The sequence below is a fragment of the Momordica charantia genome, assembly GCF_013281855.1.
Source record: "Momordica charantia cultivar OHB3-1 chromosome 10 unlocalized genomic scaffold, Mcharantia_2.0 BLBB01000010.1, whole genome shotgun sequence".
In the NCBI taxonomy this organism is placed as follows: Eukaryota; Viridiplantae; Streptophyta; class Magnoliopsida; order Cucurbitales; family Cucurbitaceae; genus Momordica; species Momordica charantia.
The window spans coordinates 8,917,992-8,990,080 of NW_028275158.1; the positions used below are offsets into that span (position 1 = coordinate 8,917,992).

At 36.7% G+C, this 72,089-nt stretch overlaps 4 protein-coding genes and 1 pseudogene across 16 annotated transcripts; 1 reads left to right on the top strand and 4 right to left on the bottom strand.

Moving 5' to 3' along the window:
* Positions 1-5,070: 5,070 nt before the first annotated feature.
* LOC111012887 (Transducin/WD40 repeat-like superfamily protein) lies at positions 5,071-14,980 on the bottom strand. The gene is made up of 4 exons (XM_022287187.2): positions 14,566-14,980; positions 6,696-6,857; positions 5,888-6,372; positions 5,071-5,456 (listed from the first exon to the last, which is right to left on the bottom strand). The coding sequence occupies exons 1-4, from the start codon at positions 14,855-14,857 to the stop codon at positions 5,085-5,087; spliced, it is 1,311 nt and encodes a 436-aa protein (XP_022142879.1). The 5' UTR covers positions 14,858-14,980; the 3' UTR covers positions 5,071-5,084.
* Positions 14,981-18,582: 3,602 nt separating this feature from the next.
* LOC111012905 (Pseudouridine synthase family protein) lies at positions 18,583-28,122 on the bottom strand. 7 transcript variants are annotated; one of them, XR_015788435.1, is made up of 9 exons: positions 27,376-28,115; positions 26,993-27,136; positions 26,491-26,724; positions 26,128-26,330; positions 21,330-21,408; positions 20,809-20,984; positions 20,335-20,437; positions 19,530-19,611; positions 18,583-19,026 (listed from the first exon to the last, which is right to left on the bottom strand). XR_015788435.1 is itself a non-coding variant. In XM_088118953.1 (8 exons), the coding sequence occupies exons 1-8, from the start codon at positions 27,706-27,708 to the stop codon at positions 19,597-19,599; spliced, it is 1,287 nt and encodes a 428-aa protein (XP_087975079.1). In that variant the 5' UTR covers positions 27,709-28,115; the 3' UTR covers positions 18,583-19,596. The 7 variants fall into 7 exon arrangements, 3 of the variants coding, with proteins under 3 accessions (XP_087975079.1, XP_022142906.1, XP_087975080.1); XR_015788434.1 differs by having other exon boundaries at positions 18,583-19,017; positions 27,376-28,114; XR_015788436.1 differs by lacking the exon at positions 20,809-20,984 and having other exon boundaries at positions 18,583-19,017; positions 27,376-28,118.
* Positions 28,123-38,701: 10,579 nt separating this feature from the next.
* On the top strand, positions 38,702-40,576 carry LOC148208495 (uncharacterized). Its single transcript, XM_088118780.1, has one exon. It carries the CDS (start codon positions 38,702-38,704, stop codon positions 40,574-40,576), a length of 1,875 nt encoding a protein of 624 aa, XP_087974906.1.
* Positions 40,577-48,445: 7,869 nt separating this feature from the next.
* Positions 48,446-52,172, bottom strand: LOC148208496 (uncharacterized). 7 transcript variants are annotated; one of them, XR_015787298.1, is made up of 6 exons: positions 51,989-52,172; positions 51,717-51,787; positions 51,240-51,592; positions 50,946-51,056; positions 49,039-49,183; positions 48,446-48,928 (listed from the first exon to the last, which is right to left on the bottom strand). XR_015787298.1 is itself a non-coding variant. In XM_088117805.1 (5 exons), exons 1-4 carry the CDS (start codon positions 51,599-51,601, stop codon positions 49,121-49,123), a joined length of 372 nt encoding a protein of 123 aa, XP_087973931.1. In that variant the 5' UTR covers positions 51,602-51,685; the 3' UTR covers positions 48,446-48,807; positions 49,039-49,120. The 7 variants fall into 7 exon arrangements, 2 of the variants coding, with proteins under 2 accessions (XP_087973931.1, XP_087973929.1); XR_015787297.1 differs by having other exon boundaries at positions 51,717-51,832; XR_015787294.1 differs by having other exon boundaries at positions 51,717-52,172.
* Positions 52,173-65,889: 13,717 nt separating this feature from the next.
* Positions 65,890-71,127, bottom strand: LOC148208497 (uncharacterized; annotated as a pseudogene).
* Between the last annotated feature and the right edge of the window lie 962 nt (positions 71,128-72,089).

Below are 72,089 nucleotides of genomic sequence, written 5' to 3' on the forward strand. Positions count from 1 at the left end.
CAAATTAGAGCATAGGAAAGTTGTGCAATGAGTAAAAAGATTGAAAGTTGATGCATCTGATAAGAGCATGACTTTGGGAAAACCACTTACATTGGGAAAAAAGGAAAAGGGTAATCTTTATCAAAAGCTGAAACCAAATCTTGTTTCAAATCAAAAGCTATACAACACAGTAAAGAAGATCTAAATTATGGGACTTGGATTCTAGCTGGACTCTTCATCTTTCATCACCTTCATGGGGTCACTCATCAAAACAAATTGTCTCCACCTTTTTAAGATATCATTACCAACCCAAAAACAAAAACCAAACTAAAAAAATGTTTTCAAGATTCCTTTTTCAATACATATTTTCAAACCACTTTTAGGCTTAATCTTAATGATGTTTTACATATATTTCTTGTTTTTTTTTAATAGATTTATGGAAGGATTCTACAAAACATGTAACGACTATTTATCTACATGGGGAATTTGGGACGATATAGGTTGAGAATTGAGTTTATTCGATTAGGTTTTACGACCTCATTTCTAGACGAGATAAAATATCAATAATATTCCTAAATCTTCAACTTTACATCTCAAAAAACATCTCATTTAATTGATGCAAAGTTATTTTGAAGATCATTCTCACATATCAAACACAACAAAATCTTCACCCCCAAGGATCGAAAATCTATATGTATACACTTTAAATTTGAGTTTTTTCAGTTCTTCATTCCTAAAAATGTCTCTTCGGTTCAAGTCTTCCACACGATATCGATTCCTAGAAATTAAAGAGAACAAAAAAAGCAAATACCTCCTAGAACAATGTTATTTTAAGGAAATAATTTTTCAAAAGCAAATCGTAAGAATATAATCCAAAACACGAAAAAGTAACCATAAGAATCAAAAGTACATCAGAATATTTTTTGAATCATACATGAAGAATCAAAATCTTTACTTTTATCACCGAATTAATTATGATAGCCGGTGTGAGAGACACAAGGTTAAAACATGAACAGACATGAATTATATACCCAAAAAAAAAACATATATACAAATCTGCCAGCTTGGGATAAAATAAAAGGCACACTTCCAAATAAGGAAAGATAACAAATCATATTAAGAAATACTTGAATAAAAGAAAATCATGATTAATGGTGTTGCTTAACCCAAAACGATTGTAATTAATTTGAAAAGAATAATAATAATTAATAATAAAAACAGTGTTTGGGGTGACTAGGTTTAGGCCACAAATCACATGCCTAGGGCCAACAAAATGAGTTTGTCGGCAACTTTTTGAACCCTATTGTGTGTGTTAGGGCACATAACAAAGGTTACATGATAATGAAAAATATATTAAAAAACAAAGTTGAAAAACATGACAAGATGGATCATAAATTAAAAAAAAAAAGTTAAAAAAGGGTGGGAAATCATGATTTAAGAAGGTTGACTGGGTAAAAAGGCCAAAAGGATATGTGTGTGTTGATTCATTACAAAGCAACATAGAGAGATCCTCTCCATACAGGTGTTTGTTAAGTTTGATTAGATTCCTTAATTAATTATATAATAAAAAGTTTTCTTCTCTTTTATTTTAGACGGTGAAATGTCATTCATTCAAAAAGTACGTGAGAAACATACGTGGGAGGCTAAGTAAAAACACTCCAGTTCAAAGAGATGGTGAAAATGTCATAATTACAATAGAAGGTCGATATTGTGGACCAAGAAGAGGAAGCCGTTTTCATGTCCTCCCACAGATTTGTCACTGGTTTAAAAATGGCCAATTGTTTCTTTCTGGCCAGATATACCAAAGGATTGAACAAAAACGTTGTTACACCAAAGCACATTGAACAAAAGTTTTCTACTTTTTTAAATCTCTTGAATGTGGTTTTTTTTCTATCTTGTGCTGATCACCAATTTAGTTTTTTTTTCTTCTCTTTTATAAATATACAGTTAATTTTCTAATAATGATCAACATAGAGATATGTGTTTAGGCTATACAATCCACTCTTCTAACACGTGTAGAGACTTCAACCTCACCCGATTGAATAATTTTGGGTATTTGGGCTATATGAAATAACAAATTTCTCATAATTAACCGTTTGTTCTTACGCTCTCTCGTAACTTTATTCCCTATCTTTATTTGCATATAGATAGCCAAGGTGTTGATCCATCCAAAAGCAAAACGAGATGGGATGAAGACTTTTTCTTGGTGACCAATTGGCTCAAAAATCTCATATTATTTATTAAGCAAAGGCATTAATTAGGTAGGTAGAGGTTTAGGTTAAATCAAATTAAAAACACTTCAATTTCAACCCCATTGTAATGTGTCTCCTTATAGCCCATTTAGTGGGCCTCCAAATGCAAGTTTTAAACTCTCTCATATTTGGGGATGATTATGATTGCAGTCATATGGGGGTAGGGGCAGACTATACCAATTAGGCTTTCAATAACTTTTTCTTCAAGTTTCAATCTTTCAACTTTTTTTTCTTTTCTTCCCACAGTTTCAAAGGAAATGGTATAAGACAATAAGATTGGGATTTTGATATGAAAGAGAGAGAGGGATTTGGGATTTGGATTGGTTGGGCAGCTACCAGGAAATGTGGGGAACATATTCATGTAGAATTTGAAGACAGAAAATGAAAAACAAAAAAAAAAAAAGTTCAAATTTTTAAATGGAAAAGGAAGAGGAATTGGTATACTTTGTTTGTTAGCTTCAAATAACAACAGTTTTTAGAGCCATGCATGGTTTGGATTATTTTTGTCCAAAGTATATTCTACTTTCTCATTCCATCATTACATGTCAAATCCAAATAATATTCCATTTTGACTAGAGAGAGAAAAAGAGAGAGAGAGGTTTAACACTTATTTGAAGCAATCCCAACTGTGGAAAATCAAGATTATTGTATCCTTCCTTTTATATGGTATTTGATTGATTCACCATATAAAATTCCATTGTGTTTCATGTCTCTTCCCTATTTTCATGACATGATGGTGGGCTATAAAGGAATTGACTCATCATGGAGTCTTGTGCAGTGCATTTGAATGGAATGCATTTCAAACTTTACCATATATATATCTTGTATTGTTTTATTTGTTGACTGAAATTTAGAGTAATATTGTGACTTGTTTTAATTTTCTCAACGGAAAATACTTTAATCGATGCAATGGTTAATTGAACTCATTCAACAACGGGTTGGATTAACTTTTAAGAGCAGACAATTCAATCCAAAAAATTGATCTATTTTTTCTTTTTGGCTAAACCAACGTATTGCTTTGGCATTATCTTTCACCTGAAATGGGGTCAAATCAACTTAGCTTAGGCTCCATATAAAGACCATTTGAAAATGACCTATGAGAAGTGTGGGAAATGAAGAAGCCTAGTAGTATAAAAAGCAATAATAATGAAGATGAATAATATGACACAGATCTTTGCAAAGATTTATAGAAATAAAAAAGAATACAAGAACAACAGATATGTATAATTTGGAAAGCAAAAGATATATATAAAAAATAAAAGGAAAAAAAAAAGGATTAGGAGGGGGAGAGTTGAAGATGTTTGGTCCCATTTGGAGAGAAATGAATCTAAAAGTGAGTGTCTTGTCTCCCTAAGATTGAACCCCATGAAGAATTGGAAAGTGATTTCCATAATTGTCTTTCTTTAACCATTTTTCTTTTGGCCCCCACTCCTCTTTCTCTCTCTCTCTCTCTCAAAACAGAAGTGGATGAACACAAAGCACAACCATGAGGAAAACAGGCCCCCACACCCCCCCCCCCCCCCCCCCTCTTTTTTTTGTTAATATGAATTATATTTCTGATCTACTCATGATAAGTTATGTTACGGGTTTTCAAATTTACTTGAACATTCACATCAACCGTTAGGTTAATCGAAGTGTCTACAATCTGGTCTGAACACATCTCATGGAAAAAAAATTTTAATTTGCACATTAAAATCGTCTCCATCTCATGATTTTCACCCTCCTTAAGTTTCTCAATGTGTTCTCTCCATTTTACTAATTTGGAGGACGATTTTATTTTCAATTCCTATTCCATTGACTGCATAAAGTTGAGAGTCTACTTGAAAGTAGATCTCTAGTTTCATCAATTACTTTGAAGAGTGTGGACTTGGAGGGATGATGCTATGGACAATTCTTACTCTTTTTATCTTCCTAGGCTTTCTCATTGCTAGTGTTTGTGTTTTCTTTCAACTTTGAATGCTTTCAACCTCGAATATTATATACATTTTTGAAGATATTTTGATTTCTGTGTACATATATTGTGTGTTTGGATTGTTCCTCCAATTATAAGAATCTGGCGTATGACTTGCATATTAAATTTGTTAGTTTATGACCTAAAACCTAATATATAATATATAGCATAGTTTGAAATAAACAAACTCATTAAACAAAAGTACAAGTTTGATTTCTAAAATCCACATCCAAACCTACTTTCTTTATGAGTCGAACACCCTTTTAAGTTAATAACTTATAGTAAGATTACATTAAGTTTTGAAATTTCACTTTAATTGTAGTAAAGTTCAAAGCCATAGTACACCAATTGACTTAGTTCAATTGTTAAGGTATCTTACTCCTCTTCAATGATCGGAAGTTTAATTTTTCATCTCCACCTTAAAAAAATCCAATATCATTCTCCAAGTATGCATTATGGGCCTTTGGCTTAGTATTTCTATAGGAATCCTCCCACCAAAAAAAAGAAGAAGAAGAAAAGAATTTATTTGAATGAGACTGTTACAATGTAACAGCTCTAATAATGATTGATTGGATACATATTCAAAATCTATGTAGCCTCTAACACCCACCCACTTGATACATATCTGAAAATATTGTAATTACTCTCACATTAGATAGAGTAAAACTACAGTGGCGGCCTATTCCAATAATTTCTCCTCAACAACGTAGCCTTAAATAACTTATAATTTCTTGAACCTGCCAGCATGAAGTCAAATCCAAGATAGAAATGAATCTGCATGATTAAGAAAATTCTTCAATCATTTTCATCATCAGACAAAATGTAGGATATGATTCAACATTCACTCTTGATTTTGGTGAAAGGATTCCCAGAAGAACAATCAGAACATAAAATCAGAACAGTCACTGGAACACTGCAATATTTCCATTCCAACTGCACGAAGCGATTACATTAGGCAAGATCGGGTGGATAGCAACGTCTATGCAAGCATGCTCAAATGCTTTTTGTTTACGTACAAGCAAGGATGATTTATAATCGTAAAAATATACAGAACCATCTGAAGAACCAGATATGATCTGCTTGGTATCCAGGCTGAAGTTACATTTTATTGGAAAGCCTGAGACTCCATGACTTTCATACCTCTTGTATTTGTCTAGCTTGAAAGGAGGGTTTAGTGAGAAGATTGCAACATAATCTCCGTTGGATTGGGCGATAAAAACTGGATCAAAAGGGTGGCATCTCACGCATGGGCAAGTGTAGGCTTCCATATAAACCTATTTTGTCACTTTCAATCAGCTCTCTAGTACCTCAAACATGCATAATTAAAGTGGAAAAAGAAAACAAAAGATTACCTTAGGCACTTAAATGGATAAAATAGGGATCATGCTAGTTCCAACAACTGACAAATCATGGTGTTAAAGTAATAACTGTTTATATCTACCACACAGCAGTACCAGTATGTGCAATTTCCTTTATGTTTCTCAAACATACAGAGGGCATAGGATGCATCTTTATCATTAAAGACCACTTGGAGTGATGAGACATGATTAGATTAGGTAACATCAGGGTTTGCATAATGGAAGACAAACGTTTTTCTTCATCATTCAGCTCTCTCACACAGTGGTTGCAGTTGGATTATGCAAATTAATGGAAAAGGACAAATGACAATAGTAGTGATGAAAAGGAAGGTGGAAACGTGACATGCCTGATATGAAAGCGGAACTTCTCTGGTGATGTCCCAAACAATTATAGAACTCTCACTGCTATTGCTTGCAGAAACATCACTAGAAGAGATGAATTGGTTGCTATGGGGGGTGAATTCGACATCAAGGATTGGACCAAGACGCCGGTTGTATTTGTTAACCACTTTTCCAATTCTCGTGTCCCACATTCGGAGGCTGCCTTTTAGTCCACCGGAAAGGAAGAGATTTGGGTTGTTAGGATGGAACTTCACAACTGCAACACCTTGATCCTCTTTAAATGTTCCAACTTCTGTCCCCTTCTCAACATCAATCAATCTTGAAGCACGATCATATCCACAAGAAAGAATGGACAATCCTTCTTGTGACCATTGAACATTTTTAACTGCAGCATTGTGAATGTTTGACTTGAATGCTAGCTTCTGCTCTGTGTTCCATACATTCCATACGCAGATTGTGTGATCCATAGCAGCAGAAGCAAGGAGATGAGCTGGATTAACTCTAACAAACAGATCAATAAGCCAGGGCATAAAGAAGCTTAATGCCATATTAAAAAATTTCCCATGGAAGAAAACATCCAGTAATAAATTAAAAGTGATTTTTCTTAATAAAAATAAAAACTAGAAAGATCAACGCCTTTTCTTGGATCGATATACAGCTGATATGTATGGTAACAGGTAAGAATAAAACAGGCAATAAATGATGTATTAATGATAAAAAGAAACAAGGTAGCAAATTTCATGTCAAATAATTTACCAAAAAAAAAAAAGAAAAAAAAAGGAGAAGAAAGAAAGAAAGAAAGAGAAAGATCACCATTACTTGGCGACCATTGAAGCGCATTGACAGCTTTTGTATGGCAATCAAGAGTTACAGACATCCTTTCAGGCATCATGCCTTGCTGCAAACAGTCTTTAGCTCTACTTCTCAATAATGACAAGATATCCCGTGGAAGATCAGAATCCGAAAGATTTCCAACTGTTAGAATTATAAACTTGAATCATTAGGTTCATTACTGAGTAAATTTCCCAGATGCATTTCTAGATTTTTTCCTTTTTTTTTTTTTGGTAAGAAACATTTTTCATTGATGAATGAAATTACAAAAGAAGCAACCCCAAACATATATTTCCAGATCCTTTGCTTTTGGATGAAATCTATTTCCAGATACAAGAAAGTTAATTATTATATACATGAATTGTCTGTATGCATATAACTAAATATTTATTTAGTCTTTTTGAATGCCTTATGGTGCAACATATGAGAAGGTCCTTTCCCCCATTGTAATAATGGAAAAAAATTCAAATGAAAGAGTAATTCGAGAAGAATTTTATTGTCTTGCATGTTAAGTTTTGTAAGAGAACAAATTACTTCTCCCTTCATGTGAGATTTAGAGTGAGTTCCATTTTGAGCTTATCAATACTTCCAACAAAGTGGTGTTATAGCAATAGGCAGAGCATGCATTGACCTTTCAATTCACTTTCTTTGATTACTTTTCTTCCTACATTACAAGCGAGGAAAATGACCTTCTTGCATACTACTCCATAAAGCATTAAAAAAGACACATACATAAGCACTACACACATACAATTCAAGCATCTAATGAATTAAATTTAATGCACCTAAAAATAAATGATTCATTCTTATAAAAAAAAATTATAGGAATGAATCTCTCTTATAAGGCTTTTGTAATTTCATACATCAATAAATTGTTTCTTTCCCAAAAAAAAATTCTAATAAAAAAAATAATAATAGTAATAATAAAATACATGATTCATGCATACAAATGCATTAAAAAAAATGTATCTCTAATGAATCTAACTTATAATTCTAACCTAAGAACCACGGATACAGACACAAGACATGGATACAACATGACACAAAAAAGGTGCATCATTTTCTAAAAGTCTAGGACACAGATATAGTAAGGACACGTTTATTAAAATATACCATTTTTTAAAAGTATATATAATATTTATACCGAAGGAAACTCAAAGTCAATAAACTTATGCATTTTTATACTTCAAAAAATGAGTTTGATGTATTTTACTCTCAAAATTTATTATTTTGTCCTATATTACTATCTTATATCTACTTTTTTATCCTTAACAGGTGTTTAATCCATATTCACTTTGTACGACTAATTTGTAACACACATCTATTGAGCTAACAAATATCCGATATGTGTCCAAGGATCCAACACTAACACCAATACGTTATCCAAATTGAGGTGTCTATACTTCTTAGATTCTAACATCCCTAATTGAGATTTTCACGACTCTAAGCTTCTCCTTCATCCTCGTGAAGGAGACAGTTACCAATGCTATGGTGAATATATCAACTTCTTATGCTTTGCAATAATTGATAAATAACTCTCTATTTCTCTTCGCCTATTGAAAATGCTTTTTCGAGGTATCTTCCTCGCTTTACTTTGATATTCAAAAGAGAAAGTGCTCTTAGGCTTACAAAACCAGCCAATTCGAGAGGGCTGGGTCTCTCCCAATAGCACAGTGCTATTTTTACACCAAAATGACAACAACTCTTCCACCCTAATCCCGAGGCTCACTTACATACATTCCCTCGCTCCCGCTAACCGTACGCCTACTAACTTTACATAAACTTCCCAAAACACCCTCCTCCTAGGTCCCGTCCTTTAATTACCATTCTACCCCTCCTTACATACGTATGAATAATCAGTGGCCTAACATCACTCCCCTCTTCAAACTCCACCTTGACCTCAAGGTGGTTGTCAAGATGCTCCGCAAAAAATTTAGGAAATTGTTGCTTGATATCATCCATCTCCTCCCACGTAGCTTCCTCCTCCGACAGCTGCTTCCAAGCAATCAGGGCTTCCTTCTTCCCAGTTGCGTCATTGGTGCGTGTAGCATACACCTCAGCCAGCTCAGCCTGCCATTCCATCTCTTCAGTTACCCACGGATTCAAGCTGTGGATGGCATCATTTTGTCCTTTCGCTAGTTTGAGTTGTGACACATGGAACACGGGATGGATATTTGACTCCACCGGTAGCTTCAGCTTGTAGGCGACCTTCCCTATCCTCTGGATAATCTCAAAGGGACCAAACACCAAAGTACTTCGGGCTTAATTTTTTTGTTTAGCCACTGATTTCTGTCTGTAGGGTCGTAGCCGGAGATATACCCAATTGCCTACCTCATACTCTGCATCTCGCCTTCTCCTGTCTGCATACAGTTTCATCCTTTCTTGGGCCTCCCTCAGGTGTTCTTTCATTCGATCCAACGCCTGGTCCCTATCTGCCAGTTGCTGATCTAGGGTCGCGTTGTTGGTTCTCACATTATCATAGCCAATGATCGTTGGGGGTTGACGACCATACACCAACTGGAAGGGGGTGGCCCCGATCGCCACGTGGTATGTGGTGTTGTACCAGTATTCAGCCCACGGTAACCATTGATTCCATCATTTGGGGGAGTCATTACAATAGCATCAGAGATAGGTTTCCAAGTATCGGTTCACTACTTCTGATTGACCGTCGGACTGGGGGTTGATAGGCCGTACTCCGCCTCAGTTGGGTCCCCTGCACACGAAACAGTTCGGTCCAGAAATGGCTGACAAAGATCTTGTTTCGATCGGATACGATCGACCTTGGGAAGCCATGTAAGCGCACGATCTCCTTGATAAAGGTGCCGACGACTACTTTCGATGTGAAAGGGTGGCTGAGAGCTATGTAATTGGCATATTTGCTCAAACGATCGACCACCATCAGGACGGTGTCGTGCCCCCCGGACTTAGGCAGACCCTCAATAAAATCCATAGCAATGTCCTCCCAAATACGGTCGGGGATAGTGAGAGGTTGGAGTAGTCCTGCGGGGGATGTCGTAAGAGTCTTGTTCCTTTGGCAGACCTGGCAATGTTCCACATACTGTTTAATGTCAGCCTTCATGCCCTGCCAGTAGAGCTCCTCTGTCAAGCGTTTGTATGTGCGGAGAAAACCTGAGTGTCCCCCCATGACAGAATCGTGGTACATGTGAAGGATGGAGGGAATAAGGGATGACTGCTTAGCTAACACCAATCGGTTCTTGTATTGTAGGATCCCCTGTTGCATCTTAAACTTCGAGCTTCCCTCAGGGTCTTCTTGCAACTCCTTTAGGATTAGAGTCAGGTAGGGGTCCGCGTTCACCTCCTTCTTAATTACTTCTAAGTCCACTAGGCGTGATACATAAAGCATGGCCAAGTGCCCCACAGGTGGCATTCGGGAAAGGTTGTCAGCTAAGCTTGGCCACCCATCTTTGGTATTCCGGTCGAACCTGCCGTTGATCCAAGAGATGTTTTAGTGCCTGTTGGTCTGTGCGCACAATGAATCGATGCCCCAACAAATAGGGCATCCAACGTTGGACCGCCATCACAACTGCCATCAGCTTCCACTCATAAACTGATTTCATCCGAGCTCGTGTCGACAGCGTGTGGCTGAAGTAGGTGATCGGCTTTTGAATCTGGGATAAGACGACCCCAAGCTCGAACCCGGAGGCATTGGTCTCTATCAGAAAGGGGATGGCAAAGTCGGGCAGGGCTAACACGGGCATGGTGACCATGGCCTTCTTGAGTTCCTCGAAAGCCTGCATTGCGGGTTCCCCCCAAACAAGCGAGTCCTTCCTCAACAACTGAGTCAAAGGAGCAGCAATCGTACTGTAGTTGGCAACAAACCACCGATAGTATCCGATCAATCCCAAGAATCCCCGTAGCTCTTTTATAGTCGTCGGAATTGGCCACTGGAGCATCGCCCACACTTTCTCCGGGTCAGTTTCCACCCCATGCGCTGACACCCAATGCCCCAAGTACTCAATTCGTCCCTGAGCAAACGTGCATTTCTTCCAGTTGGCTCGCAAGTCATTATCTCGCATTGTGTCCAGATGTTTGGTGTGAGTGTCCATATCAGCGCTGTAAACCAATATATCATCAAAGAAAACCAACACGAATCTTCACAAGAAAAGGCGGATTACCTGGTTCATTAGTGCCTGAAATGTGGATGGGGCGTTGGTGAGGCCGAAGGGCATCACTAGGAACTCGTAGTGACCCTCGTGAGTTCGTAACGCAGTCTTGGCCACCTCCCCTTTCGCAACTCTAATCTGGTGGTATCTTGACCGGAGGTCTATCTTAGAATACACCGTGGAGCCATGCAACTCATCTAGCAATTCTTCAATCACCGGAATGGGGAACTTGTCTGGTACTGTGGCCTTATTCAGCGCCCTGTAGTCGACACAGAATTGCCAGCTCCCATCCTTTTTCTTTACTAGGATGATCGGGCTGGAATAGGGACTGACGCTGGGTCGAATAATACTTGCGTCTAACATTTCTTGCACCAGCCTCCCAATTTCTTCCTTCTGGACCTGGGGGTAGCGATATGGACGTACACTTATGGGGTTTTCCCCTTCCTTTAACTGGATGCGATGGTCAATCCAACGCTTGGGTGGAAGGTCTGTGGGTTCTTGGAACACTGATGCATACTCTGCTAGGAGGGCTATGATCCCTTGGGGTAGAGAGGGTGGTTGTACCTGTAGAGGCACTGGTTGTTTTTCCCCAATCGTCAGGAGGGCACGTAGTTCTAAAAATGTAGTCTTCGATGGTGGTTTCTTGCCTGATAGCAAATAATCGAGCACACTATCTGCCCCTCTTCGATGGTAGGAATTGCTGAAACATTCTCTCCTCTTCAGATCATCCCAATCCACAAATCGCCGGCGATGGTCATTCCACCGGTACCAAGCTAAAGCTATCCCATCGAAGCTAATCACGGCCACATTTAGTTTTTTAGAATTAGTCAGTTTATGAATTTCATAATACCTCTCGGCTCGAAACAGCCACGGTTCTGGGTCTGGTCCTAGGAAAATCGGCATTTCCACCTTTTTAAACTTGCTCCGATCGTTCCCAGCTTCAGTAGTTTCCAGGATCTGCGTGCTCTCGTCAGTTGCCTTCCGTTTCAGTGACGAGCCTTCCCCCGTCGCCTCCTCCATCATCGATGATTTCCCTCCAGTGACTTCAGCCATAAACTTCTCCAGTATATCTTGTCATGCGTCCATTTTCGCCATAAACTTTTCCAGTATTTTTTGGTTCGCCTGAACCTGCTCCTTCACGCTTTCGACTGCCCCCTTCAGGCAGGCCACCTCTTGTTCGGTGGCATCGCAACGCTCTTCCAACCTCGTTTGTACCATTCTTCGCTTCTTTCCCAGGATGACCGCTCTGATACCAAATTGCGAGGTATCTTCCTCGCTTTACTTTGATATTCAAAAGAGAAAGTGCCCTTAGGCTTACAAAACCAGCCAATTCGAGAGGGTTGGGTCTCTCCCAATAGCACAGTGTTATTCTTACACAAAAATGACAAAAACTCCTCCACCCTAATCCTGAGGCTCACTTACATACATTCCCTCGCTCCCGCTAACCGTATGCCTACTAACTTTACATAAACTTCCCAAAACACCCTCCTCCTAGGTCCCATCCTTTAATTACCCGTTCTACCCCTCCTTACATATGTATGAATAATCGGTGGCCTAACAGCTTTTTACGACTTCCCTCAGCTTGGGAATTTTATGTTATTTCATCATATCAATGAAATGATTGAATGTTTCTCCTCAAAATAATAATAATAACAATTATCCATTTTTTTTGTTTTAAATCTGTGAGTGTCCGAGCCAGCTCACGCGCACCTCGACTAATCTCATGGGACAACCACTTGGCCCTACAATTCTCCATCCTTTAATCAATTATTTTGATCTTTACATGCTTACTCCTTCCATGAAAAGTCTGAATTTTAACAAAAGTGACCAATGAACTACTGTGACGAAATATGACAGTTTCTTTCCTTGAGGATGTTTCTTGTAGCCAAAGTTCTTGACAACTGACTTGTTCATGAAGATGAAAGAGAATCTTGGACTTGGGAGTCATGATTTCTATCTAAAGGGGATGTTAGAATTCTAAACTAGATTTCAATGAAAAGTTCGTATCTTGTTTAAAAAAAATTCTAAACTAGATTCAATAGATTTGCTACTTGGTACATTTTCTTAGATGCAATTCTAGACACGTGAATCGTATTTTTAGATACATGAAAGTTAAGTTATTAAATACATGAATTGTATGGATGAATGTACTCATATTGTGTCTTTTTAAATACATTATGGATGAGTATATAAAGGGATAATTTCTCTTATTTGGTAATCAAGGAGAAATAAAATTTTAAAAGAAAGTGAGTTATTTCAAAGGACAATTATCTTCTATAATGTATTCTTGAATTTTGCAAGGGAATAATTTCTTCTCTTCATCCGGTGAGATCTAGAGTTAATATTGTTGTGAACTTCGAGCCCCTTCACGGGAACTAAAACCAAATGAGAGTGGAGAAAACTTACAGATCAGCTTTTAACCCATTCGAGCAACTATAATATTACTAATTGGTAAGGAAAACTCATAGTTTGATAGCCTCGTGCAGTCAACCAAAGAGTGTTATGTGCCTAAATATAAGCAAGCATACTACAATTCAATGTAATTAAGTTCGTTTGTCTGAAATAGGAAAAAGGTGAATTATATTGTAATGTTTGGAACGTAATGGTTTTAATTTATTTCAAAATATTGTAACGTTCCCTTTTATAAATAGAACAATACTTAAATGCTTATCGCTAAATATTCATCTTTTATAAATAGAACAATACTTAACTGTTTATCGTTTAGTATTCATCTTTTATAAATAGAACAATACTTAAATGCTTATCGCTAATTATTCATCGTTTATAAATAGAACAATACTTAAATGTTTATCGCTCAGTATTCATCTTTGTGCTGACCACCAACAAAAATTTGACAACTTTTAAGTACCGTTTTAAAAGCAGAAAAATATATATTTTCCTAAAATTTCTCACCTACATGTAAAAAATTTAATGGTGGTTAGAAGAAAAAATTGGTGTTCACTAGTAAGTAGTTAATATTTTTCTTATAAACATGTAGACAGAACAATTTTTTTACCAATTACGTCAGCTAAATTCCAACTATGGAGACAAATAACAAAATATAAATTTCAACATAATTTTTTTGTGCAAGGAGAAAAGATTTTAAGAATGAAGGAGCATGTGATCTGAAAAGGAAAATAAGCAAAATAAGGAAAATCTTGGTGTTGAGGAGGATCTCACCATTCAACAAAGAGACAAATGAAAAAACAAAGACTTTTTGTAGAAGTTGTAGGAGGAAAAAAAAAACGATGGAGCTCTTTCTCCCTCATCCTCCCTGTACTCTCTCTAATATTTAATAGTGAGGAGTTTTCACCTTGTTGGAGCAAGTATTTTCCTAAAAATAAACTTCCAACCACTACCTACTTACTTATGAGCCAAAACTGTCACAATCTTAATAGCCACGATTTTGAGCTTTATAATAGACTTGAGCTCCTCTCTCATTGTCCATGAGATAATATAACTTAATATGATTACCTTTTTCCCATTTCCTAGCAAATATAATGTAACGACACCAATGAATCTCATACCTAAGTCTTAAACAATAGCATCCATTCCTTGACAAAATTCAAGCTCTAGAATGCCGAGTTCATCTCTCAAATTCATAGGAACGATGGAATCAATGAATAAAACTACTCTATGATGAAGCATATGAAAACAATTACGATAGTGGCACTCCAACAAGAATGGCAATTAATTAAACTGAAGGCCGAAAGTAAAAGAGCATGTACCAGTTGAAGATAGAACCGATGGATTCAGGAACGAGTCCGGAGCCGTAGAAACAGGAGCTGCACCCAAGAGTGCTCGCTCTCGCTTGGAAACGTAGCGTCCAGGAACCATAATCCCCTTCTGAGGCTCTGAATTGAAGTCCGGGGAAGGCGATGGCTGGAACTTCGGCGGGAATTTGGAACGTTCGGGTTTGGGCCTCTTTGAAGGCGAAGAGGGGAGAGCCAGGCGCTTGGGCTGAGGTTCATCTTCGTCGTCTTCAGAAGCATTTGAGTAAGCTTCGAACAGAGATTCCATAGCTCCGGAATTAAGGGAAGAACATTGGGAAAGAGCCTCCTGCGAGGAGCAACAGAGCGATTGTCTTCTGCGGCAGGTGGAAATTGGAATCGGATCGATGACTCCGACGGCCGATTACCGATCTGAACCCTAAAATATTGGGCTCAGGCGAGATCAATAATATGGACCCAATTTTGGCCCATTGGGCCATTTATTAAATATATCTGGGTCGGAGTTACCCAGTATATGGACATTTCGGGCACATGGAACTCAGGGATTTATGGCCCAAACTCGAACCAAAGAACAACAAAACCGAGCCGAATGCGAATTTGGATTAGTACATTCATAGACTATTTACCGATGATAATTACCCAAAGAGATAATATTTTGGGTAAACTCTTTTTGAAACTTATTTTTATAAATATCCAATGTTTACAAATTTTACCGTTTTAGATTTCTAGATTTTAAACTTTTCCAAATACCAAATTTGTCCTTATTTATGGTATTTATATTTATTATAATTACTTTAAATAAAAGATTAATATTTCAAATTTGATTTTGTAAACATTAAATTATCGTGGGACATAAATCAATTATTTTTATAATCCCCTAATTTACTCCTTAATATATTCTACTAGAGAATGAATTTTATTACAAAATATTCAATTATATATAATCCTCAAATTTACTGGTTAATATATTCTACTAAATAATGAAATTTATTACAAAATATTTTTTCATTTTGGCCAAATTTCAATATTACAGTCATTATAACATACACTTATACGTATATGTATGTGTGTGTATATATATATATATTCCATATGAACTATATCTGACTATAAACTTAAGTAGCAACATACACTTAATAATAGTGATATAAATTATAGTCATTATAACATACACTTATATGAAGATCTAACCTATATTTGGCTATAAAGTATATACGACTATATCCCTCTACAATTAATAAACAAAGCAAATAATCTACAAACATACCGGTCCGCGACTAGACAATAGTTGGGATAAACGGAGGGCTCAAATGGTCGACAGGCAACCGGCGACAAAAAAGAAACCTTGGGATAAACAGATGGAAACAATGGACGAGCGATCGGAGATGAAGGAGAAGCTAGACGAGCTGTTTCGGTGACGAAGAAGAACGGAGACGACGGTCAGAAATGAAGGAACGCAAACGACAGTCGGAGACGAAGGAATGGATGGAAAAATAACAACAGAGGAAGAAGAAAAGTCGGAGGAATGAGGTTTTCGAATTTTTTCAATAATGAAGATTTTTGGGATTTGGTATTTTTAATTTTTGAGAGTCTCATTAGGCAAAATTTAAGGGATTTAAAATGTAACCTACCAAGTAATCAATTTTGGATCTTAAAAATTAATTAATATTGGGGTGAGATAAAATGATATATTAGTAAATTTGGTGATGAATACCATTTTAAATGGGTTGTTTTACGAGAAAAGTGTAAATTTTAATACAATTCAATCCTTTTACGTAATTATAGTCTCTAAATACTCTTACTAATCGGAATCCATTTTACAAAATTTACACTTTTGTCTTAAAAAACACTCATTAAAGATGGAACACATATTCATTTTACCAATATACCCCTTTTTATTTTCATGTAATTATTATTAAGATATGAAAATTTAAAATAAAAAATAGTTATTTTAAATCCCTAAATGCACCTTTTCACTTCCCTAATGACTTCCCAAATTTTTATTATCTCTTCATCTCTTTTCATCATTATTTTTGTCAGGTCGTCTCCTCGTCGTCTTCTTAGTGTTCTCCATTTTCTGTCGTAGACGTCTTCGGTAGCCCGTTTCCGGTTCACTCACTTTTCACCATTGTTTTTGCAAGCCCATTTTCTGCCATTTACGTTTTAAATATTCTAGGTTTGTTTTTTTATTTCTGATTTTGAGTGTTCAATTTTGGGGTATTTAAAAAGTATTGGATAGTAACGTGGTATATAACTGATTATACAGGTTATTTACTCCGTTTATTAATTTTAAAATGATATAACCATATATACTTTATAGTTCATATATAAGTTATAGTTTATATTTTCATATAAGTGTATGTTATAATCACTGTTTTAAAAATCGAGCAACACGTCAACATGTCGCGTGACATGTGCTCGACATCGATATGGGAGGGGAATTTCGTTTTTCCCAATCGAAGATTTGTCAATAAGTCGTGGATATTTTGAATGTCGTGGATATTTCGTTTCTCTCCCCCGCTGGAATTTAGCATCGTCCCTTCGTTTCTTTCTAATTCTTCAATTGATTGTCATAATCCAATGAAGCGACCTCCATTTCAGTTTCTCCCCTCTGCTAGCAATTTAGCATCTCCCCTTCAGATTCTTCAATTGAAGATTCCTCAACCGTGCTCCCCTCTGCTGAGTCTGAAGCAGCATAATCCTCCTCTTCCTCCTCCCTCTCAAACCTTCCTTAGAGAAACAAACAAGAGCAATCGAAATTCTACCATTACCAGAGTTTTAAAAAGCATTCACCGACGTGAATTAGGAATGTGAGTGATGGTGGATCCTCCACGAAAGAAGAAGAGAAGGAGAATGATTTAAAATTATTTCAAATTATTACGCTCCCGTTTTCACTTATTCCACATTTTTAAATATTAATAATTATCATTTTAAAATAATTTGAATCATTCCACATAACAACAAATTTAAATTTAAATTTTCTTTCGATGGGCACAAAAACAAATTCAAATATGGACTAAAAAACTTTTGTCGGTTAGGATTTGAAATTTAAATTTAAGTAACTTCGAATACACTTTTAGTCCATAAATTTAAATATAGGTTAGCCTCCAACTTTTAAAATATAGTTTTAAATGGTCCTGGAGTTAAAACTTACCTTAGTGACATTAATGAAGTGCTAACGTGTCATGAGTGAGGGGATAAAAATTACAAGTAACAATTGCAACATTTATTCAAATACAAGGTTAAATTCAAATAAATTCATAGTTCAATGTAAAAAATCATAAACTTTTTTCCATTGAAATTGATGACCCAAAAATCAATTTTTACCAATCACAAACCACTCATATCAAATTAAATGGTGGATCGAACCATCCATTTTTGGATTGAAAATGTTTGATAACCATTTTGTTTTTTTTTCTTTCTACTTTTAAAAATTAAGTTACCATACATATTTCTTTGTTTTGTTATCACTTTTTAAAAATATTTTTAAAATCTAAGCCAAAATTTGAAAACTAAAAAACATAGGTTTTAAAAACTTGTTTTTGTTTTTAATATTTGATTAAGAATTCGAATGTGTTTTCAAAGAAGGTGAAAAACATGCTAAAGAAATCATTAAAAATAAAGTATAAATTTTAAAAACAGAAAACGAAAAAATGAAATTGTTATCAAACAATGCCTAAATAATTCTAGTTCGTCCTCGACCAAATATTTCATAATGAATTATCCCTCTTTCTTCAAAACCAGCAACCAGACTTACCAAACTTGTTTAATACTAAATATACTTTTTATCATAAGAACATTTGAAACACCAAATTTAAGTTCAATATCTGGAGTCCAACTTAGAAAAGAAATATTGCATCAAGAAATCCAAGGGAAGAAAAGTTTAGTTTAATAAATTACTGAAACAGACAAAAGACATTATTGAAATGAGATAAACAGTAAATACTCGGACAATTTAACAATCTTTCATTCATACACCAAATAATGCAAAAAATAAAAATAAAAAATAGAACATTGAAATAAGTATTCAAATTCATTTCAATAAATAATTTTTAAAAAATCACATAATTTTTTTGAAATCAGATAAACAATCTAACAGAGAGGAGATCGCCCTCTTCTTCAATGTGAGTTCACTCAGGGTAGTCTCTATTTTACTGAAATGATGTCTTTCAAGTATATTTGTAATTGAATGATGATGAATCTTCAACCACGTTCCTATGGATTAATTGCAAATTTGCAATAGTTGCTTACCATGAATGTTAAGTGAAACATGAGGTTCCATTGCACATGGCAAGCAGGCGAATGTTCAACACCAGCAATGATTCCTTCGACCGGAGAAGCACCTTCGAGCATACCGGATGTGCTTTGAGGGTTTCAAATGCTTGTGCCATTGTTGCTGCTGCTTCATCTCGATTTCAATATCGAGATATAGAGCTTTAGGGAGACTCTCTGTTCATACTATAATCAAATTCTCGGTGTTGAATTTCCAAAAGAAAATCACAGAGCAAAGCACACCAACCCAGACACAAACATATAATTAACAAAAAAAATAGGATGCAAAAAGAGATGGATGGACTGTTCGGCAGAGCAATGCTTGCATCATAGAGAGGTGGAGTTGCAAATGGTAAAACATAGGCGGAAAGAAGAGAGCATTCATTCATTTGTCTTGATCTAAATTTCAAGAATTGCAAGTCATGTTTGTTTAGTGCAATAATTGGGGGTGGGAGGATTCAAACTCATGATCTTTTGGTCAAAAAAAAGTGTCAATTACCACTGAGTTAGACTTATGTTAGCAAAATACAAGTCAGGTTAGTGTCTCATCAATCTATGTTGATAGCAAAAAAAAATTAAAGATCAGCAGAATTCAATATCTACAAACATGACCAAAACTTTTTAAAGTTTAAGAACTATGTATACGAAAAGATATATGTAATTAATAACAAACCAAGGGCCAGGCATACCTGTACAGTCTTTCCGGTTTGAGTCCTTTGACAATGTGAGTACGTGCCACATATTGAAGGATCCCAATTAAGATTCGGTAACCTGCAATTTTCAAAACAACAGGCTTTTATTGGTTTTACTGGAACAACGCGAAAACCACATCTCCCAGCTAGATTCTATTGCAGCAACCATTGTTTAATATCCAATATTGAATATTGATGTAAAGTTTACTGTTGTTTCAGTGTGCAGTTGTGCACCATACAGCATCGTGCCTACAAGAGTATTAATCTATGAGATATGAAATTTAATGGTGATGCCAACTTGGGCTGAGCGCAATGATAAGACGTGTACCTCTTCATTCTAGGTTGAAGGTTCAAAAATCGCTTGGAGATGTATAGAGTTCAAATTGCTCAGAAAATTGGTCTCTATTATAATATTTAAAACTAAGCTTTTGTATCCGATTATATTATTTGTATAATAATCTGACATAGCTATAAATGTGATACAATAAACTATTTACATTCATACTATAAATAAGAATAAAGATGAGAGAAATTTAATATTTCTGTTGTCGCTCTTTAGATATTTTATTTGATCAATCATATCATTCTTAATTTTTACGAAATATATATTACATATTGCTAAATTGCACAAAGACATATTAGCTATCTAGGTTTAGCTATAAAGTAGGTTGGATATGTGCATGAAAAACCCCTGGACCATTCTTGATATAGTTCTTTATGATGGATGAAGTAAAATCACCAATCACCATGCAAAGAGCTTGGGTTGAGTAAAAACTGAGAAGAATCAGTATTTAAGAGATACCTTTTTAGTGCCAATTTCACAAAGCTGACTATAGATATCAGCAAAATCTGTTGGAGGTGGGCATGAAAATCGTATGTTCTCCCCCGTGTATGGATGTATAAACCTACAAATTGTTCAGTGATCTTGCATCAGTTGTCTACAGAAGAAACGAAGAATCTCAGCATAATTTGACAACATTCTTGTTTCCTTTTGAAATAATTATTCTTGTTTCATATTCTCTAAACCTTTACTTTTAAAAAAGAAGTCGAAAATTCAATTTTAAAAATACGATACAATTATGAGTTGAAAATAATAAAGGTATCTGAAAAATTGGAAACGAGAAATCAATTTTTTTGTTTCTAAAAAGAAAAATTAAAAATACTTCTAAAAACTGAGTCACAAGAAACAAGTGCATCTAATTCTCAAAAATGGAAAAAAAAATTTGAAAAAAAATAATAACATAATCAAATGAGCGCTAAAGATTTGTTTTCAAACCCAAGTGTCAAAGCATGAAGGCAAGGCCTCTCTAATGCAGAAACAAGTTGCATAAGTTGGCTGTGACAACTAGATGATGTTCTAGTCCGCAGAAGTGACAAGGCCATGCTCTTGGTCCCTCCATAGACCTCGTCTCCAAGTAAGGGTATTCCCATATACTTTGCATGTGCTCTGATCTACTTCACAAATATTCACTCCTAAGACTGAGTAGAAAGTAAGAACTACATTTCAAATTTTCAATTTTCTAAAAGAAAAAATAACTGAAACTGCAACCCATGTGGAAATTTCAAGTGTGTGAATTGGTAACTGTGATTGTTTGAATGTTCCAGATGCAACTCCGACTCTTTATATTGTGCTTTAATGTATGCATGCACACAGTGACTAGAAAACAATGGCAGTATCATCAATATGTTATTGAGCTCATCTATACATGGTGGTTAATCAAAATCATCTATGCTTCAAAACGTATTGTTTTATGGCTTTAATATAAATTTGTTGCGGCACGTAGTTTCACTACGCACCTGATGGGTGCGGCCTGTTTCTAATCTCCACTCAACCAATGAAGAACCTCCTTGAGCTAAAATTTCAATAACCTTGTACCTGTGAAACGTTCGTTTTCCTCAGTGTGTTAGGAAGGACAAAACTTAATATTATATAAATATTTTCTATACATAGAAAATAATTAAGTATATAAAATAAAATGAGATAAAAGATTTTTATGCAGTTATCTCTGAATTTATGTTGATGTTTCCAAAGCGAGGAATGGGACGAGGTTATAAATCAAAATCCCACCGATTACATTCTCCTAATTTTGCTTGATTTCATTGTATGAGAAAATTAGAGATATATAGCAAACAGTTCGAGGGGGAAGTGTTGAATCCTTTTTATTTTATTTTTATTTAATAAGAAACACGTGGGATTTCATCAATAGAAGTGGATACATAAGATAAGGCATCTCCTCCTGATGAATCAAAAGGGAGAATCCAAAAAGAACCCCAATCCAATCCAAATTCGTGTGACGTTTGGTCCAAGAGGCTCCTCAGTTTAACGTATGATCTCCCACAGTCTACAAAAATATTTGCTGAAAATTCTACCATTCCTTTCTATTCATACAGTCCAAAGGACAGTTTAGTCTAAATTTTCCCTTTAAGCCACCACCCCAACAGTGTCTCTGAAAGAACCACCTCAACGCCTCCATGTAAACAATCAATCCAGTAAACAAGCTTGAACAATCTATTCCATCAGTCTGTAGGGAGTGTTGATTTTATTTGTAAATGTAGTTGACCTTGTCTATATCTATTATCACACTAATTATATTACCGTTATTTTGTTAGTTCTTTCCTAATTTGTAAATGATATTTTTTCTTCACAAAATACTTATTTTAATTCAGAAACATAGGGAAAATTTCTTGAAATCTTTGGCATTATTTCAGCTCAAAACAACGGCATTTTCTATGGCAAGTGATGATTTTGACTATTAACTAGATTAGTACCAAGAGAGATTGGAGAATTTTTAAGGGCGTGGAGGACTTCTAGGAGGAGGTTTGGAGGGTGGCTCACTTCGATATCTCTCTTTTTTAAGTGCTCTCTTCAAATTTTTCTTTTTTGTAAATTTCCATTATCTAGGATCCTTGACAATAAAAGACTCTTAATGTAATTCTTTTTCTTTTGACTAGTTTCCTTTTTAAAGAAATCGGTGCTTAGCTACATGAATTTACATTATGATTTATGCGATGGTTATTATGAATGACTTTTCTCAATTCACTTGGATATATTTTCAGAACACCAAAGTGAAAGCTCTCCAAATTTTCTTCATTCAAACAAGATGTGGAAAAAAACTTGGACTACCAATAAAATGTTTGCACACCAAGAATAAAGGAGAACATGTCCAATCAATTCATAAGAAACATGAAATTTAGTGAACAATTGACTCGACTAAAGACTCCACAACAAAAATTTTAACTATTGATGAGAAAAATGTACTTCACTTGGGGGAGTTGGACCATGACATTTTTATGGAGCAGCCATGGGGACTTATTTCTAAAGAGTTCCCTGATCATGTATGTTGACTCGAGAAAGCATTATATGGTCTCAAGCAAGCTCCATGTATTTGGAATAGTATGATCATGTAATATCCTATTTTTTGTGGCATTGTGTCTTTAAAAACAGCCACAATGTGCATAATTTTTTCTTCTTTGTGTGTAGGATATGGTCATCACTTGAGATAACAATTATGAAATAACTTATTTTGAGATTCATTATCCATTTGATTTGAAATGGGAAGCTTGGTTGAAGCTAGCTATTTTCCTGGACTTGAAATTGAAAGACCGGATGGATATTGTCTGATTGTCTCACTAAAGAGTATGCAACGGGCCTATTAAAACATTTTTGTACCGAGGCGGCAAAACCAATGACCATCATTATGCGACCTTGTCTTGAATTAAGAATAAGAAACCCACAGAAAAATGCAACCTCAAATTTTCATGCATTTTGGTATCTTTTTGCTGAGGCTTGAGGGAGAGCCGGGAACTCTCAAATTTTCCCTTGCATAAATAAAGTTGGTTCTTATCAATTTTTAGTATCAAAGCCATCTTTTCTGGGAATGGTGGGAAAAATGGAAGCTACAGTGAACGAATTAGAGGAGAGAATCACCCTGATGCAAGCTGGGACAGAATAAAGGATCGACCAAAGGTTGTCTCAATTCTAGGAAGAGATGAATAGTGCGATGGAACAAACTGGTGCAAGGATTTGAGATGATAGCAAGGAAACTTGAAGGCCAGTCAAAGACCAATGACGAAGTGGAGTCCTCAAAGCACACCCACACAGATAAGAGGAAACAACTGATAGACTTGGAATCTAACGAGAAGGAAATATTGGGGCTAAGACCACTGAGAAATCAGTAGGACCCCGAGATGTACCGTTGTTTGACTTTGACATAAGATTAAGGAATTAGATGTACCTATTTTCAAGCGAGAAGATGAGAAGATCTGGATGGTATGTTGCACCATGTGGAACGATATTTCGTGGTGAATCAATTATCCAGAAAAGACAAGCTCACTGCAGTCGTACTTTGCCTGGAAGAGGAAGCTCGGTCAAGGCATAAGTGAGTGGAGGTCGAACGTCGATCACAAGTTGGAAGGAGTTTCGTGAATTGTTGATTGAAAGATTTTGCTAGTAGAAAGAAGAGAATTAATGTGTTCGATTCGCTGGCCCAACGAAGACCGCCGCTAGTTCGTCAAACTCATCCTCAACACAAGCCATTAACCTAAATCCAAATCAAAGCACTGGCCTGACTCCAAATCTGCCACCTCCCAATCGCGATGCAAACCCTAAAACAGGGATTTCTAGGAACTTCAAGCTGCTAACGAATAGTGAATTACAAGCCAAACGCGAGAAAGGGCTCCGCTTCAAGTGTGATGAGTTCACTCCAAGTCATAGGTGTAAAAAGGAGTTGCAATGTCTGATATTCAATGACAAAGACGACGAGCCGCTGGAACCAGCGACTACAAAAGACGAAGAACTCGAGCACGAGGAAGAGGTCATCCTAGAATCCCTCAAATCCACAGATATGACTAGGGGGTGTGACCTTATCCTTGAAATCGATGGTTCGGCTTGATTCTCCTAAGACGATGAAGCTGAGAGGGAGAATTAAAAATCGAGGGGCAGTAGTTTTGATCGACAGTGGAGCATCTCATAATTTCATTACGGAGTCGTGAATTAAATCTCTCCTTGTCCCCTTCTTCGAGCTACAACATTATTCTGGCAACAAGGATTTCTGTGAGGGCCAAAGGCGTGTGCAAAGGAGAAAGTTGGGATCATTAGGTAGGGCCAAGACCAACCAAAATCAGCTAAGATAGATCTCCAGAACATTGTGGCAAAGAACAATTGACAAAAATATTCTGCTAAGATTCGGAGCTGTCCTTGCGGCTTGCACATCGAACACCATTGAGGAGATAAATCCATATAGGGAATTCTATGTTGAAGCTTGTCTTGTGTTGATGGACTTGTGACTAACCTCGCATAAAAATAATTACACCTTTTTGGGGTAAGGATCCTTCCAAAAAGCTTCATAAAGCATGGGCGAGGATTTAAGTCTCTTTTGTTTAAGATCCCTTCAAGTGAGTTAATAGAAAAGGTGTCATTTGATTCTAGTTTTCAAAGACATTGGTCTTCTGCAGTAGACAAGTGAACAGATGTGAGGAGGGGGATGAGGCAACCCATTCTTCAATTTCAGCTTCTTTCAAATTCCTTCTCGGGCTAAGGATCCAACCTCCAAACTCTTCGCTTCACAAATCTTGTACAGTAGCTGTTTTTTCTGAGAGAGATCAAATAACAGGGGAAAATTACGGCCAGTGAGTCTTCTAGCAGCCAACAGTCATTGGAAAAGGAGATGTACGTAATGTCCGTTGCCAATTTTCTAGAATAATCGATCAAAATCATGTGGCTCTTTCAATTTGTGGAAGATGGATATGTGGAAGGCACTATGGCTACTCAAGAATGTGTTTGGCTCAAGAGACTCATTAAAGAGATCTCTCAATTACCCAATTCCTATTTACTGAAAAGTCGGCTGGAAATCAAGTGTTCTATGCTCAAACAAAACACATTTCATCTTATCCAAGAAAAGGTGCCTGACTCAAGAAATTGAGTTACAAAGAATACAGAATGAAGATCAAGCTCTTAATATTTTGACTAAAGTACTTTCCAAAAGTACTTTCCAAAAGTAAATTCAAAGATTATCTAGTATCTGAGTATTGTTGACAGTAAGTCTGCACAAGGAGTGTGATAGAACCAAACAATAATGAGATGAACGATATAAGAACTACAACAACTTCTAAGTAATTCGAGGTACTTGGACCCTCCCTCTCTTGAGTATTCCTACTCAAGCCTAAACCATACTCATTAATTGCCTACCTTCATCATTTTCCCTCACCTTATTTATAACCAAACTCCCTAACCTAATTACTACTATACCCTTAATACTCTAATAATATTCCCAATCTATCCTAATATCAATCCTACCAGAGTGTTGCAACTTTGTGCAACTTACTGCTAATTCTGATGTGCTAGAAGCCAGTTGTAATCTTAATTTTATGAGAAAGTTGGTTATTTTCTCTTCATTTAGTTTAACTGCAGGTACGTTTTTAAACCTACATGATATTTTAAAAAAAAAACCTATATATTTGCATAAATAAGTGGTTCCATACATCCAATTCCTCTACAATAGGACACCCAAACCTATCATGGGGAAGACTACATTTCAAGAGCTAAATTTATAATTGCTTTCCATATGACAATTATTGATGAAGAAAAACAAATTACCTACTAGCAGCATACTTTGCATGTGGATTTTTATTTGTTCTCAGTACTGCACTCATGCGAATACGATTGTTTGGATCACGGCAAATTGGTACCTCAATACGTCCAGCAGTTGAGGGTGGAACTCCACATGTGAGACTGATATAAACTCTCTCAATAGAGTGTTGCTTGAATTGAGCAGATAAGTGAGCATGGGAATGTTCATCCTGTGATTCGAATGCAACAACCTTAGGAGTTAGACATGGTAAGAAAAAGAATTGCTTTAAAGCTGCAAAATTATAGAGCACCAAACAAGAATTGTTTGCTTTTATCCTATGATAAGCGGCAGCCAGGAAGCCTAAAAGAGGAGACTAGAGAGTAAATCACCTTGGCAACAACAAGCAATCCACTAGTGCCTTTATCCAACCTATGCACAATGCCGGGACGAATAGGTGCCTCAGAAGCTCTAGAAGATAAAATCTCATTGGAACTGAACTCATCATCAGAAATATCCATATCCGACAGTTCCCCATTTGATGTTGCAACCATTGGAAGACTGCAGTGGTTAAGAATCGCATTTACTAGTGTTCCTGTTGCATTCCCAGGTGCTGGATGAACAACCTGAATCATGGAAAAAGGCACTATCATAAACTGGAAAGTAGAAAGGATTTAGACAAACTTGATTACAAGTAATCAAGATGCTGACAACGGATCTAAATGCAGAGGAATGAAAAATTCAATCTTTTGTAAAACTTCAGACACGAGCTGTTGAATTTTATCCAGCAGTATTGATGTTTTCCATTCACAAATATGCAATAATTTGCCCAGCGTAGGAAGCAACTATGCAAATAATATCGAACTTGAAACATAATGTCTTTTGAATCGTTACCATATGCGCAGGTTTGTTTACAACTAAAACATGTTCATCTTCATAAACTATATCCAAATCAATATCTTCGGGTTTGGCTCTTAACGGTTGCAACTCGGAAATTGTACAATTGATCATATCCCCAGCTTTTATATTATGAGAAACCTGCTCGAGTATCAATAGAAAACATACCAAAAATTGTAAATGAATGTACAAACTAAAAACTCAAGTATAGAACAAAAACAGGGAATTTAGAGCCAAAAATAATTCACCACCCAGATTCCAGACCACGGGATAGGAATAGCGAATGAGCTGAAAGAAGCTAAAAGAACAAAAACAAAGAGATACTAGACGAGTCATAAAATCTATCATTTGTTTGGGAGTATAAGCTAAAACGTCGGTACCTTATCGATAACTCGGCCATTGACTGTAACTAGTCCCGCCCTAATACTTGACTGCACACGAGCCCTACTAATGCCGTTAATACGGCAAGATATCCAAGAATCCAGACGAATTTTTCCGGAGTTTACGTCCACGATCTCTTCAAGCCTCATTCCGGCGTAATTGGTTATCCGTTCGGAGTGAGCTTCACCACATTCATCGTAATCCGAGCATCTAGTGGAGTGATTGGTGGCTATTCGATGAACGTTAGAAGTGATTCTTCCACGGTTCCGAGGGAAAAACAGCTGAATAGAAGGTGCAGCTTGAATTGCTCTAACTGAGCAAACGGAAATCATTCTCCGGGTGCAGCTTGAGCGTCGAAGGTCTGGTCGCCACCACGCCGGGGGAACGCCGCACAAGGGGGTTGCTGCAGTGGAGTTCGAACAACGTCGAAGGGAGGGGCTGCGGCTGCAGAGGAGTCGCCGTTCGCGGAGGTCTGTTGGCCGAGAAGAAGGGGTACTGGGAAATGGGAAATTGACTGATTTCCGCTAAAAATAAGTTTTAGTTTAAGTGTGCTCAAATAATGCATACAAGAAACAATCCGATCGATCAGATGTACCATAACACAAATTACTATAGGAATAAAACAGCATCTTTGGTGAAGCAAACAGCGGTTCGGTCGGAAGCATCTACCGCGCACTCAATCCAATAAGCAAGCACATAAGCAAGACGAATCTCTTTCTCTTTTAGTATTAAATTAGACAATCAGGGCTAAAGCACATACCTATAGAGAGGAGCAAAAGATAGATGTGCCACTTAGATAATAATTTCCAGGATCTGCCGGCAGTACCTCACGAACTTCTTACTGAGGCAGTACCATCCTATAGGCAGGCATCTATATCAATATTAAATAATTATTAAAATAGTTAATATACTTTCCAAAATTAAAAAATCTCAAAACCCAAAAAATTATCGAAATCCACCCTTTTCTTCTTCCTCGTTTTTCTTTTCTTCCTTCGATCGTCGGTTTTCCTTCCTCCAACCCTCCGTTCCTCTTCTCCGATCGTCTGTTGTTGTGCCTTCCTCCATTCGGCTCCGCTTTTCTTTGTCGCAAGAGTATTCATCTCCGACCACCTTCGAAAGGAGATTTCCGTTGGTTCTTATTCTCCGGTCGTTTCTATAAACCTTCGTCTCCAACCGACGTCTGCCTGCCTTCATCTCCGGTCGCCTCCATTTTTCTCAGTCGCCATAGCAGTTCATCTCCAGATTGAAAGGTTTGCATTCCAACGGATGTTTTCAATTTTCTGATTTCGTGTGAAATATTGTATATGTGAGGATATATAGTATAGTGATTTGATTAGGATATATCTTATAACTCAACTTGTATATATGCGGATATATACTATAGTGATTTTGAATGTATGTATGCGGATATATCTTATAACTCAACTTGTATATATGCAGATGTGCAAATATATACTATAGTGATTTTGAATGTATATATGCGGATATATAAGTGGATAATACTGTGATTTTCAATATGCGGATATATGTTTGTTGAGACTTCAAAAGATGTTTATATGATTTTGAATTGTCCTTGAAGATTGAGCACAAGTGTGGGAGTGAATTGGGGGAAAATAAATCTTTTTGAAGGAGTAAATTAAAGTTTTGAAGGAGTGAATCAAGGGATTTTGGTTGAAAATTAGTATGGGCCCACAATAATTAAAGGATTATGGTAATAATTTATGGAATTAAATCTTTTATATTTCAAAAAAACGAATATCTATAATAAATGTAAATGGAATAAATAAGGATAAAATCGAAATTAAAATAAAATCCTATAGGCAGGAACCTAAAAGTGTAAAATTAGAAAATTTTAGACATTTGTGTAAATAATTTTCTAAAACAGTCCTCCGAAGATATTATCTTTTATTTTTTTCTAACCTAAAACAAAGTTTTTTGACACGTTAATGGAAGTAAATGTACATAACTACTACTGATTTAGAATTCATAACGTAAAAGTAAGTGATGGACCACGGGCGAGTTCGACATATTTCCAGCCATATTTTGTTAAAATAACCGCATAAAGTTGTTTATGGGCTAGAATTAAAGTTACCTTACCTTTAAATTCCCGACTGTGGTTTGATACCCGACTGAGGTATTGATTAATACAATCCACTCTTTAATTAATGCAAACACCTAACTCGCCCAAACATTTAGTGTTCAACAAACCATACCTATGAAAGTATTAAGTTCCTACCAGTGTATTTTGTACTTAGCTTTCAGACAACAAAAAGAATATTGTACTTTAAAAAAGTGTACTACTACGTTTGTTTACATTCAAAGTCACCCTCCCATCTGAGCACTTAGGTTGTTTGTGGCTGAATATATTTTTCACTCTAACGAGGTAGGTGCTATTTCTTTTAGAAACAATGTTATGTGTTTTCGACTTTATATTCATGCACAGAGTGCATCTTTGTTTTATTTTATTTTATTTTTAAGGAAAGATAGAGCGTATCTTTGTTGGTCATAAATTCTGCATTTTTTTATGAAACTCGGTTGAAGTTCTAAGTATTTTCGCCTCAGTTTTGTAGATTTTTAGCAACTCAGTGGAAGTTTTTATTTTCGCCCACAAGAACTTCACACGAATTTTGCGGAATTCTTGCCCGGCTTCTGATATATAATTTTATATATTGTTTTAATTTTTTTTTAATGTTGTTGTTTTGATTTGTTATGCAGGATGTCTCGCCTCTTTGTTAGTTACAGTGGTCAGTGGAATGAACCACAATCTGTCTACGTAGGTAGAATTATGGGAGGTTTGGATGTAGACCATAGTATAACATATGATGAGCTCATAAGTGCGATATTTAGGCTCACCCGAATAGATCCTGACTAGTTCAACATCGTAATACATTATTTATATAAATTCAAGTTGCAGTACCAAGTACCAAAGTATTATATTTCTTATGACTACAGCCTTAGATTTTTTTAACAGGCCTTCCACATCCCTCTAAAGTTTTAGAGTACGTATCTGTTGTATCGAAGGAAATACACGATAGTGGTAGCACTTCACAGAATCGCATAATTCCAGGAACCGAAGCATTTCATTTATTTCCTAACCAGTTAGAGCAAAATGTTCCTATGCTGCTCCCTCGTGTTTTGTCTCGTTCATAACCCTGTTCACAAACAATGTGGTCCCATGCAACTTAGGTGATTATGAACCAAACTATTATGGTCAATGGGATGAGGATAATGAGAATGATGTGGAGTACGAGGTTAAAGATAATGCTGGGGATAATTATGAGATTGATTATACTGAGCCTGATGATACGAAGTTTGAGAACCCCGATACTGAGTTTGAGAATGATGTTGAGATTGATGATGAGGAGGAGGTAGAGCTAGTAGACGTAGCTACTCCATCTTCTATACATCTAACTGAAATGCACACGGTAAGTACGAACGCGTGTTGTACAACTATTCCAGCTTCTTGCTCGAGAGATATCACTAGGACAAGTGATAAACTTGGTTTGTTATCGGACGACATTGTGGTAGGGAGTACTTTCCGATCGAAGGTAAAATTGCAATTCAAATCCTCGGTGTTCGCAATAGATTGAATTTTGAATTTCGCGTGAAGAAATCTATGAAAATTTTGTTGACTGTCGGATGCTCTGAGAATGGATGCAACTGAAGCCTATGTGGTACGAAGAATTTCTAGTTCAGATACCTTCCTTATCTCTAAGTTCTTTGGTATGCACAATTGCATACGTGAAGTATGAAACATGACCATCGACTAGCTTGAAATTGTATGGTGGTTTCAGATTACAAAGTCCAACTTTGAGGATATAAGCCGTCGTTATAGGCCAAAGGATATTGTTAATGACATGAGTAGAAACTATGACATTAACATCTGGTATGAAAAGGCGTGGCATGCGAGAGAAGTAGCCTTGGACCTACTAATGGGATCACCGAAGAAGTCTTATACTCTTCTACGTAAATATGATGAGGCATTGAAATCTGTGAACGTAAGCACAATTTTAACTTAAAGCTGAAGATGATAAATATTTTCAATATGCATTCATGGCCCTAGGCTGCTCTATCTGGGGGTTTAGAAGTTGCATACGCTCAGTACTTGTCATTGACGGTGCACATCTGAAGGAAAAATACAATGTGTGATACTAATTAATTCTTTTATTGATGGTAATAATCAAATATATTCACTCGCATTTGGAATCGTAGAAAGGGAAACAGACAACTCACGGACTTGGTTCTTGGAATGAGTGAAGAGTTAAATTAGAGCGATAGACAAATTTGTTTTCGTGTCCGACCAGCACCAAACCATTAATAACTCGGTAGCTACGGTCTTTCCCACTGCAAAACATTTCACTTGCATGCATCATGTACAGATGAATTTGAATGATAAGTTTAAGAATCAGGACAAGCAGAGAAGTTGTACCTTTAAGTCGCCAAGGCATTTAAGAAATTGACCTTCTGGCACTATTGGAAACAATTTGTGGGATTCTCGATGTGCAAAAGTATCTAGAAGACATCTAGTTCGATAAATGGGCACGTGTATATCAACCAAGATTAATGTTCAGCCAAATGACAACTAACATTGCAAAGTCCATGAATGCAGTAGTTATGAATGCACGAGCTTTATCGGTCACTGCACTGCACGAACATTGTCGGGCTCTTCTACAACTGTGGTTTTATGAACAGTGGACATACACATCCACAACAGCATCCGTTCTCATGATTATGTTGAAGACATTCTTAAAGAAGCTGTGAACCAGGCTCAGTGACATACCATTATATCAATTGATAATTACGAGTTTAAGGTACACGATGGTAGTAGTAAAGTGCGTGTAACGGTAAGACTTGTACATGTAAGTAGTTTGACTACTACTAGATTCCATGCTCTCATGTTGTTATTGAGCCATGCATCGGAATGTTAATAGGTAAACGTTGTATTCCTCCAAGTATAGATTGAAGACGCTAATTACTGTGTATGCCGAACCAATCTACCAACTGGGCGATGAAGAGGATTGAGTTTTACCAAAAGACTTTGTCGAATTCACCATCAAGCCTCCGAAATTTGTTCTAATGCCGACAAACTATACAAATACCTTTTGGCCGGAGAGCCTCAAAAAGTTCACAAATACAATAGGTGTGGCACCAGAGTTACAACTGGAAAACTTGCCGCCAGCCCTTAAGAACCACCAAAACTTATTTGCTATGTAGTAGAAAGTTGTTGTTGAAAAATGATTCGCCTAGGTTGGTTTAATAGTCGTTGTATTTTTTGTGTTGAAACATGATTATAAAACTTGTTGCGCCTCAGCTTAATAGCTAGAGGGTAAGTGCAAGTGCACACTGTCACAAGTAATAATCTGGAAATATTCCAAGTTCGTCTCCACAGGGACTAGTTTTCTTTTAAAATTGATTTTTTAAATTGCTTGAATGAGCAATCAGGTTTAGGATAAAAATTGGTGAATATGTTGGGAAACACAATTTAAAAACACAAAGATTAAAAAACCAACCCCCTACTAAGATTTAGTTCTAAAAGATGAATTACACTTATCAAGTGTGCCCGTAATCAAACCAATTTATGCAAACTGGTTCAACTCTATTCCATACCGCTTTTGGTTTGTTTAGAAGCTTATGCTAGTGTTTACATATGTCTATGCAACTCTAGAATCCTAAATAAATCAAGTTCCAACTTACGTTTAACGGGTAAGAGAGCCTATGTCGAGGATCTTGTTTTAGTTCTTATTTCTAAGTGACTTCTCTTGATGAGATCCATTTGACTTTAACATTTTCAAAATTAAATTCAAACTAATGTGATTTAAACAAGTGGCCAACAAGAAATCAACTGGATGATTTCTTGTTGAGCAGAGGTGCACTTGAACTTGGAATATAAAACTTGTTGCATCTCAGCTTAATAGTTAGACGGTAAGTTCAAGTGCACACTGTCACAAGTAATAATCTGGAAATATTCCAAGTTCATCTCCATAGAGACTAGTTTTTCTTTTAAAATTGAATTTGAAACTGTTGGAATAAGCAATCAGGTTTGTGATAAAAATTGGTGAGATTGGTTGAACACGAAAAACACACGAAAATAATAGAATTTAAAAGGCCAACCCCTACTTCTGTTTAGTTCTAAAATGATGAATTACACCTACCAAATGTGCCCGTAATTACGCTCAATTTATGCAAACTGGTTCAACTCCTATTCCATACCGCTTTTGGTTTGTTTAGAAGTTTAGGCTAGTGTTTATATATGTCTATGCAACTCTAGAATCCTAAATGAGTCAAATGCCAACTTACAAATAGGTAAGAGAGCTTATGTCTAGGATCTTGTTTTAGTTTTTATTTCTAAGTTACTTCCCGTTTTACCTTGATGAGATCCATTTGACTCTAATCTTCTCAAAATTAAATTCAAACAAATGTGATTTAAACAAATGGCCAACAAGAAAATCAACTGAATAGATTGTATCAATCAAGATAAGCAAATAGAGCGTAATACGCCGTGCTCACTGATAGATGTAATTTAAAATAGATGAACTAAACCATTCGTAGGAGGGTTGAAAAATTAATTTAGCTACTCATGGAATTAAAATCAATGTAATAGCAAAAGAAGATAACAAAAGAATGCATTTTCATTGAATCGGGAAAAAAGAACACAATTAGAGTAACTAAAATTGCAATAAAATAAGCAAGGAATCATTTTAAAAACAATAAAGGAAGAACAAAACTTAAAGCTGGAATTAATACTTAAAAGCTAAAGTTGACAAGAATTTAGAAAGAAAAAGCAAAGCATGGAAATGAGATGTTTGAAGTGATGCTTGAAAGCTCCTTTTATAGGCCAAAGAGGTAACAAAATATTGTGCAATGCATGGGAGGTGGGAACCAAATGAGGTTTTAGAGATTTTAGGAACTAATAACAAATCTTGGACTTTTCAAAATAAATAAATAAATAAATAATAAAATAAAAATAAAATTCTTGGACCAATTACTTGGTCAAAAGTGGTTACTCACGTTTTGATCATCAAGACATCAAATGTGGAAGCAATTTGGCTGGTGCATTTCTATAGTCAGCTGGAAATTCTGGACATGTGATGTGCCTGATGCATTGTGATCATTAATCTTCACTTTTCCTTACAAAATAAGCATATTCACACAAATTAGCATTCATTTACCTAAAACTTAATTCCAAAGTCCTTAATCACAAAATATGCACACTTTTCTTAAATTATATGCATGAACTTACATTTTTCATCCCAAATAACCGTCAACTAAGCATGCAAAACTATACTTTTTTGCCTTAATCAAGTCTTATCAATATCATTATACTGTTGGTCGAAAAATGAAAAGTGTAATAGAATATCTCCTTTCTGTAAAAAAATTCGGGCGAACATGTGTGGAACATGCCTAAGTTTTTTTCCAGAAAGAAAAAAGCATGTTGTTCTCTATTGTGAACGCGTAACCCTTGCCCAAATTGAACTCTCTGTGTGAATACCTTTTACTTGTGTTATTACGTATTTATCGTTCATTACCCGTGTTACTGAAAGAATAATATTTGATATTAAACCAAGAATAATATTTGATATTAAACCTTTTACTTGCTTTACCTATGTAAAATCGTGAAAAATATTAACGCTATAAAAAAACAACATTATATTGAAACTTGTGTAAGGTGCTAATATTGAAACCTATTATAACATAATCAAAAAACGTACATGAATTCTTAAAATCAAAATATGGATCTATTTGCCCACATTTCGATGGGAAATTTCTTCATAAAAAAGAGGATCTTATCATGAGTTAAGGTGGCCACATTGGACTTGGTTACATCATATTCGAAAAATTTAACGCAAAAAATACCACAATCTCTCAAACCAACTTACTATGGTGCCGATGTTACTTGACGAACGTGTCATGGTAGAATTGGTAGGTTTAGTCTAACTACCGTAACACCAACCCTGTGCATCAATGTCAAGAGAATAATGTTCATGTGCTTCAACTCAGACTCCAAGGCATGCAGTGGTGTGATCGATATCAAAGAGTCCCACACGACAATCTCACCCTCCTCGAGATCAATATGTAAACCATGATCCAATGATTTCCACTGATGTTATATGGTAAATAAACAACATTCAATTCAAGCCACCTATGACTTGTTGTCTATGTAGCTAAGCACAGTTTATACTTGTCAGCCCAATCGTATTCCGTTGCAACTCTTAATTGAGTGGCCTTGGGGCGACTAAACATTGGTATATACCATCGATCCGTCGAAAGAAATCCTGTTGTTAGAAATGAAGACTCGTTAGAGGATGAATGTTTATGTATGAACAATGAAAAAGTACTAATTATCATACTGCAATACTATATCACCATGGTGAACTTTCGACAATACAAGGTTAGGCATTGCTTGAACTTATTCCACGTGAATCTTACCAACAAATCAATTACCTATATTTGTTACTATTGGTAGAAACATGTAATGAACAATGTAAACACATATTTAGGGTTTCAACCTCGTATCTCACTTGTCAACCACTTGTCGGGGGTTAGAAGGTCACGAAACCATGCTTCCTCTACTACCGTAGCATGATTTACGAGTCGAACGCTTAGTTTTCACGTTGTCCATCCATGCATAGAACTTATTAACGTGTTCAGGGGGGACCAACTAGTGGATCGTACCGAGTTACTTTTTTTTCTTCTCGTCCACCTTACCTAGGAATGAGCCATGAAGCTTCCATGGGAGTTTCTTCTTCTGCGACCGTCGTTGAGGTGGAGGCCGATCTATTGGTTGAGAAAACACACGTACCACCTCTGAGTCCACCTGAGACATGCCAGAGATATGCTTGGCAGTCTGTGATTTAACTTTGTTCGGTTTTTCCACCTTCCATTTTCCTACTCTCCTTCTACAATCTTCTTTATTCACGTTTTCCTTAAACGACAAGTCACGTGCATATTGCTTCAAAAAGGATACATGCAACCTTCATTAGCACACAATTAGAACTGAAGTTGAAATACTGAACTAACCAAATGTACCTCATGGTCCAGTGCCACCTCAACGTTCTCCTGTATGAATAAAGAAATAGTTGTCATGGCTTGATAGTTGCATGCTGAGAAAATGTTAGTGGTGAATTTACCTTCACATGATCGACATTCGTTCATATGATCAGTGGCATCATCGTCCATAGCGACTGGATTAGAACTGCCTGCATCGTCTCCACATCTAGGTCCTCGTCCATTAGAGGTGCTTCCTCCATCACCACCAGTGGGATCATCACCACTTCGAGGTCCTCATCCATCGAAGATGCCTCCTCCATCTCCTGACCAATGACCATCTCCTGACTAAGGACCATCTCCACCAGTACTTCTTCTCATGTCATTAGGATAAAAAGTTAAACCCTAGACAATGAATGACAAATTAGTCTAACAATGTTGTCAACGTATATTAATTATTATTACAGTTATACAAATTTGTTTACCTTAGCAATTCGCCGCAAAAATTTTCTGATGGATTTTAATTCGACCTCGACACCACCCATATGCTTATCCATACACGTCAAGTGCTTTTTCACACTCTTTAGACGTACATTGGACATACATATCTTCTTCTAATTCTTCTTCTCCTTAGTCTTCAAATTGCTTCTTTTTTATCATCACCCAGATCGACATTCACACCTCGGCCCTAATCATCATACTATGTACCATCACGTGCAGCCAATGGGTCGACATCCTCGCTTCAATGAAACCCTTCTTCCATGACTTCGTCTTCCTCTGATACGGGTTGGTCGAATGACCTATCCAAGAAGCTCGTCTCTGATCAGTTTAATATAAGGTTAGCGTTCTTGCCTACACGAATAGTAAAGTATCGATGGGGTAAAGATGCAATGTAAATATGATAATTATAATGTAAATCTAACTTACAGTAGTAGACCAAAAAATCTCTCTGTCCAGCACATTCCATGTAGTCAAATGGTTGTACCTCCACCAGAGGATGCATGGTGTCATGGTCATGCTTGTCCAGGGCCTGTTGCCCATGGCCACATGCCCATAACAACCTCTTTCCACATGCTTTCATGCCATGTATTTAGTTTTGCTTGTTATTTAGTTTTCCTTGTACTTTTGGTGGCGAGTGACTCCTCGTCACTTTGCATGTTCACGCCTGCCAAAGGCAAAATGCTTTATAATCTACCTTAGGGGGCTACACGTAGTCTCCTCCCTACATTGCGTTGTATTCTTGTCTTGCCGCTAATCTTTTCTCTTGAATTCAAGCTTACAACAACTTCCAAAATGCTTACAAACGTTTTTCAAAACCTTTTTCTCTAACCCCATTTTCCAAAATCGTTTTCCCGAGAACGGGGGTGGAGGTTGCGACATATAGCCTTTGTGCCACCGGCTATTCGTTTCCGCATTGGCTGACTTGCTAGAGGGTGAAAGCAAGTACCGCACAATCGCTTCCCGAGTCCCGTTAAAGTGCGATTGTGACAGTTGGTATCAGAGCCTAGTTGGCTCCTCGAGTTGGAAAACAGTAACCATGTCCGCGACAAAGCAGTTGGGCAAGTCCCACGTCGACAGACTCGCCGAGATCGAAGAACAGTTGTTGTTCTTGAGGGAAATCCCTGACAACCTTAGATATGTGGAATCTCGGCTGGATGAGATCTCCACCAAAGCTGACGAAATTGACGTCGTGAATGCCCACATAGACGGGCTTGCTATACGTGAGTTAATGCTTCGGGTTGAGACCCTTGAAGACAAGGTTAAGCGTACTGATAACCTTGAGCGTGGCGAAAGCTCATCGAGCTCAATCGCCCACATGGAGTAGCGTGTCGAAGAAATAGACATCTCCCAAAAGACTATTGTGCGGATGGTCAGTGAGCTGACCGACGACTTCAAAGCCACCATCGACGAAATGAGGGCGGAGATTGCCGAATTAGGCACCAAAGTAAATCTCACCATGAGAGCGGTGAGAAACCAGATTCAGCTGGGGGACTGATTCATTTCAACAAGGTGAAAGTTCCCGAACCCAAGCCCTTCTGTGGGGCGCGAGATGCTAAAGCTCTTGAGAACTTCATCTTCGACCTCGAGCAGTACTTCAAGGCGACAAGCACGGTGACAGAGGAATCGAAAGTTACACTAGCCACAATGCATCTTGCTGACGATGCGAAGTTGTGGTGGAGAGCGAGATACGTAGATGTATAAGAGGGCAAATGTACCATCGGCACGTGGGAAAAACAAAAGCAGGAACTCAGATCCCAATTTTTCCTGGAGAATGTAGAGATTCTTGCTCGTCGTAAACTACGTGAATTGCGACACACAGGAAATATTCGAGACTACGTAATGCAGTTTTCAGGGTTGATGTTAGATATCCGCGATATGTCCGAGAAAGACAAGGTCTTCGCCTTCGTGGAGGGCTTGAAACCATGGACCCGAGCTAAACTATATGAACAGAAGGTACAAGATATCCCTACTGCTTACGCAACAGCCGAACGACTGTTCGATCTTAGCAGCGACACGTCACAAGAGCTGAGGAAGACCCAAGCTTCTTCCAGTAGTGGAAACAGACCTGCTAGATCGGGGTCCCCTAAAAATGGGGGAGTTGACAGAAATGGAGGAGGAGACCGCAGACCCTTCCAGCAGAGAGGGGGAAATACATGGAGAGGGCCGAACCCACCAAACAATAACAATCGAACAGGACCATCCTGCTTCATTTGTAAGGAACCGCACAGAGTATATGAGTGTCCGAATCGAGCTGCTCTCCGGGCCTTCCAAGCCACACTGACGAACGACCGAGCGATCGAATCGGAAGGCCCCGAAACAGATACTCCTCCCGAAGACGCCGATGACAACCCTCGTATGGGAGCACTCAAATTCTTATCGGCGCTTCAGAAGAAAGCCGAGGAAGTGAAGGAACCCCTGGAACGTGGTCTGATGTATGTGGAAGCATGGGTCAATCAGAAAGCCGCAAAAAGCACTATGGTAGATTCTGGTGCCACCCACAATTTCATGACAGAAACCGAAGCACGTCGGCTGAACTTGCGATGGGATAAAGACCCAGGAAAGATGAAAGCGGTCAACTCGGCTGCCCTCCCCATTATGGGAGTTGCAAAAAGAGTCTCAGTAAAGCTAGGGACATGGAGTGGACTGGTCGACTTTGTGATAGTGCGGATGGACGACTTCGTGATAGTGCGAATGGACGACTTCGACATAGTATTGGGGATGGAATTTCTACTGGAACACAAAGTCATTCCCATGCCCCTTGCTAAGTGCATGGTTGTAACGGGTTCCGATCCCACAGTTGTTCAGACAAGCATCAAACAACCAAGCGGAGTGAAGATGATATCAGCACTCCAGCTAAAGAAAGGTCTCGCCCGTGACGAGCCGACCTTCATGGCCATTCCTGTTGCGGAAGGCAGAAATTCTGAAGAGCCAGTTCCCAGAGAAATCCAGCGAGTCTTGGAGGCGTATGCCGATGTAATGCCAGACAACCTGCCCAAAAATCTACCTCCAAGACGGGGGATAGACCATGAGATTGAATTGTTACCGGGGGCAAAACTGCCCGCCAAGAACGCCTATCGGATGGCTCCTCCCGAGCTAGCCGAACTGAGGAAACAACTTGATGAACTACTAAATGCTGGATTCATCCGCCCAGCTAAGGCTCCCTATGGGGCCCCAGTCCTTTTTCAGAAGAAGAAAGACGGAAGTCTCCGTCTATGCATCGACTATCGAGCATTAAACAAACTCACAGTCCGCAACAAGTACCCTTTGCCCATCATCACAGACCTGTTCGATCAGCTTCATGAGGCAAAGTACTTCTCTAAGCTGGACCTGCGATCTGGATACTACCAGGTGCGCATCGCAGAAGGAGATGAACCGAAGAAGACCTGCATCACTCGGTATGGGGCCTTTGAATTTCTTGTCATGCCCTTCGGCCTTACGAATGCTCCCGCCACCTTCTGTACCTTAATGAACCAGGTGTTTCACGAATACCTCGACAAATTTGTGGTGGTTTATCTAGATGATATAGTCGTCTACAGTCCAACCATGGAAGAACACCAGGTACACTTACAGCTTGTTTTCGAGAAGCTCAAACAGAACCAGTTGTATGTTAAACGGGAAAAGTGCTCGTTTGCCCAAGAACGCATCAGTTTCTTGGGTCATGTGATAGAATGTGGTCGAATAGGCATGGAGGATGGAAAGGTCAAAGCCATTTAAGAGTGGAAAATTCCGACGTCCATCACAGAACTACGTTCATTCCTCGGATTAGCCAATTACTATAGGCGATTCGTGGAAGGATTCTCGAAACGGACCGGGCCCTTAACAGATTTACTGAAGAAGAACCAGAAGTGGAACTGGACCCCAGAATGTCACGCCACATTTGAGAGTTTGAAAAAGGCAATGATGGAGGGGCTGATGTTGGGAATTGCAGACGTCACACGACCGTTCAAAGTCGAAACCGATGCGTCAGACTTCGCCCTAGGAAGAGTGCTTCCCCAAGACGGTCACCCCATTGCATACGAGATTCGGAAGTTGAATGATGCTGAAAGGAGGTATGCCGCCTCCGAGAAAGAGATGTTAGCAGTAGTCCACTGCTTGAGGGCCTGGAGGCAATATCTCCTAGGGCCAAGTTCGTTGTCAAGACCAACAACAGCTCAGTCTGTCACTTCTTCAACCAACCGAAGTTGTCATCCAAGCAAGCTAGGTGGCAAGAGTACCTTGTCGAGTTCGATTTTCAGTTCGAACATAAGCCCGGTCGAGCAAATCAGGCGGCAGATGCCCTTAGCAGAAAGAGCGAAAATGCGGCCCTGTGCATGTTAGCTCACCTAAAAACGAGCAAGCTCACTGGATCCATTCGTGTAGCCATCAGAGAGAACTTACAGAATGACCCAGCTACCCAAGCGATAATTCAGTTAGCCAACGAAGGGAAGACTAGACAGTTTTGGGTGGAGAATGACCTCTTCTTCACCAAAGGTAACCGTTTGTATGTTCCCCGTTCTGGGAACCTAAGAAAGCTTCTACTTGGAGAATGTCACGACACGATGTGGGCAGGCCATGCTGGATGGCAGAAAACTTACGCCCTGTTAAAGAAAGGCTACTACTGGCCGAGTTTGAGAGACGACGTGATGTAGTATACCAAAACGTGTCTCATCTGCCAACAAGACAAGGTCGAGCGAAACAAAATTGCAGGTTTACTGGAACCCTTGCCAATCCCATCACAACCGTGGGAGAGTGTGTCTCTCGACTTTATCACCCACCTACCTAAAGTCGGAGAGAAAGAAGCGATACTCGTGATAGTTGATCGGTTCTCTAAGTATGCTACCTTTATTCCAACTCTGAAGATGTGTTCGGCCGAAATGACTGCACAGTTATTTTTCAGGAATGTGGTGAAATTATGGGGTGTTCCTGAGAGCATCGTGAGCGACAGAGACGGACGCTTCACAAGGACATTCTGGACAGAACTTTTCCGCCTATTGGGATCCAATTTGAACATCTCTTCGAGTTATCACCCACCGACCGACGGACAGACGGAACACTTCAACAGCATGCTAGAAGAGTACCTCCACCACTTTATTGATGCTTGGCAAAAGAACTGGATCAAGATGCTCGATGTAGCCCAATTCTGTTTCAATTGCCAAAAGAGCACCACCACGGGAAGAACCCTTTTCGAAATCGTGTGCGGGCGACAACCGGTGTTACCTCATGTTGTCGACCATCCTTATGTGGGCAAGAGCCCTCAAGCCTACAATTTCACGAAGGAATGACGTCAATCCACCGAAGTCGCCCGAGCATACCTAGAGAAGGCGTCTAAACACAAGAAAAAGTGGGCAGACAAAAAGCGAAGACCATTAGAATTCCAGGCAGGAGATCAAGTCCTTGTGAAGCTGAGACCTGAACAACTTCGGTTCCGAGGTAACAAAGACCAACACCTTGTGCGAAAATATGAAGGACCCGTCAACGTCCTTCAGAAGGTGGGCAAGACATCTTACAGAGTTCAACTACCCTCCTGGATGAAAGTCCATCCAGTAATCCACGTGAGCAACTTGAAGTCTTACCATCCCGACACTGTCAACCTTACACGAAACAAGGTAACCCGTCCAGCAGTCACGTTGACAAACAAGGTTGACAAAGAAGTTGAGTCAATCCTCGCCGAAAGAACACGCCAAGTAGGAAGACCACGAAGGGACGTCCAGGAATTCCTAGTCAAGTGGAAAGGGCTCCCAGATGAAGAGATAAGTTGGGAGCGTACTGAAGAACTGAAAACAGCTACAACAGCAATTGAAGAGTTCGAGCAGCGACAGTTGACAGGGACGTCAACCATTTAAGTGGGGGAGAATGTCATGGTCATGCTTGTCTAGGGCCTGTTGCCCGTGGCCGCATGCCCATAACAACCTCTTTCTACATGCTTTCATGCCATGTATTTAGTTTTGCTTGTTATTTAGTTTTCCTTGTACTTTTGGTGGCGAGTGACTCCTCGCCACTTTGCATGTTCACGCCTGCCAAAGGCAAAATGCTTTATAATCTACCTTAGGGGGGTACACCTAGTCTCCTCCCTACATTGCGTTGTATTCTTGTCTTGCCGCTAATCTATTCTCTTGCATTCAAGCTTACAACAACTTCTAAAATGCTTACAAACGTTTTCCAAAACCTTTTTCTCTAACCCCGTTTTCCAAAACCGTTTTCCCGAGAACGGGGGTGGAGGTTGCGACATATAGCCTTTGTGCCACCGGCTATTCGTTTCCGCATTGGCTGACTTGCTAGAGGGTGAAAGCAAGTGCCGCACAATCGCTTCCCGAGTCCCGTTAAAGTGCGATTGTGACACATGGCACGACATCCTCATTTACTTAATTTGCAACATGTCTGGATAAAGATGATATAGTCTCGTACACCCACACCTGTACAAATAAGTGATTGACATTATAAACCATAAATAATTCAAAACAACAATGTCAAAAAGTAAATATTTATGTTCGTACCTGGAATGCCCAAGGGAAACCATACAAAATATATGATTTCCTCAACCCCCCTCCCTTCGACTTCTTCAACGAGCCATATTGTAGACTACTTATCGTCTTCTTGAACGACAACGAGCCTAGTCGTAGTTGTAGCAGACTTCTCAGTCGTCCACTAATCCCAGCAAACTCATGTCAAACTTCAACTTTTCTCTCTCCCCAATAAAACTAGCTCTACGAAGCATACAATTGATACCTTAATCGCGTCAAAGTCATCCTCGAATCATGCGGCTATATACATGGTCCTAAGTATTTGAGGAAATATGTCTTTCCTAATTGGAATCCTCGCATATTTTAGGTCACTGATGATATTAAATTCTCTCTGACCAAAAGATACCTTATTTCCAAAAAGGTTGAAACTAATGGTGTTTGGTCTACTCTCCTCAACCTTCTAAAGCAATAGGTTGTATATCAACGAACTGTTAAATATGAGGTGTAAGTCAAGGAGATGGTTAAAGATAGTTGTTCTAAACATGGCAAGCTGTTTGAGGGTGAGTTTTGTCTTAATATCAGTGTTTGTCTTCGCTATGTGCGATAGACATGTCAAGTTGGCAAAGGCATAAGTTGAGGGATGAATTTTAGGTACTATTTCTATCTTAGAAAACTTGGTAAGAAATAAAGAACAATAATCAGACAAAGAGAAACACATAACAAATAACCAAGTAGGAATTTGACATACAACCAAATTTGAGCGAAGCATCATTTTATCAATTTCCTTGGGGTAGATCTCAGGCGAAATCGTGCACAAGAATTTAATCATAGAACTTGAGCGAAGTGTTGGGTTTTGGCAAAATATTATAATTGAAATTTGTTCCACGTCGGAAAGATACAAAGAGAAAATGTGCTCACTAAGTAGTAGAAGTTGTCCCACATCGGAAAGGTATAAGAAGGAGGTGTGTTCTAACTCCTATAAAAGAAGTTCATGGGCTTGAGTTTTAATCATCCCAATTGAAATACTTTAAACTTGGTATACTGGCTTTAGTTAACTGAGTGGTATTTGCTTTAAGAGAGTGTTTTGTGTAATTGGGGTCGGGGAGAGAAATCTATGTAATTGTAAGAAATTTTCACATAGCGGATTTTTCCTTGTTGGCCATGATTTTTTTTCTCTGGTTTGAAGTTTTCCATATTTAATTCTTGCGTTTTTTTTATTTATTTAAATTTCTTAGTTATTTTCTACTTATTCATGCGGTAGAAATATGAGGTCTTTTTCCCCATCAAGTGATATCAAAGATTTAGGTTTGTAGTTTCTAGAATTTTTGAGTATGCTCTGTGGTTGCAGCATTGTCTGAACTTCCACAACAGAAAATATTTCTTGAAATGAGCTATGGTTCTATGAATAGTGTGGGTTGTTCACTATTTGTAGATTCGTTAGGAGTGTGAAGCAAATATATCATTCTTTATGAGTTAAGTGAAGATTAGCATGGAGAAATTTGACGGAAGGATTAACTTTGGCTTGTGGCAAGTGCAAGTCAAAGATGTGTTGATACAATCTACGTTACACAAGATGTTGAAGGGAAGATCGAGAGAAGGTGCTTCTGAAAAGCTAAGCGGTGATAGTGGTTCAGTGGAGTCACCGGTGGTTCCAACAGAGGTTCTAAGAAGTTTAGCATGGGTGATGAAGATTGGGAGGAAATGAATTTGAGGACTGCAAGCGTGATATGAACAAGAATATTCTTGCGAATGTCATGGAATTTTGACTCCCAAAGAACTTTGGGAGAAGCTCGAAGCATTGTACCAGGTAAAGGGCATCTCAAATTGGTTGTACTTGAAGGAGCAATTTCACTGCGAATGGAGGAAGGTACGAAAATTTCAGATCATCTGAGTAATCTCAATAGCATCATCTTTGAGTTGGAGTTAATCGAAGTGAAGATAGATGATGAAGATAAAGCACTAAGGCCCATCTTGTCACTTCTACCTTCTTTCGAACACATAAAGCCGATCTTGATGTTCGGGAAGGTTACTTTGAATTTCGCTGAGGTTACTAGTAAACTTTTGTTAGAAGGAAGAATGTTGAAGAGTGAAAGATGTACTTTACATGAAGATTCAATACTAGTAGCTAGCAATTGGAAGAAGAAGAAAGGTTTCATGCAAAAGAAAGCTTGTTGTTGGGGATGCAGACAGTCTGAGCACATGACGAAAGATTGTCCTAATAGAGCTGGTATGTCAAAGAACTCTAGCTCAGATGCTGATGGTGTTTCTCTCGTCAGAGGAGACGATGATCAATTCCTTTGAAGAGAGAGAATTCATCATCATGGTATGTCTGCTTTACCATGATAAAAGTGTGATGTTACGGTTCCACAAGTTTACACATGGACATTGGCTTTGCGGTTATGCAAGGTGTGTGTGGTGAAAGTTATGTTGATGGTTGAAGAATTTCCAAGTGAGCCAAGTAGATGGAAGTTACACCGAGAGTTTCTGCTTCCGCAAAGGTTGCATTTATCGACATGTGACGAGGAAGAAAAATCTTGGAAGGCGACATTCCAAGTGGTCTACTTTTATGGTGGAGTAGGTTATAGTTATCTGAATTGAGAATGATTATTGGTGAAGACAATGAGTGCAGTAGAAGCTATGAATTCTTTAATATCTTGTCAAGGTGGAATTTGTTGATTTTTGGTATTAGAATTGAAATTTATCCCACATCGAAAAGATACAAGAAGAGATCGAGTGTGTTCACCAAGTAGTAGAAGTTGTCCAACATCGAAAAGGTACAAGGAGAAGGTGTGTTCCAACTACTATCAAAGGGGCTCATGAGCTTGAGTTTTAATCATTCTAATTAAAATACTTTAAGCTTGGTATACCAGCTCTAGTGAACTACGATGTTTGTTTTTAGAGAGTGTTTGTGTAATTGGATCGAGAGAGAAATCTGTGTGATTGTAATAATTTTTCACATAGTGGATTTTTCTTTGTGGGCCGTGGTTTTTTCTCCGACTTGGAGTTTTCCACGTTAATTATTGTGTTTCTTTATTTTATTGCTTTCTTTAAATTTCTTAGTTATTTTATGTTTATTCCTATGATAGAAGTATGTGGGTTTTTCCTATGGAACTTCGCTCGAGTTTTGTTAATATGGTTCAATTCCTTTGTACATTTTACGGGCGAGATCGTGCCCCAGGAAATTGAACAGATTGTACAAAAGTTGAGCAAAGTTCCTAGTTTTTAAGATCTTCGCTCGAGTTTTAAACATCCTGTACCAAATTCTCGGTACACACTTTGGGTGAAGATCTTCAGGAGGATTTAATTAAACAAGTTGGGAAAAACTCGAGTGAAGTTCATAAAAGACTTCACTCGAGAAGTACCTACTGTTCACTTCCTTGGTTGGACCTCGCCCGAAATTGACGAGAAATTTTTCAGATCTCCGAACCGACTTCAAAGATTTAAATCTTTACTCCATGTTGCCTGAGTTCAACAAAGACGCTTCACCTTCTTCAACCTCCCACCACCTTAAACTCACATTTTATAGAAAACATACAATACAATCGCCGGAAAGTAAAACCCCTAACCCTAAAATGCAATCGATGACAAAGAAACCCTAAAATCTGATTTTTCATCTATACGCCAAAAAACATGAAATCGACAAAAAGAGACCATCTTCCAAATATATATATCATCGGAAAATCAAAGGCCTAAAAAAAAGTACAAGCTTAGGAAATCGACTTACTTCCGAAATCGAATCTCAAATACTTTCCTAGAGAAGAATCGGTGTTCAACAAAATAGAGGAGAAAGAAAGAAAAATGGAAATGAGGAAGAGAAAACGGAAAATATGAAAAGAAAGGGGGGAAAGGAGGCCAACGATTGTATTTTTTGACATCATGGACACATATATAATTTTCGTTATTTTTAAATTAATTAAAATAATCAAATAGGTTAAAAAAAATAATTTTGAACGCATGTGTTATCTGAGCAAACTAAAACTTCTTTGAGTCAAATCAATCAATATCCTAGAGTTAATTGGTATTTCTTACACAAAATACTTGGATGCTTTGTCTGAAAACAAAAATTAAAAAATTAAAAATTAAATTGAAACAAAGTTGTTTCTAGGACTTGTAATTCAACAATGAAAATCAGTAAAATGTTATTCCTATTTTTTTTTGATCAAAATCAGAAATCTTTTGAAAATTTAGACTGAATAACCTTTTCCCAAGACAAAAATGTTTTTTGCCTTAGTTTCGAATACTTATGTTTTCTAAACGTCTGCTCATGCTATTTTTGTGTGAAATTACACATTGACCCCTATTGCTTTTTTTAGTTGCTCTCTTTTTGCTTTCTTCTCAGGCCAATCTATATATATATATCGCTCATTCTCTTCCTTCCTGTTCTTCATCATCTTCTTCTCTCTCTTCCGTTTCTTTCTACCTCCATTGTCCAAAATTTATTTTACAGGTGGGTATTTCTCAATATCTTCAAAATAGACACCATTCTTCTCTCTTTTGTCTCGATTTTTTTCCAAAACCATGAACAAAATTGGGTTATTTTGAAATCCTAGAAAAACTTATCAATATCAAAAACACGTTATCATTAAAAATGGGATAAGATGTAAAACAAAAAAAATCTTACTTATTACAAACAAGAATATGGTTTGTGGTTTGATTCTATGAAATCCAACTTGGTTATATTTAGAATCGAAGAAAAAAAAGCTTCGAAATTTATAGAGAGATGAATTTCAAAAAAGGTGCCACATTTTCTCTCTCTAAAAATAGTATTTTGTTTCTTTAATATTCTTCTCTCTCTCTAAAAATAGTATTTTGTTTCTTTAATATTCTTCTCTCTCTTCCTCTCACCTCCTCTTTCTTTCTACAAGTCCACGCCAACGCCTCTCTCTTACTCCCTTCACTCCTCTTAAAACTATCGACCGCCACTCTCAGTCCCTCTGTTCTGGTCGCCACCGCCGTCGCCCAACTGTTAACTTCCTGCTCTTTTCGATCTGTTATGAGCAAGCAAGAGAAAGGTCTAACCGAGCAAGAGCAAGAGCTAGATTTGAACAAGCGAGAGCGAGAGCGGACTCATATCTTTGCCCTAAGTCACCTAGCTTTCTCTTAGATTCATAGAATCAACCATGTATAAATGCACCGGGTGGAATTGCATATTTCAACAATTCTAGTAACATATCAAGCGATTTGTTATTCCAATTATTGAGCACCTTGATATGCATCAACTCCACCCAGAAGTTTAACAAGCAAAATTTTATGCTACCAGGGTACAACCAGTTACGTGCTTAAGCCATCAACTCTTAAAAATGTTTGAAGTATCTCTTTCCTTGACATTAACTTCTGGTTCATCCCCATAGTCCGACTCATCATCTAGATCTTCGTCTTCAGTCGGTACACCATCCTCTCGGTCCTCAGTCATTGTTGAGGAATGGACCAATGTATGCTCTTTTATGCCCTCGGTTGCAACCTTCTTCTTCCCTTAGTCCTTCTGATTTTTGGTCGGTACACCATCTGTTGGAACGTTTTTTTGATTAGCGACTAGTGTAAGATTCGCTCCTGTCTTAACGACGGGTGTTGGAAGGGATAAGACGCGGGCTTGCAGTGGATTCATGAGATGGTCCATGGCTAGACTCTGTCACCTCCGAATATAATTTAATGTTCATATGCAAGAATCCTAATGTTCAATTTGACATAAAAAAAGACAACAACAACGTTTAAAACAACAAATTATATATAACTTACATGACTAGACACGAAGGTATAAATGGTCAGCACACGAAACCAGTGACAATAGGTGCATGACCATTAGAGAAGATGAGGAATGTCATCGACATTCAGCCTGAGTGCGATGTGTAGTCAACATCAAAACAGTCTTATACTCCCATACCTACAATCACATCAAAGTAATATAAGCTAGCAATTAAATAACTATATGATGCAGAAACATAATTCTGTAGAGTTTTGTTTTCTTAAAATATAATAACCTAAAAAGCATATGGAAAATCTTAAGATTCTTAAAGAGGATCCTGTTTCCTGTCGAAGGCCTTGTAACGAGCAATGGAGCCATCTGAATTACGTTTAATTTTAAACACCCACTTACAATCTATAATCTTCTTATCAGATGGAGGAGTGACCAAAGACCATGTATGATTTGCTATCAAGGCATTATACTCCTCTTTCATGGCTTGAATTCAATGACCACACTTCAAGGCAGTTTTGACATTTGGAGGCTCAACATCAATATACTCTGTCAAAAGAATTTTTGGCTTAAAAGACCATGCTTACCACGAGTCATCATTGGATGTTGGTTAGAAACAACTCTTGAAGATATATCAGCTTGAGGTGCATGTATAGGAAGAGTTGAACAAGACTCAAGAATAAAGGCAGTGGGAGATATGTGGGAAGAACCATCAGACGGTGGAGAAGAAATGGTTGGAGCAGGCAGCACAAGATCACATGAAGGAACAAAAGGTGGAGGGCTCAAGGAAGGAGAGGACAAAGGAATAGGATTTGACGTGGATGGGACAAGGCGTGAATCAGGGTCATTAATCAAAGGCTGAGAAGGCAAGACACATCTGTAGGTGTAGTACTAAAGGCATGATTTTTGGATAAAGCAGAGGATGAGCTTGATGTGATAACTGGTAAGTGATTTAAGATAAAAGAAGAGGACAAATTTTTTTAGAATTTGAAACAAGAAAAGTGGAAGTAGAAAATTTGGTTTCATAACAAAGAACATGTCGTGAGATATACAATCGACCAGAAGCATAAAGACATTTATATCCCTTGTGTACAGTACTATATCCAAGGAACAAACATGGAGGAGAACGAGGTTCAATTTTATGTCTATTATAGGATCTCAATGAATGATAACACAAACAACCAAAAGTCTTAAGAAAGGAAAAATTCGGAGTTTGACCAAACAACTTCTCCAAAGGTGACTTATGAAGATGAACTATAGCAGGAAGACGATTAATGAGATATACGGCAGTGGAAAATGCATCATCCCAGAACTCCGAGGACAAAGAAGCATGAGACAAAAGAGTGAGACCCATATCGACAATATGACGATGCTTTCTTTCTACAATTCCATTATATTGAAACGTATAAAGACAAGTAACTTTTGTTCAATTCCGTTGGATTTACGAAAAGGAATGAATGAATTCACCCCTCCATCGGTTTGCAAATGAAGAATAGAGCAACTAAAAAGCTTTTCAACATGAGTTTTAAAAATAAGAAAAGCTTGGAATGCCTCATCTTTAGATTTTAGAAAGTATATCAATGGTACAACGAGAATACACATAAAAAAACTCACATAATAACAAAAGCCATTCCTAGAAGATTTGAAAGCAGGACCCAAACATCAGCAATAATTAATTGAAGAGGGGCAGAATACACAGTTAAGGAATCCACAAATGGCAAAGCATGACTCTTTCCCATGGCACAAGCATGATATAAAGCATGACTTTTATTATTAGAGTACGAAATATTACAAGTATCAAGAACATGCTTCACAGTAGAAATAGCTGAATGACCTAGCCTATTGTGCCACAAAACGAGAACAGAAAAAGCAGAAGAAGGAACAGAAGGAATGACAATACAAGAATGAGCTTCAATTTTAGAACATGAGACAAAGAAGTAGACGACATAACTGTGAAAGAAGAGCTATCCAACTTGGAGTCTGAAGAAGATACTTTTTCCAAATTAAAGCTATACAATCCATCTTTAAGAATGCCTTGGAGAAGTCTTTGGCTATTGAGATCCTTCACAAAACAAGTAAATGGGTGAAATTCAAAATAGACACTGTTACCCTTGGCAAATTGACTCACACTGATTAAATTTTTGGTAATACTAGGAACATGTAAAAGATTATGAAGATGGAAAGATAGAATTAGGATAAGAGGAAGATTTAAAGGAAGAAGAGCCAATGTTAAGAACTTTCAAACCTGTACTGTTGCCGACAAGAAATTTATTATCTCCACGATACTCAGAGCACCACAATCAGGAAACCAGAGATTTTCTTTATTCAAATCATGTTGCAGAGTAAGAGCATTAAATTCAGATGAAGACTAACCATGACCAGTCACGGAAAATTAGAAAGATTTCTGATGCTGAGAGTTCAAATTGGGACCATGAACTTCTCTTTCAAACCAAAAACAACACTATGCAGCAATATCCCCAAACCTTTCACAGATCTGACATTGAGGCTTTCCATTGTTAGTATTCCAGAAACGGTGATTATTAGATCTTTATCCTTGATACCTCCGCTTATTCGAATCATTCTGTCCTGTAGAAGAAGCTGGAACATTTGATTGTTTCGTCAAATTCTGAGTAGTAAGATTAATTGTTGGTAATGAACCATCAGGATTGATAGAAAAGTGTCTATCAATACGATTTTCTTGAGCAAGCAACAATGAATATACCTTTTGCAAAGATGGAGAATCATCTTTTTCCGTGATTACCGAGACCACAAAGTCATATTTCGTATCTAGTCCTTGTAAGATATGAAGAATATAATCGTCATGAGAGATTTTTCGTCCTGCGGTTGCTAAAGAATCAACAAGATTCTTGATCTTCAAAAAATATATTCTTCAAGTTTCAAACTTCCTTTCTTCATTGTTTCAAGTTTAGATTTCAGATCCATTAATCTAGCCATATTTCATGAAAAAAATAGAGCATTTAGAATTTACCATACCTCAGAAGCACTTTTACAGTTAAGCATCTTGGATAAAAGCAAATTCGACATTGATCCGAGCAACCAGGCTACAATCAAACTATCTTGACTAATCCAAAAAGAATACACTGGATTCGAACTGGATTAGTGTTCGTAGTACTCGTGGAACCAGATCAGTGTTCAGAAAACAAAATAAAACTGATCTTGTTAGTTTAATCTCATTAAGCCATATCAGAAAAACACTTACCCTTATATAGGTAAGGGTAAGTACGTTTAACTTACATTAGTTAAGTGCAACACCTCACAAAACAAACTTAATCCACAACCTCAGTTTAGTTAACACTATAATAACCTCTAATGGGCTATCTTAACAGAAAATAATATAGACGGTAAGTCTCCGTGTATCTAAGGTCACCCTTCGACTTTTGCTGGTATGTCGCTAATCTGTCTCTTAAGGTGTTCTAGAGGCTCCATAGAGTCATATTGAAGATCATAGTACTCCAATTATAGTTGCAGAATGCCTCCCAATCCTCAACAATTCCTAGAAGGCTATCTATAAACTGCTCCCTCTCCTTAATCATCGTGGAAAACTCTATAAAATAGACTATATTAATCTTCACTGCATCCTTGTCATCATCAAACTTAAGGTTGGTAAATATTTTTTCCCAATTCCTTGCACTTAACATGGACTTGTATCATTAAAATAGTGTGCTCGAAGTCTTCAACGAGGAACATCATCATCCAACTTATTTGTTCGGTGCCTAAGCCTAGTAACTAGGTTAAACTCCCTCTTGCTAAAGAACACCCTATTTCCTAACTAGTCAAAACTAATGATATTAGGTCTAGGCTCTTAAGCCCCTCTCAACAATAGGTGATGGATCAATGAACCGTTAAATATGATATTCATATCTCGGTGGAACCAAAATATGTTTATTTAAATGTGTCTAATTGGGTTGGGGTTAACTTCACCTTAAAGGGTTGCCACTGTTTTACTTAAATTGGTGAGGTTCCTTAATGAGGCAGGAAACCAATATGCAAGGTTGATTTTATGTCTTATTTCCATAATTTCCTAAACAACAAACAAATTCAAGTATAAAGTTATAGAGGAGCTTGTTCCATTTTACAAAAAAGAAAAATAATAATAATAAATTAAATTATAAATAAATAAAAACAAAACAGGGTAACTTGATATTTTGCATCTCATCCCGATAACATCTCGACCGGGATTGTTACCGAGATGAAAGGCAAAAGACAAAGCCCGAATCATCTCAGTGTTCAAATTGATCACGAGCCTCTGCAAGTAATCCCGATGCATAACTAAATCGAGATTAATAGACAAGTATTGTGTCTCTTGGCTTTTTGACCTTTAATATCAAATTAATTAATTAATTAATGTTTTGATGATAATAAATCTAATTTTGTCTATTGACCATTTTAGCATTTTTGAAGTGTCCACAACATAGATCTCTTTATAACGATTCCAACAATTCTTGAATCACTCAAATTGGAGCTCAATCGAAGAAGTTATGGACAAAAAAAGCTGGAAGAAAAAATACCGAAAAGGTTACGTGGCAGCTGAGTAATCTCAGTGGACCAATAAGAGAGTGATATGTGGTGAAATTTGTGTTATTGAAAAAATAAAAGTAAAGAAAGGAAAAAAAAATTAAAAAAAGAAAAGAAAGAGTTGTTGTAAAAGTTAAAAAAAAATCTCAAAAAGACGCTGATACTTGTTAAAAAAAGAGAGGAAGTATCCGTTGGAGGGAGAAGTTTTAATATATATATATAATTCAATTAATTTAATGACCAAAATTTAGATCTAATTTCAATCCTCTCAAATTCAATCTTCCTCCTATTTAAACATCCATTTCTTTGAAAATAAAACAACAATACTCTCTAATTTTTCTTGTTCATCCCTCCCCAAAGCTTCAATTTATGTTTTAATTTTGGTGAGAGAGTTTATTTTGGAGATCTTAAGCTTTCAAATTTATTTATTTTAGCTAATTGAGGACTTTATTTGAAAGAATTTTTCTTACAAAATTTGTGAACTTAAATTTGTAAATCTACTCATTTTAGAGAGTTTGTAACCTCGTTCTTCAAATTCCAAATCTATTCTAAGGGTTGCTCTTGAGCCCAAACAAGTGTGTTGTAACAGTTTGATTCTGAACTGTGTAAATGATTGAATTCGTTCTTACTCTAAAAAAAAAAAGTTGTACCGGTTGGACTCTAAGCCTTGGGAAAAGCCAGTTCTTCAATTGAATATCCAAGAGGAGCTTGTGGAGTGAAGTAGACAATTTCACCGAACTACTAAAATTTTCAGCGTTATTTACCCTCTCTTATTTAATTTGTGCAATTAATTTTCTAGTATTATTTGCTACATGGAATTAATTGTTAAAATTTGTTCTTAATGTTTATGGTCAATCTTTACATCATAATTAATTAGGATGCTGAAACTGTGTTTATAAAATAAAATAAAGAAAACATTTGGGTTGTCTTCCTAGTGCAACTATTTAACGTCGGTTTGCTTGATGGTGTGCAAAGATATTTCAATCATCGAAAGTTTAACTGCACAATAGAAAGTGACATGGTATTAATTGAAGTAGAAATTTCAGCATTTAATGGTTCTGTCAACCATTCCGCACCAATATCATTAATAATCCATTTAGTCTTATGATCAATATTTTCCTTTGTAATTATATCATGTGTATCTCGATCATTCATGTTATTTTGATAAAGAGAATTTTCAACATTAGTATCGAAAATATTAAATTTTACAATATCTCTCCATCTAATTCTATTGAAAAAGTGCCTCCATCCACATCAATCTTCGTTTTAGCAAATTTCTTAAATGGACGTCCCAACAGAATGGAGGCTAACTTTGATGAAGGGTTACCGTCAATTTCAAAAATATAGAAGTCAACAGGAAACGTGAGCTTATTAACATGCACTAAGATATCTTTAACAACTCCGAGTGGGTTAACGTAAGAATGATCAGCTAATTGAACCACTACACCAGTATTTTGTAAGATTTTTAGCTGACCCTCTTTTATTTAATTTGTACAATTAATTTTCTAGTATTATTGGTTGCATGGAATTAATTGTTAAAATTTGTTGTTAATGTTTATGGTCAATCTTTACATGATAATTAATTAGGATGCTGAAACTGTGTTTATAAAATAAAATAAAGAAAACATTTGGGTTGCCTTCCTAGTGCAACTATTTAACGTCAGTTTGCTTTACGGTGTGCAAAGATATTTCAATCATCGAAAGTCTAACTGCACAATAGAAAGTGACATCGTATTAATTGAAGTAGAAATTTCAACATTTAATGGTTCTGTCAACCATTCGACACTAATATCATTAATAATCCCTTTAGTCTTATGATCAACATTTTCCTTTGTAATTATATCATGTGTATCTCGATCATTCATATTATTTTGATAAAGAGAATGTTCAACATTAGTATCAAAAATATTAAATTTTACAATATCTCTCCATCTAATTCTATTGAAAAAGTGCCTCCATCCACATCAATCTTCGTTTTAGCAAATTTCTTAAATGGACGTCCCAACAGAATGGAGGCTAACTTTGATGAAAGGTTACCGTCAATTTCTAAAATATAGAAGTCAACAGGAAACGTGAGCTTATTAACATGCACTAAGATATCTTTAACAACTCCGAGTGGGTTAACGTAAGAATGATCAGATAATTGAACCACTACACCAGTATTTTGTAAGATTTTTAGCTGACCCTCTTTTATTTAATTTGTACAATTAATTTTCTAGTATTATTTGTTGCATGGAATTAATTGTTAAAATTTGTTGTTACTGTTTATGGTCAATCTTTACATGATAATTAATTAGGATGCTGAAACTGTGTTTATAAAATAAAATAAAGAAAACATTTGGGTTGCCTTCCTAGCGCAACTATTTAACGTCAGTTTGCTTGACGGTGTGCAAAGGTATTTCAATCATCGAAAGTCTAACTGCACAATAGAAAGTGACATCGTATTAATTGAAGTAGAAATTTCAGCATTTAATGGTTCTTGAACCATTCGGCACTAATATCATTAATAATTCCTTTAGTCTTATGATCAACATTTTCTTTTGTAATTATATCATGTATATCTCGATCATTCATGTTATTTTGATAAAGAGAATGTTCAACATTAGTATCGAAAATATTAAATTTTACAATATCTCTCCATCTAATTCTATTGAAAAGTGCCTCCATCCACATCAATCTTCGTTTTAGCAAATTTCTTAAATGGACGTCCCAACAGAATAAAGGCTAACTTTGATGAAGGGTTACCGTCAATTTCTAAAATATAGAAGTCAACAGGAAATGTGAGCTTATTAACCTGCACTAAGATATCTTTAACAACTCCGAGTGGGTTAACGTAAGAATGATCAGCTAATTGAACCACTACACCAGTCTTTGGTAAGTCTTTCAACTTTAACTCTTGATAAATAGAAAATAACATGATATTTATGGAAGCTCTTAAATCTAACATGACATGTTCAATTTTGTTATTATTAATCACACATGGTAATGAAACCATGCTTGGATCCTCACATTTTTCTGGTAAGTTATTTTTCATGATAGCTGAGAGATTCTTACATACCTCTACTTTCTCATTTTCATTATCTTTCTTTTTTTGTTTGTTAAACCTACTAGGAAAAGGAGGTAATAGAGTGTAAGATGAAAGAGATAAGGGAGGATCAAATTTTATTCCACATGATACTTAGGAGAAATTTCTTTCTTTTCTTCGCTCAGCTTATTCTCCTTGAGTGGAATTGATACTAGAGGAATATCCTCTTCATTTCTCAGCATAACCACACTAACGTTCTCCACTTGATTTACTTTTGGATTCACTTCTGTTTGTGAGGGTAATCTTCCAGAACTTTAAGCTTCCAATCTACTCACTAATGTAGCCAGTTGGGTAATTTGGTTGCCCAAATTTTGCATACCAGCCTTGGTTTCCTGTTGAAATTGAAGAGTACTATTAGCAAGATTTTTAACAATTTCCTCTAGAGACATACTTGAGTTTGAAGCTTGAGTTTGCATAGAAGGTGGATGTGGTCTAATAAAGTTTTAATTTCCATAGCTTAGATTTGGATGGTCTCTCCATCTAGTATTATAATGATTGGCATATGGATCATAGTTTCTTTGTGGAGCACCAGGAAATCTCCCTATAGCATTGGCTTCCTGAACGGAATCTTGTTGAAATTGAGGGTATGTATTTGTAGAATGTCCTTGAAGTGCGTACATTTCACGTGGTTTTTCTCCAACAGTACTTGACGAACTAAAGCAGTTATATCAGATATTTGACTTTTAAGTTCACTTACCTCATTGACTTGTGTAATAACTTTTCCCGTTCTAAATCCAAATTGTTGGGAGTTTTTAGCCATATTTGAAATTAGTTGCTTGGCTGCTTCTGGTGTCTTGTCTACCAAAGCTGCTCCACTAGCTGCATCGACCATACTTCTATCCATTGGTAATAATCCTTCGTAAAAATATTGGATGAGCTATTGATCAGGAATTTGATGGTGGGGCAAACTAGCGCATAATCTCTTAAATCGTTCTCAGTAATTGTACAATGTCTCCCCAGTGATCTGTGTGATTCCATAAATTTCCTTCCTAATATTTGCAGCTCGTGATGCAAGAAAGAATTTATCTAGGAACAATCTTTTCATCTCGTTCCATATTGTAATTGACCTAGAAGGTAGATAATAAAGTCAATCTTTTGCTTGATCCTTTAAAGAAAATGGAAAAGCTCTAAGGTTGATTTGCTCCTCAGTCACTCCATGTAGCTTCATTCCAGAGCATACAATATGGAATTCCTTCAAGTGTTTATGAGGATCTTCACCTGCACATCCACGAAAAATAGGAAGTAAGTGTATTAATTCAGATTTTAATTCAAAATCATTTTCAATATTAGGAAAAGTTATGCAAAGAGACTGCTGATTCAAATCTGGTGCCGCAAGCTGTTTTAGTGTTCTATCCGCCATCTCTTCGTTGAATTCCAAACGTCGCCTTCTCTCCCTTCTTAACTAGCGCAATGTCTTTTCAATTTCAGGATCAAATTGTTATATTCTGAGAAGAACGGGTCATAAACAGTTAAATTGAACAATGAGAAAATAATAATGATTCCCCGATAATAGCGCCAATTTTGGTAAGGTTTGTCAAGGCCCTTCAAAATAATTATTGATTTTAATAAATTTAACTTGTAGAAGTAGTGAGACCAGGTTGAATCCCAAGGGAACCAATGAAATTAATTTCTCAAAGTTGAAAAATGGGGGGTTTTGTAATTAAATTTTGAAATTAAAAAAGATAAACTAAAAGGAAAAAAGAAAGTCAATCTTACCAAACTTCCAATAATGTGTGATTTTCATCCAATTGTAATCTTGATCATGGGCTTTACAAAAAATTGATTTCTTAATTCAAGAACTTAGTCTACTTACTCAGAACAGCCGTGATAAGTTTTAATTCTTCTAATTTAATTAATTTAGACCAAACATCAAAATTAAATCTTATTAATTAATCAACTAGGCACGATAACGTTCCATATTAATCAAATAATAGCATTAAGGATAATGAGAATGACTAAACCAAAATTAATTAATTTGAGATAGCTGCAAGTTAATTAATTTTGTCTTTTTGTTTCCCTAGAGTCTATTATGCCAGCTATGTAAACATGGAAAAACCATAAATACACACACATAAGCCAACCCCTTGCTACTTATTTCAATCATTAATGACAATTACAGATCACAAATTCATGGATAGCAGTAGAACAATTAATATGAATTAAGGCGTCAATTTAATTAATATAAATTGTTCATAAATCATAAAAACAAGAAACAAAGAATACTTGAAAAGAAGAAATCTCTATCTTAACTTGAGCCTCCCAAGCTTACAATTGGACTTGAATCACCCTTGAGTTGAAAGAATTAAAGCCTAGCTACTCATGGTACAGAGAGAGAACTTGAATTTTGGAGAAGAGAGCTTTTCGTTAAATTGGAATGATGGATCTCCTAATAAGACTTCTCTATTTATAAAAATTAATTTTATCCTCTTTTAAGGAGGAATTATCTCTAATAAGGAATTCATAACTAATTGAGAATTCCTAACTAATTTGGAAGATCCTATTTAAAAGAAAACAAATTAATTAAAAGAGTTTCTAATCAATTAAGGATTATGTTCCCTATTTTGATTATATCTCTTTATTTACAAAATATCCTAAAAATCCATAATTCTCAAATTAAAGCGTCCCGCAATAATAAGCGTGTCTGTATTTTATCCGTTGAACTCTCTCAAATTTGGTAGAGTCTGCATTATCCTCTAAAATTGCGCTTTTAAATTATTGTTCTTGAATATCTTCAATCTGCCACAAAATGATAAATTATAATTAAATTCGAATATTTAAACATAATAAATTAATAAAATGTAAAATAAATATATAAAATATCGGTACATTTTTCATTTTATCATGGGCCTACCGTATATGAAAGTTTATAATTTTTCATTAAACCCTATTCACTCCCTTTAGAGTTGCTATAACGATTCAACAAGTGGTATCAGAGCAAGGTTTCACTCTTCTACAAATTTTTTTTTTTTCAAATCTTATCTCGATACTAAATATCTTGTTAATTTTTTAAAATATAGTTTGAAAAGCTTAGTTGTTAGGGTTATTGACAACTTTAGATTTATTGAAAGTAAATGTATTGATAAACCTCCTTTCTTTGATGGTAAAAAATATGATATCTGGAGACAGAATGATAACATTCTTGTAATCTATTGACTATGACATTTTGTATGTTTGTGAAAATAATTTGTCGAAATTAAAGTTAAGTGATGAAATGATTTCTTTTAATATTCAATATCTATAAATATAATATGTTGTACTTTAGATTCATATTTTACCTATGGATATGATATTTGGAATTTTCTTGATAAAATGTTTATTGTTGAAAATTCTCCTCGACTACTAATGATTTATTTAATGTGAAGGAGAATTACAATTCTCAAAATAAAGAAAAAATCTCATGGAATCAAAAAAAGAAAAGCATAATGAAATCGGAAGCTTGATGGCTCATTCGAATGATGAGAACGATGTTGAAAGTGATGAAGATAAGATAAATCATAAATCCTCTTTATATGATGAATTATATGATGCCTTTTAAAGCATGCAATGTGATTTAGAAAAAAAAAAATTCCAAATATGTGAAACTGTCACAGAAGTTTGAAGCATTGAGCCTAGAGAATAAATTTTTGATAGATTAAAAGACTTGTTTGAAAATAGAGCTAATTGTATGTTATTGCATGAGAAGGTCGATAATTGTTGTGATGGGAAAAATGTTTTGAATAATAGGATTACATTTCTTGAAAAGAGAACGATGATCTCAAATCTCTATTATGTGAATTAAATATTAAATTGAATGATTTTAGAAATAGGAATAAAAAATTTGAATATTTTTCATTTGAAGTAAAAGATAAAATTGCTAGTTTGAAAGATGAAATTGTTATTTTGAAAATTAGCAATACATCTTTGAAAAAGAAAAAATTTCTTTCATTGACAAAATTAATTTTCTTGAATGTGATAGTCATGAAAAGAGTGATTTTTTGCATGTGGTAAAGAAAAAGAATTACTTACTAATAAAGAGCTTGAAATTGCAAAAGAGTCTATTAAGAGATTGACTATCGCTGCACAAAGATTAGGTAAGATTATAGACATGGGTAAACCGTTTAATGATTACAGAAGATTAGGCTATGTGGATGGAAATTCTTGACCTAGTCATAAGACTATTTTTGTCAATGTTACCCCTTCTATGCCTAAAGATGTTTTACGCAATGAACTTAATTTTGTTGAATTTAAATTTGTGTCAAAGCATGAAAAATTTAGAAATATGCATGAAAAATAAAAATTTTACCTAGACAATTTTCATGCTAGATCAAAATTGAATCGTAACATTAAATTTGTGAATAAGCATGGAAATGATAGAAATATGCATGCAAAAGTGAACTTTGTGCCTAAACATGCTCATGCTCATTAAAAATAAAATTGTACGCAAAATACCAAATCTGTACATACTTGTCATTTTTGTGGAGTTAGAGGTCATATTAGACCTAATTGCTTTAAATTGAAAAATGTTCCAAGGAAGAATTTCTTTAAGAAAAATATTATGCAAAATCAACTTGTCAAAAAGAAATTCTTACCTAACGTCGTATGTTATTTTTGTGGCAAAATTTCTTATTTGAAAAGAATATGGATACTAAAAGTGAATTAATTTGAGCTTTTCTAATATTGAAGGACCCAAGAAATAGGTATCAAATTTTTTTGGTTGAGCTTTCCTGTTGTAGGTGTGATTTGAAGAAGCTAGTGGTTGCTTTGGACTTCAAAATGAGAAATTAATTCAAATGGAGAACTATTATGGCTTATTTGAATCCAACAAAGGAAAATAAAATATTCGGTATCTTTATTATTATTATTTTTTTTTTTGAGAAGTTGAAATTAATTTCCTAAATTTTGTTGGTTATTAGTTTAAATATCATTGAGTATATTGAGGATATTTTTGGTATTATTCTTTTGTAAGTTGATTATTTTATTGACTATTAGATTACATGTCTGATGGAACTTTAGACATGTACAGCGGAAGCTAACGATCATAATACACTTAATGAAGCAATTTAACTAAAATAAACATGCTTGAAAATATGATGAAAAAGGTAAAGAGGAAGTGATTAACTCTATACTTTTGAAGACCTCCACTGTAACTTCTTCTCCTAACTCAATGAGACCACTAACGGCAAATCCGTGCTATCCTCAGGTTGATGAACACGATTGTGGGATCGAATTATGAGTGAAAGCAAAGGGAAACACTAATGGCTAGGAGAAAACAATCAAATTTGAGTGGAAAAATTCTGCAAGAAAGCATTAGCCTTCTCCAAGTGATCTTCATCACCTATATAAAGACCAAATGCATGCAAGGACAAGCCTTGCATGCCTTCCACTTCAAACCCCACTAGCATGTAAACGATAGGTGTCATTGCCTTGAAGAAACACTTCAAAAACCACTAGTTAGTGGGAAAATCCAACTTTGAAGTTGGATTTTTTAAATAAAACTTTTATAAAACTAACTTTTTATAAAAAAAAATTGAAATATCAATTTTCTATTAAAATAAAAACCAAGCCAAATCAATATATCATATTAATTGGTCTTTGACACCTAAGTTTGGTTAATCACATTAATCAAATTACAACTCTTTTTAATGCTTTAAACTTATTTAAAATTAATTTAAATAAATCATACTCTCCAATATAATCAATTCTCAATTAATTATTAAATTATATATTATATCTCATATAAAATACAATATTTCCTAAAAAATAGAATTTGAACACTTCAAATTATTGCTTCACCTAGTTCATTAATAATCCTTTATGAGCTAGCATAGAGACTCGATGGACCTACAAATCATGGGCTCCAACGATTCGAGACTAATCAGTCAAACTCTTTAACTTAGTTAATCATTCGTTAACTAACAGGACTGTCCACTATAACTGTAGCAGAAATTGCTTACTGCAAGCGTACGGGTCAAGTTTAAATAAAGGTGGTAAGTAATTACCGATATCGTCCATTGGATTGGGTTTCTAGTCACTCGAGTACTACGGATATTAATGTCCAATTTTATCTAGAGAAACAATTAGGGATTTCTTTTGATACACAAAAGATAAAATAACAAAGTGAATAAAAAGACTCTAAGAAAACTCTTATGGAGAACGGGTCCTAGGGAAATGATTTCACCAATTGAACCTACAAGCGGACAAATTAAACATGCAGAGATTGAATATGCAATTAATCTATAAGTCAAGAAATCAAGAATCATAAAAGTCTCTCCCGAGCACAATTAATTCTCCCACTAATTAAGAAACCAATATCCCTATCTAGTTTCATTAACAAGCAGGGCCTTAAGTCTTAATCTTTTAACAACCTCTAAGATAATTCTAAATCTCCCGATCTTAGAACTATCCTAGTCATGCATTCAGGTTCCAACCTAAACCACCTCTCCCGAGCATAAGATTCAGATTTAGCAACAATTAATCCGTGATCAAGAGATTAAAAGCATTAAGCAAATAAAAGCATAAATAGATTAAAACAAATCAATCAAGACAAATGTTAATAAATCCAACTCATAAATCCAACGGCTACGTCAATCCCGAGAACAAGAAGATTAGCTACTCATGTTCACGAAAATACAATAAAATCCCACAAAGAATTTCATAATAAATCTAGAAAAGATAAGGGAAAGGAGAGAAACTAAAGCCGTAGTGTCGATTGACCGTCCCCGACTCAATCTCCACGATTACGAGCTCTCGAAAATCGTCTCCTCAACCTTCTTGTCTCCAACCTCGAGCCAATCCTCTCCAAAATCCTTTACCCCCCTTTAAGAATCACCCAAAAGTCCCTAAAACGGCGCACTCATCTTTCTCTTAAGTTAGGGCATTGCTACAGCGCCATGGCGCTGTCCCAGATTTGTGACGGACGTGCAAATTCGTAGCACCATGGCGCTACAATATAGCGCTGCGGCTCTGTCATCGCGGAAAAGGGCCCAAGTTTCGTCTGTAGGGCGCCATGGCGCTGTGTACTAGCGTTGTGGCGCTGCTTCTTCGGGACTTTGCTACCAATTCTGACCTGTACGCACACCATGACGCTAAATGGTGGCGCTGCGGCGTTGATGTGGTTTCAACAATCTCCTCTTTTTCGCTCTAGTTTCCCTCAATTGTTCGCTTATGCTTCAATTCTTTCTAATAGCTTGATCCTAGAAAAAACATCAGTTATGCACGTAAATAAGCCACAAATGACCGAAAATTGTTAAATGATTTCTACCTGAATATCATGAAATGTGGTGTATAAAGTATACTATCAAAATACGCCCAAACTTAGCTTTTTGCTTGTCCTCAAGTAAACAAAACTAGTTAATGACCACTAAAGCCAAGCAGACAACTGACACCTAAAGCACGCTCATCCCTGAACATCTCGCAACTCAATATGATGACTCCCTTTTTTAAACCCTTTCAACTTTTTAAGCTCCAAAAAAAGAATCGGTAAGTCAATCATACATCCTACGAGATCATTTCAGATGAAAAACAAGAGGTTAAGTAGTGAACGAAATATTTTGAAAAAATAAAACTCAAGCATCTCATCAACTTCTTGAAATCAAAAGCAAAGACTCAACACTCTCATAGGATTTCACTAAAATCCTCAACATATTTTCAAGGTGTTTTAACTCTCAGAATCAGAACAAAGCACATTATTACCATAAGCTTGCAAGTGAATCAAATCTCCCCTCTCAAATATGAATTGAATGCACAAAATCAAAGGGACTTTGATAAAGGTTGTAATGGGGCTTAGGTAAAGGTGAGATAAAAGGAATTTAAGAGGCTCAAAGTCAAGACAAAGGAGATATTAGGTTGCATGCTAACTACATGACGTGATGAAGCCAATGAACAATGAATACAATGCACCATCGAACACTAACACTCCTAAGGAAACACAAGAATTATTGCTCCTTGGAAGACAATTCTCCAAATGTTTTTCTCTACATTACTCAACGAAGAAGAGAGAATACGCTTATGAGGACTTTTTTTTTTCTTATTTTTTTTATCCTTTTCTTTTCGATCAGACTCTTTTTCTCTTTTTCACTGTATATATATATTTTTCTTTTATTTTTGTTCTCTCTTTTTTTTTTCCGCTTACAAAGTTGGCTTGAATTGAGACAAATTAAAACATGCAACTTTTCCTTCCTTGTCTTGACACTGGTAAGGAAAGAAATAGGGAGGATAATATCCAAAACAGGCCTCAGGGTTAATAAACGTGTACAATCCAAGAAAAAGAATGGAAAATTAGGCTAAAATATGGCTCGCTAAAGGAAAATATAACAAGGTAGGCTCTTTAAAAGTCTCAAATTGTGGGTAAACATAAATTGCCTTTATCATCTTAAGACACCAATTCAAACAAGTGGTCACAAAATGCATTCACTAGCAAGTTCTAGAATAAATATGCCAAGTTTGATCACACACAAGAATGAAAATTGAGCAAGATGTAATGGATTGCTCTAAGGCTCAAAAGCTCACTGGGTATGTAAATAGTGTCAAGTCAATGGCAATTTTCATTCAATAATCCGACGAGAAACCATCATAAATTTTCAAGAAGGAAAACTACAACATTCACACTTAACTCTTTCATGCATAAGGAAACCACTCGAAAAAATGCATTCATAACCCACCAAAATTTCAAGGATATTAATCAGAATTCAAGATTTCAAAAAGGAGATCAACATATATGAATTAGAGTAAACCTATCATCCAAAAATAATTATTAATGAAAAAACAATGCAATCAAATTAAAAATAACAGTCCGAACAAAATATGAGGGAGTAGAAAGAAATTGCCCTGAATGATGACGTAGAGTCACTAGTCCTCGTCCTCAGTGGATGAATCATGAAATTGTGGAAGTGGAGGAAGAGGTTGCGATGATTGTTGAGCCTGAAAGCATCGAACAAGATAGTCAAATTGCAGCCTCTGTTTCACCTGAAAACGATGGAACTGGCGTGAAAGATGGCGAACTTCATCTTAAAATGGTCGGGGAGCGCACTGCTGTGGAGGTGGGTCGGCATGGACTTCCGGTTGTTCTTCCGCAGGGCCTTCAATCTCCATAAAGGGCTCCCACCCACGGATAGACAAAATGTAATTCTTGTCCATCACACTTTTGGGACCCAGCAATGTCTCCGTGGGGTCGCAAAAAACACCAACTTTCTTACAGAGGCCGGTTATCAACATGGGATGGGGAAGGCCACCGGTTGTTGTACAGCGTCTTGCATGCTTAATGCTTTGCTTGATAATCCGCCCAACATCAATAGACTTACCGGTAACAATGGCGTATAGCAATATGGCCCGTTCTTGGGTGACGTCGCTCATGTGGGTCACTGGGAGTAGCTTTGAACAAATAAAATTGTTCCAAACCATTGTGAATACTCAGATATGCAGATTTAAAGGTAATGGCTTCACTGTGCCGCATTTTCCATTCAGCATTCGGGCGGCATAAACTACGAAAGATCTGATCCATGTCAAGCTCCTCACTAGCATACCGATTATAGTCTTCCCGATCAAAATTGGGAAGCTCAAAAAATTCATTGATAGAGATACTGTCGAAAGCCAAGCTCCTTCCCTGGACAAAAGAAATATTGGACCCCTCCTGGATATTAGCATAAAATTCACAAACAAGGGGGACCACGACGACATTGGGCTGCTGAACAAAATTGACCCACCTTCTAGAAATAATATTCTCATACATGCTCTGTTGGTGGACCTCATCAGGCAATAGGCCCCGTTCCTGTATAAGACTTTTATGGGCCGCTACAGTAGAGAACCAAGTGGATGCCTCCTCATTAATAAATTTTTTTCTATCATATGAACTAGAAAAGGAGGCACCACGTGCTCGTTTTGGAGCCATAACAGTACAAACACAACAATACGACAAAAACGCTCTAGAAAAGTACTGACGCTTCAAAATGTTTCAACCCAAGTGCGATAATCTCAATAAATACAACAACAGCCAAATATCAGTGTATATATCGGCCCAAAACAACAAAATCTTACTTGGTTGGGAAGAACATGTGGATTTGACAAAAACCCACAACTTGAACGCCCCAAAATCACTCCAAAAGAACACGCAATCCTGAAATAGAGGGTAGAGAAACCGTGAATCGAAGATGAAATCAGCCTAAGATGGAGGAAAATCGAAGAAAAATCGAGCAAAAACGGAGGGAGAGAGGCGGAAGAGCGCTGCGGTGCTTAGGGTTTTTGAAAACGGCTGGAAACGGTGGGGCGAAATCTGGGTTTAAAAACCCAGAAATCGCGACAGCGCCATGGCGCTATAATTGAGTGCCATGGCGCGCTGCTCTCGGGAAATTCTGTTGGGCTAGGCGCTGCAGAGCGTTGTAGCACCCTTGAATGCGCCATGGCGCTTCCACGCGTCCAACATGCGCGGATTTTTTTTTTCTTCTTCCTACACAAAGAAAGAAAACATAACAAATAAGAATAAAAGAAGTTAGTAAGAACCTAACAATAGAAGGAAAAAAACAAAATAAAATTATACTCAAAGGGAAGAAATATATGGGTTGCCTCCCAAAAAGCACTTTATTTAACGTCTGTAGCTAGATGGTGTAACTATCGATCAATTTGGCTCATCCAAAAGAATTTTATCAAAACTTCTCTCTTCTGTGCAAAAGTAATGTTTTAGTCGTTGCCATTGACTTTGAAAGATCTTCCATCACTTGCTTGTAATTCAATGGCACCATGTGGAAAAACCGACTTTATGGTAAAAGGACCTGACCATCGAGATTTTAGTTTGCCAGGAAATAAACGTAATCGAGAATTAAATAAAAGAACCTGTTGCCCCGGCTCAAAAGATCGATGCTGAATCATCTTATCATGCCACTTTGTTGTTCTTTCTTTGTAAAGCTTGGCATTTTCATAAGCTTGACAACGAAATTCTTCCATGTCATTTAGTTGTAAAAGACGTTGCTCCCCAACTTTTTGAAGATCAAAATTTAATTTCTTGATGGCCCAATAAACTTTGTGTTCCAATTCCACCGGAAGGTGACAAGCTTTCCCAAACACCAACCGATACGGTGACATACCAATTGGAGTTTTGAAAGCTGTTCTGTAAGCCCATAATGCATTTTCCAACTTCAAAGCCCAATCCTTTCGGTTTGTTTTGACTGTTTTCTCCTAAATCTGCTTGATTTCCTTGTTAGAAGTTTCAGCTTCACCATTAGTTTGAGGATGGTAAGCTAAAGAAATTTTATGTTTAACTCCATACTTGGTGAGCATCGAATTAAACAATTTATTACAGAAATGCGAGCCTTCATCACTAATAAGCGCGCATGGAGTGCCAAATCTAGTAAAAATATTCTTATGGAAAAATTGTAACACTACACGTGCATCATTCTTTTTCGTTGCCACGGCTTCAACCCATTTAGAAACATAGTCAACAGCCAATAAAATATAAAGATACCCATGCGAAGAAGGAAAGGGACCCATGAAATCAATACCCTACACATCAAATAATTCTACCTCTAAAATAGCAGTTAAGGGCATTTCGTGACATCGAGAAATATTACCTATTCTTTGGCACTTGTCACAAGTCTTTGCAAAAGTATAACAATCCTTAAAGATGGTAGGCCAATAAAAACCTGATTGCAATACCTTAGCAGCATTACGAGTAGGTCCAAAGTGACCGCCATAAGGTGAGGAGTGATATTCATGCAAAATATTATTGATTTCCTCTGTTGGTACGCACCTTCGAATGATTTGGTCAGAATAAATTTTGAAAAGTAGAGGTTCGTCCCACAGGTAATGTTTTACATCATGCAAGAATTTTTTTCTTTGATGAGAGTTGAGATCTGGTGGTAATACTCCTCCTGTAAGAAAATTAACAAAGTCAGCAAACCAAGGAATACTAGAGTCTACCTGATACAATTGCTCATCAGGAAAATCTTCTGTGATGGGGAATGTTTTGGGGTTGTCCTGTTCAATCATTGACAGGTGATCAGCTACCACATTTTCACAACCTCTCCTATCCTTAATCTCAAAATCAAACTCCTGCAAAAGAAGAATCCATCGAATCAGGCGAGGTTTTGCATCTTTCTTATTAAATAAATATCGAAGAGCTAAATGGTCAGTATGCACAGTCACTTGAGTGCCTAACAAATATGGCCTAAATTTATCAAAAGCAAAAACTACAGCAATCATCTCCTTTTCTGTGGTAGTGTAATTTTGTTGTGCACTGTCAAGGGTCCTGCTTGAATAATAAATTGCTCTGAAAAATTTATCTCGTCTCTGGCCCAAAACTGCTCCTACTGCAAAGTCACTAGCATCACACATAATCTCAAAAGGTTGACTCCAATCAGGAACTACAATAACAGGTGCAGAAGTCAGTTTCTCTTTTAACATATTAAATGCTAACAAACAATCCTCAGTAAAAAGAAAAGGAGCATATTTTTCAAGAAGATTACACAGAGGTTTTACAACTTTTGAAAATTCTTTAATAAAGCGCCTGTAAAATCCTGCATGTCCTAAAAAACTCCTAACTCCTTTTACATTCATTGGAGAATGAAGTTGTTGAATCGCTGAGATTTTAGCCATATCAACTTCCAATCCCTTCTCAGAAACCTTATGCCCCAAAACTATCCCTTATGTAACCATAAAATGTCACTTTTCCCAATTCAGAACAAGGTTAGTTTCTTGACAATGCTGCAAAACACGAGAAAGATTATGGAGGCAAGTGTCAAATGAAGAACCAAAAACAGAAAAATCATCCATAAAAACCTCCATGATGTCCTCAACCATATCAGGAAAAATAGCCATCATGCATTGCTGAAATGTAGCAGGGGCGTTACACAACCCAAATGGCATTTGCCTAAAGGCAAAGGTACCATAAGGACATGTAAATGTCGTCTTCTCTTGGTCCTCAGGAGCAATCGCGATCTGAGTATAACCTGAATAACCATCAAGAAAACAATAGTACGGATAACCTGCTAATCTATCAAGCATCTGATCGATAAAAGGGAGAGGGAAGTGATCTTTTCTGGTGGCCTTATTTAATTTTCTGTAATCAATGCACACGCGCCACCCAGTCATCGTCCTAGTAGGGATGAATTCGTTTTTAACATTTTTATTACCGTCATCCCTCCTTTCTTTGGCACAACTGCACAGGACTCACCCAAGAACTATCAGATATAGCATAAATAACCCCTGCCTTAAGGAGTTTTAAAACTTCAGCTTTTACCACATCCTTCATAGCTGGGTTTAGTTTCCTTTGATGCTCAACTGATGGTTGAAAAGTATCCTCCATTAAAATTTTATGCATAACTATCGAAAGACTAATACCTTTTATATCAGCAATAGACCATCCTAAAGCAGATTTATGAGTGTGCAAATTCTCAACAATTTTTTCTCTTCTACTTGGCTCAAAGAAGCAGATATAATAACAGGAAAAGTAGAAGGCTCCCTAAGAAAAGCATATCGAAGATGAGCAGGTAATTGTTTCAATTCAAGCACAGGAGCTTTCATAGGTTCATCAATGTTTTCATTAAGCTCCATCACATTAACTTTAACATTTTTATCATGAATAATTGGTAATCGATTAAGAGCATCATGATAAAAAGAAACCTCCTGATCTAATTCCCGTATTTCCTCAATATCATAACCAAGCATGCATTTTTCAAGGGCATCAACAAATGAAACAAAAGATCTGATTTCAGCCACAGTGGCATCAACAACATCTATCCTATGACATGTACTTACCTCATTGGGATATTTCATGGCACGAGATATGTCGAACACAACGGCCTCCTCATTAACTCTCAAAGTCAATTTACCCAATTACACGTCTATCAGAGCATGTCCAGTCGCTAGGAAAGGTCGTCCCAAAATTATAGGAATCTCTAAATCTTCTTCCATGTCCAAGACCACAAAATCCGTAGGGAAAATGATTTGTCAACTTTGACAAGAACATCTTCAATGACACCTCTGGGATAAGTGATAGATCGATCAGCTAGCTGCAAGGATATTGTAGTTGGTTGCACCTCTCCAAGACCAAGTTTCCTGAAAACAGACAAAGGCATCAAATTAATACTGGCACCAATATCACATAAAGCTTTATTAAATGATGAACTACCAATAATACAAGGAATAGTAAAACTCCCTGGATCTTTCAATTTCTGTGGTAGTTTCGTTGAAGGATCGCACTGCACTCCTCAGTGAGATTCACCGTTTCATAAGCCTCTAATTTTCTTTTCGTAGTCATAATGTCCTTCATAAACCTCACATAATTTGGCATTTGTTCCAGCGCATCTGCAAAAGGAATATTGATGTGAAGTTTCATAAAAATTTCTAAAAATTTAGCAAATTGAGCATTAATCTTTTTCTTTTGGAAACGCTGAGGATAAGGTAAAGAGTTAGGAAGACTAGAAGCAATAGAACTAGTAGGCTTGTCAGCCTGTAGAGTAGGAGTGGCCTTCTTTACAACTTCCTCCTCCTTTACAACTTCCTCCTTATTTTCCCGTTCCTCATTTGTGATGATTGGTTCTTCCATTTTTTTCTTTTCAGGCTCCTAGAGCTCCTTTCCGCTTCTCAAAGTGACGGCTTTGCAATGTTTTCGTGGGTTAACTTCAGTGTCACTTGGAAACTTCCCTTTCTGCATAGTGTTCAATGTGGATGCCATTTGCCTTATCTGCACCTCCATGTTCTTGATGGCAGTTGTGTTTCCTTCTAATTTAAATTTCATCCCTTCTACCTGATTTTCAATCCGACTAGCTCGACTTCTAGACTCATTGATGAAAGCCCCAAGTAGATCCTCAAAGGAGGATTTCTTTTCAGCTGGCTGAGATGTAAAACCTGGTGGAGGTTGGAAAACATTCCTGTTGTTAGCATAGGAAAAATTTTCATGATTCCTCAATCCTGGATGATAGTGTGTTGGCAGCGAGTTTTGTTGCTGATTTCCCTTGTAGCCAAAATTTCTATTATTGACATACTGAGCTTGCTCGATGGTTGACTCATAGTAAGAATATGTATCTGCTGCTGCCACCAACTCTTTTGAATCAGAAGTTCCTGGTCCTCAAAGTTTAGAGACAACATTAGTCAAAGCTTGAACTTGAGCTTTTAGGGAACTTACCTCATCGATTTCATACATTCCAGCAACTCTTTTGGTATTCGATCTCTCACTAGGCCATTGGAAACTATTGGCTGCCATGTCCTCCAATAATATGTAAGCATTCTCAGGTGTTTTGGATAATAAAGTGCCTCCTGCTGCAGCATCCAGTATAGTCCTTGTTTGTCCATTCAGTCCATTATAAAACATCTGAATCTGCAGCCACTCCGGATAATCATGTTGTGGACATTTCCTTAGAAGCTCTTTATATCTCTCCCAGGCCTCAAACAATTGCTTATAATCATATTGCCTGAATGATCCGATCTCTGTTCTAAGTTGAGCTATCTTGGCAGGTGGGAAAAATTTTGTGAGAAACACATGAACCATCTTCTGCCAAGAATTAACAC

Coding starts and splice junctions, on each gene's coding strand:
- LOC148208496 (XM_088117805.1), bottom strand. CDS start 51,601: ATGTTCCAGCTTCTTCTACAGGACAGAATGATTCGAATAAGCGGAGGT. Junction 51,314..51,477: donor CAATGTCAGATCTGTGAAAG/GTTTGGGGATAT, acceptor ATTTGAATAAAG/AAAATCTCTGGTTTCCTGAT. Junction 49,184..50,945: donor TGGATAGCTCTTCTTTCACA/GTTATGTCGTCT, acceptor ATGTGATTGTAG/GTATGGGAGTATAAGACTGT.
- LOC148208495 (XM_088118780.1), top strand. CDS start 38,702: ATGCAGTTTTCAGGGTTGATGTTAGATATCCGCGATATGTCCGAGAAA.
- LOC111012905 (XM_088118953.1), bottom strand. CDS start 27,708: ATGATTTCCGTTTGCTCAGTTAGAGCAATTCAAGCTGCACCTTCTATT. Junction 27,137..27,375: donor ATGGCCGAGTTATCGATAAG/GTACCGACGTTT, acceptor ATACTCGAGCAG/GTTTCTCATAATATAAAAGC. Junction 26,725..26,992: donor TAAACAAACCTGCGCATATG/GTAACGATTCAA, acceptor TCCATGATTCAG/GTTGTTCATCCAGCACCTGG.
- LOC111012887 (XM_022287187.2), bottom strand. CDS start 14,857: ATGGAATCTCTGTTCGAAGCTTACTCAAATGCTTCTGAAGACGACGAA. Junction 6,373..6,695: donor TCAATGGTCGCCAAGTAATG/GTGATCTTTCTC, acceptor GAGTTAATCCAG/CTCATCTCCTTGCTTCTGCT. Junction 5,457..5,887: donor AAGTTCCGCTTTCATATCAG/GCATGTCACGTT, acceptor GTGACAAAATAG/GTTTATATGGAAGCCTACAC.